At 48.6% G+C, this 70,877-nt stretch overlaps 1 protein-coding gene across 1 annotated transcript; it reads left to right on the top strand.

The window, feature by feature from the left end:
* Nucleotides 1-50,929: 50,929 nt before the first annotated feature.
* NET1 (neuroepithelial cell transforming 1) lies at nucleotides 50,930-66,839 on the top strand. Its single transcript, XM_044428991.1, has 10 exons — nucleotides 50,930-51,122; nucleotides 56,561-56,668; nucleotides 57,994-58,164; nucleotides 59,420-59,482; nucleotides 60,331-60,427; nucleotides 60,939-61,015; nucleotides 61,489-61,746; nucleotides 62,370-62,540; nucleotides 63,819-64,005; nucleotides 64,877-66,839. The coding sequence occupies exons 1-10, from the start codon at nucleotides 51,030-51,032 to the stop codon at nucleotides 65,281-65,283; spliced, it is 1,632 nt and encodes a 543-aa protein (XP_044284926.1). The 5' UTR covers nucleotides 50,930-51,029; the 3' UTR covers nucleotides 65,284-66,839.
* Nucleotides 66,840-70,877: the final 4,038 nt, after the last annotated feature.

Genomic DNA, 70,877 nt, shown 5'->3' with positions numbered 1-70,877 from the left:
GTGAGCCACATTCCCCTTTTGTCCAAACTGGGCCAACTTGCTATGCTGCCTTTGCTCTGCTAGTTCTGCTGGCGGGAAACGTTGTGGTTCTTATCCAGTATTCCCTTGGCCTTTGAATAAGGACATTTTTATTTATGCCCTGTTTTAACCATTACAGATTGCTCTGTCTGAAACAGCCATTTAAAACAATAAACCTTGCCGCAAATAAAAGCAGGAACATTAAAAACAAGACTAGCGGCGCCCCACGCACCCTGCAGCACCCACCAATTTCTCTCCCCATATGCTTTTGGGTCCCCAGTGGAGTATCACTGCAGTGTGAAGGAGGCCCAGAGGCATAACGAGAGAAAGATGACTGCAGGCACTCCCAAATTCCTCAGCAGTATGTAATAGTTTCCTTTTAAAAAATTAAGATCTCGTTGTCAGTCCTGGGGGGCCCTGTGGCATTTAATCCACCATGCAGGGTGCGGATGGCCAGCCTGCCCAGAAATAATTCCTGCGGAACACAATGGGGTAAATGGTTTTAGGTTGAAGGATGATCCCCAAGAAAAGGCCCCCTTCCTGCCTTTCAGCTCATGTCACTTTGGAGGTAACTGGCTGATATAAACCAAGCCAAGCCTGGAATTAGCAGGCGATTATCTCATGCAAAGAGGTTATAGTAACACACCCATGGATGGCAACCCATAAAGCAAAACGAAGCCTCTAAACTCTGCTGACTTCAGGCACAAAAGAGCAAAATCAACAAGTTTATTATTATTATTTGTCCAAAGTGCCACTTGTGGCTTGTATAAAAATGCTGCTTCATTTTCCCCTTCTACAGTGGGAAGAACAACTGTCATGTTTTTCTGACCTGCATTAATGGTCTCTTAAGTAACAACTGTTGCATCATTTCAGGAAGTTTTTAAAAAAACGGACCTACGAAATGATTTTTGTAATGATCTAGCAGATTAGCTTGGGTTTTCTATGTGAGGAAAGTTCTGAATATCATTTGGGGGTCAGGTTTTTTTTCTTAATTTGCTCAAGGATAGGCTAGACATGCACGTAATAGGCATGTCATGAGCGGAGCCGGCTGGAGCCAGGGGCCAGAATAGATGGCCTGGGAGACCCCTTCTAACTTCCTCTATTTCTGTGTTTCTATGTTAATCTATGAGGCAAACAGACGCACCTGGAGTGCACAAGAGTTGTGGTGACAGCCAGTATAGTGTAGGTAGGACTGGAACTGGACTCTGGGAGACCTGGGTTCTAGTCCTCACTGGATCATGAAGCTCACTAGTGATTTGGGGCCAGATGCTCACCCTCAGCCTATCCTACCTCACAGGCTTGTTGTGAAGGTAAGATTGAGAGGAGGAGGATTATGCATAGCACCTTGAACTCATCAAAGGAAAAACGTTGAGATTAAATAAATAAAAATCACACCTGCCTAGCCACCAAGTCAAATTCTGTGCTAGGGAGTATTTTGAAAGGACGAAATGCTTGTTCCGTCACCCTTTTCTCCAAAACAAAGATGCAGCCACATTTGCCCTACAGTGCAGAGTTCTGCCTCACATTCTTAAGTCTGCCCCATTCAGGAGAGGATATGAGAGAGATGGAAAAGGTGCAGAGAAGGGCAACCCAAATATGCACAGAACCTGCCCCCCTCTAACTCCCAGAAAGCTTCAGCTTTGGGGCAGTATAGAAATAAGAATTCCTGAGCCATCTCCTTTCTAAGCGGCTTGCATCATGTGAGCCGCCCTGAGGCTTCGGCGAATGGGGCAGCATAGAAGTCTCCTAAATAAATAAAATAAAATCATGGTGGCTACTTTATGAATGGAAGCTCAGCAGGAGGATGGGCTTCTTGTCCTGCTTGTGGCCTTTCCGTAGGCATTGAGGTCGCTATTGCAGGTAGGAAGATGCTGGATCTTTGGTCTGTTGAAGGTATTCTGAATACCTTCTGTAAGGCTTAATTGCACTGCAGATATAAAGCAGGTGGAGCTGCCCAGGAAGCTCAACTGGAAGCCTCTGCTGGTGCAGAATAAGTCTTCCTGGGAGGAAGATATGACGGTTATGCATCTGATCAGTAGCCTGAATATTTCTGCATGCAATTTCAAATGCTCTACATTTTATTTGGAAAATATACTATTCCTCTGGGAAAATGTTCAAGCGGTGTAAACAAAACAATATTTTAAACATTAACAAAACCATGGCTGATAAAGGTGCTTTGGCAGGCACTGCAAACAATAGTGTTGCGATTGCTTGCACACGATTGCTCTGCTGGGCATGTTGGATGGAAGTAAGAGCCAGTACGGTGTGAGGGTGAAAATGCTGGGCGATCGGGGTTCTAGCCTTTGCTCTGCCCCCAACCCCACCGGGTGCCCCGGGGGCCAGCCAGACTCTCAGCCTAACCTGCCTCACTGGGTTCTTTTGGGGATAAAATAAGAGACACGAACCTTGGAAGGCACCTTGGGTTCCTTGCAAAGGGAAAAAAGGAGTGGGATGAAGCCAGCAATAATAATGCTAATAACGCAACTCCCAGCATACCCCACCCAGTTATTCTGGTGGTATAGGCCTTTCCCCCCCCTCCCTAAACATGCCCAGGATTTGGCCCTAAACGCTTTTAAAGTACAAGATGCATAACTGTCAGTACTTACATAAAATAGCAATATGGCAATTGTCATTACATTGCATTTCTATCCCGCCTTTTTCCCCTTTTGCGCGGAACTCGACGCGACGGGTCTGGTCCTCCTCCCCGTCACGAAACCCTCACAACAACCCTGCGAGGTGGGCCGGCCCAACCTCACCCAGGGAGCTTCCGGGCCGAGTGGGGCCTGATCCCCCGAGTCCCCAGGCCGGCATGCCCAGCATCCTGCCGGTGGACCGTTCCTGAACGAGCAACAACGCGACGGAGGCCGCACGGGAGAGAGAAATCGGCAGGGCCGCCATCCCGCGGCCAGGCCTCTCCCCGACGTCGCCTAGCGACCGCCGGCGACGCTGATTGGCCGCGGCCGCTCCCGCCGCCATTTTCAAACCGCCCGCCCGCCCGCCCGCCGCCATTAACCATTCTCGGCCCGGCGCGGCGGCGAGGAGGAGGCGGGACGAGCCTGGTCGCGCCCGGCATGGAGCGCGTCCCTCTGGCGGAGAAGCCCCCTCTGCGGAGGAAGGGGCGGCGGCGCCCCGCGGGCAGGCCCAGCGCCGCCGCTCCTCCGAGGCGCCGCAGCAGCAGCGGCGGCAGCAGCGGCCACGACGGGGACGGCGCGTCGCCGAGCGAGGCCCCCGGCGGGGGCGAGCAGGCCGCGGCCGCCTGTGGGCGGTAAGTGCGGGCTGGGAGGAGCCTCCGCCGCCGCCGCCGCCGCCCGGGCCTCGCGCGCTCCTGCCCCGCCCGGCTCTCGGCGCTGCGCTGGGCGGCCCCTCGGAGGAGGGGGCGAGCCCTGGCTGCGAGGCAGCGTGCTGCGAGGAAGGTGCTGGGGCGCCACGGTCGGCCCGTGGGTGTCCCGAGGTGGCTGGGGGAATCCCTTGGCCCGATCCGGCCTCGGGGCCCTTGGGTGTTTTTAACCGGTTTGCATCGTCGTTTACATCTGTGTCCTGCCTTTCAGCCTCTTGCAAGGGACCCAGAGCAGGTGACACGGTTCTCCTCCTCGCCCTTTTAACCTCCCAACAGGCCTGCGAGGCAGGGGAGGCTGAGCGTCCCTGGCTGGGGCAATGAGCGCCGTGGCCTCAGCGGGGACTAGAACCCTGATCTCCCTGTCGCCTTTCCGTGAAGTGCGAGCCACTCATTCTAATGGCCTTACAAGGGAGGGTAAGGATTTCTGCAGGGTCGACTATCCATGGTGACTCGTTCCGATGCTTATATGCTACCTCCAAGATCCGAGTCAGTGTGCCTAGGTATATGTGGGTAGGGGCATGTTCTTGCTCCCAAGTCTTTTTTGTGCGTTTCCTGTGAGCTGCTGGGCCAGTGCCCAGGCGCTTCCAGTGTTTGTTTGTTTGTTTGTTTAAGATATTTATATGCCGTCCTGTTGCAAAAGCCTCAGGACGGCTTATACAAAAGAAATAACATAAAATATAAAATAAATAAATTTCCGACCCACACTGGCTGCAGTTAAAAACATAGAAACGACAATATTAAAACTTATTAAAATATTGCTGGAATAAAAAGGTCTTAACCTGGTGCCGAAAAGCAAATAATGACGTTATTTATGTTCATGCTACTCAACAAGTCCTTTTATTAATTATTTTATGTGCCATCGAATTGTCTTCAACCTTATGGTGTCCCCATTTATTTATTTAAAATTTCTCATAGACTGTCTGATTATTATAAAATCTTGAGGTGGTTTACATAAAAAGCCAAAAATATATATCAAAGCCACATTACAGCCATAAAATAGTTAAAAACTCCCCAGTGCCCACATTTTCTACAACCAATTAAAATACATTATTGATTAAAAAACGGGGAGAATGAGAAGGTTTTGGCTGGATGCTGAAACAAACAAAGTGCATCTCTCTGGAGATCCAGTCCTGTAATCAGGGCCCTATCACAGAGAAGGCCCTGCTGGCAACAGCCCTCTTGGCTTAAGGAGGTGCTCAGAGGAGGGACTCAGCAGCGGATCTTAGGGTCTGGGCAGGCTCACGTTCCCTTAGATAACCATGAATGAATGCTCCCCCCCCCCATGTCCTGGGTAGTCCTGCCCAGCTCTTGCAAATTCATGGCTATGGCTTCCTTTATGGCGTCAGTGCACCTCGTATGTGGCCTGCTGCTGCCGTGTTTGGTTTTCTGCGGCAGCACTTCTTCTCCAGGAACTCTGGCCTTCTCGTGGCGTGCCTGAACTTACGACAGCTTCAGCTTTGCCATTTCTGCTTCCAGGGAAAGTTCTGGCTTGATTTGCCGAGGCACTCCCGTTCCTTTCTGGACCATCCATAGCTTGTCATGACCCACACAGTCAAAGGCGCCGCTGCTGTAGTCTATAGAGCACAGGCCGATCGCCTTTGGAAATTCTTTGGTGCATTCCAGTGTCCATTATATATTTGTGATACGATCTCATATGCCTTTTCTGTTTTTTCTCGGAAACCAGCCTTGAACGTCAGGCATTTATTACCCCATATAGGGTGAAATGCTTCGTTGCAACAATATTGGCATCACTTTGCTTGCATGGGAAATTAGGACAATGGTCCTGTTGATACTGCACAACACGAAAAATATTCGGTAAATGGAGCAGTGCCATAGTGCTGCCATCAGGGTCTGACAGTGAGGTGATCCTAAGATTGGCCGGGCTCTTTAGTACAACACTTGTTGCTGTTTTAGAGTAGAATTTCCTTGATGTGTTTGGAAATTCTTTGGCAGGCATGGATCTTATTTCCTAATTGATTTAAAACATTTGTATCCCGCTTATACCAAGGGTCCCAAGATGGCGTTACAAGAAAGAGCAGCACAAATTAAATAGGATTTTACTATATGTTTTATATTCTATCATTAAAATAACCTTAAACTATTGGGTAAATAAAAGGGTGTTGGCCTGGCACCAAAATGAAAAAAGTGCCGGGGCCTGGCTCACCTCTCGGGAGCAAGTTCCACAGCTGGGGTGCTTCCACAGAAAAGGCCCTTCTCTGGGTAGCCACTCTTCTGACCTCTTCAGGGAAGACTCCTGAAGAGGGGCCATAGAGGATGAGCTTAGGGCTAGGGTAGGTGTGTATGGAAGGAGACGCTCCTTCAGATATCCAGGCCTCAACCCATTTGGAGCTTTACATGTCATGGTTAACATCTTAAATTGGGCCTGGGCTTCAATTAGTAGCCAGGGGTACAGGACTGGTGTCACGTGCTCACACCTGCTTCTTCCCGTCAGAAGCCTGGGCGCTCCATTCTGAACCAACTGAAGTATTTCAGGGACTGCGTGACGTACTGGCTGGCTGGGGGCAGGCTGGGAGTTGTACTCCCAAGACATTTGCAAGGTATCGGGCTGGAGGAGGCTGTCAAAATAAAGGCGGCAGCAGAGGTGCTCCACTGGGTCAGGCCCAAGGCCCATCCTGCCCTGCACCGTCTCGAGCGGCAGAGGATGCGATGCCCTTTGCGAAGGTCACGAGCACAACTGGCGTGAAAAGAACGCGCTCCTCTGCCACTCGACACTAATGGCCCAGGCCCACTGCTCAGCAGTGGAGCACACTGGGCGGCGCCTACCTTGGCACCCGCTCCAAAAGCTTTGGTGTGGGCAGCGGGATGGCCGCTGCTTCCTCGCCCCTGCCATCCGGCCGTGTGCTTTCCTGCCGTGTTCCAGCCCACGGCCGAGAGCCCCCTAAATTCCAGGGGCAATTTTCCCTGGGGGCAAGTGGGCAGCTGTTTGAGAGCGTGTGCCTGAAGCTCCTCGTGCACGTGGCGTGGTAGCTCTGTGATTGCCTGGATCTAAGCAGAAGGACCCTGTTGCAATTCCAGGTTTCTCTTGTTAGACAGGGTGTTGGCGTCTGGGCTTGGAAAAGACCCGTGTCTGAGTCCCTGAGCAGATAAGAGCGTGAGAGGCATCCTGGATCGGACTGGCAGATCCAGCCAGCTGCCCACAGGAGAAACAGAAGCGGGGCAAACGTGCGCCCCCCCTCTCCTGCCTGTGTTCCCAAGCCATGCTAGAATTGATAGTGATGTGGCAGAGAGGCTGAAGTCGACCATGCCGGGATGGGTGATTCTGTACAAAGCGTGTTCGTATTTAACAGTGCGAGCCTTGAAAGGCAGCGTGGCGCAGTGGTGAAGAAGGTGGGGCTGGGATTCGGGAGAGGTGGGTTCTACTCTCCACCCAGCCCTGGAGCTCACTGGGTTACTCTGAGCCAGTCATGTCAGCCCAATCTACCTCACAGGGTTGCTGTGAGGATAAGAGCAAGAAGGAAAGGGAAAAGCTGGGCTAGAAATAAAATAAGCAAGCCCTTCTCAGCAAATACCTTTGCTTTGTGAGAGGCCTTCTGGTTTAAGGAAGAAGAGCCTGAGTGAATAAAGCAGAGATCCAAGATAGCCCTGCAGTCTTAGCCTAACCCACAGGCATTATTATACATGCTCCAGAAGTTCCACCCCCTGCTTTGGAACAATGCACAGGCCAGGTTTTCCTTGGGAAACTGACTGTGGACCTAGGCTATGAGTGTGGCAGGGTCTTGACATGGTTGACTATCATTGCAGGTGGGGATGGGGGTTTCTTTTAGAAAGCTCCTCATGTTAAAGCCCCCTGCAAGTCACTAAGAAACGAACTTATTAGAATATAAAGAGAAAAGCTCTAGCTGAACCAGCTCCCGACAGTGTTAGGTGTTTTTGCTTGGAGTGGGGAGTTAGTTTGCTAGTCTGTCTGTAATCCCAGGGTGGATTTAAACTTGGTTTTTCTGTTCTGAGATGTATAGTCCATTTTATCGCCTCAGACCTTTGTCATTCCATTTTCACTACATGGGCAGACAAGACCTTGGATCTGAAATGCTCTTACTCTGCCAGATGGCTCTCTGTGGACATTTCCTCATCGCTCTCCAATTAAAATCCATCAACATCTACTTCTTTCAAGTAGGCCAACATTTATCAAGGCTTACAAGGCCAAAGAGTACTTTCTGTCGTCCCGCATTGGAGGCAGGGGAAGGTGCAGGCAGATGAGAACACAAGAGAAGCCATGGTAGATAAGACCAGTCGTCTGTCTCGTGCAGCGTTCTCTTCACACAGTGCCAGCCAGCTGCCCGTAGGAACCCACAAGCAGGACGTGGGTGCCACAGCATCCTCCTGCCTGGGCATGCTGGCTCTGATACTGCTGGTAGGAGAGAGCCATTGATGGCCATCCCCTCCCTGAATGTATCCAAATTCTCCTAAATTTCCAAGCCCACTGGCAATTTTCTAGATGAGAGGAGTCCCTGTAAAATCCCACTGGATGATCTCAGTTTGAGAGCCTCTCCAGATGGCTTCAGTGGAAGTTGTCCCATAGGATCACACCTGTTTCACTCAAGGGAAACTGATGGTGCCAGTTACAATTTGCCTGTGAATCATAGAACAGTAGAGTTGGAAGAATCCAAGAAGGGCACTGGGCCCAGCTCCCTGCTCAGTGCTGCCACCGAATCAAACCATCCCTCTCAGCAGGCTGTCCAGTTCACCTTGAATCTCCCAGTGGGAGAGCCCACTGCCTCCCTAGGTCATTGATTTCATTGCCATACTGCTCTAACAGATGATGGAGAGATCTTGTCCATCCTTTTTGTGACAGTCGAAATTGCAAGTACTTGGCGAGTGCTATCCTATCCCCCCTCACCCTTCTCTTCTTGAGGCTAAACATGCCCAGTTCTTTCAACTTCTCCCCACAGGGCTTTGTTTCCAGTCCCCAGATCATCCCTTTTGCCCTCCTCAGAACCCTTTCCAGCTGGTCTGCATTGTTCTTAAACTGTGGTGCCCAGAACTAGACAGAGGACTCCAGCTGAGGCCTCACCAGTGCTGCGTGAAGGGGAGCCAGCACTGATGTGTGGTTTGAGTCCCAAACACAAAACCACCCACTGGAGCAGAACACTTGCTTGACAAAAGACAATTCAGCATCCCCTCCTTGCTTACTCCATCTTCCTGCACAGAGAACAAAAAGCATAGACACTAGACACTCGGGGAAAAGAGAGAAGAGAAAAACAGACCCCAAAACCTTAGAAAAATATACCTAGAGAAGTCCCATGGAGGTGAGAAAGAACGCCAGTGTTCCTCTCCCATTTATGAAGGTGAGGTGGAAAAGGCAGTGCATGGTGTGGGGGCAAAACACATTGCCTTCGTGGGCCCCATTGCGAGTACAGGCACCACCTTGGCAGCCCCACTGTAGAGACCTCAGTTCTAGATACTGTAATTACTTGTTATGAGATAGGCAAAGTCAGCCGTTGGTCTAGCTAGGGCAGTACTGGGCAGACTGTGTTTAGCTGATAGTCTTAGGCCTGTGCAGTTAGGAGAATTGAGAAGGGTGTGTGAATCTGCACGTACAAACTGCTTAGGTATTTATTTAAATAGTTCGCTTCTCTATGAAAACTTCTCAGAGCTGTTTATATGGTAAAAGTAGCTTATAGACATATGTCAATAAACTTGCTTTCATCCTCAGTAGGAGTGGGTGTCCACCTGTGGGTCTTCCACCCTAGAAAAAAGCCGCATACAGTATCTCCCTACCCCCTGGTGTCTACTGGGGTTCTGACTATTCCGGTTTCAGCAATTAGGCAAGGAGCAGCTCCCCCGGAAGCACCCCCATCAAGTATGGCAGCAGTGACTGCACCCAGAGTTAGACCGTCTGGGCTGTTCTACTATATATGTCTTCCTGCAGACAGCTGGACTGGGAGAGTTTGGAATCCTAGGAGTGGGCCTCCATTGCCAGTGAGGGGTGCTTTTGACCTGCCTCCTCTCGAACTCTTGGTATTCTTTCAGAGATGCTTGGGGAAGTTAGATCATGGCGCTTAATCTGGAAATGAGGAGAGCAGAAACTTTCTGGAGAGAACTGAAGTACTCCGTGTGCTTGCTCCTGAATGAGGGATTCTTATGAGTCAGAAACTGAAAGCCACATGGGCAGCAGGAGCAACCAGGCCTCCTCACTGCTGTCAAATGGCTGCAGTGATAAAAGGTTGGCTCCTCTTACACCAGCGCTTTCCACTGCATGGGGTATTTGCCCAGAGTCAGTTGGGCAGTCCACTGACCAGCTTCCTAGCCCCATCTCCTTGGAAATTCCTTCTGTGGACTGATCCTTAATAAACAGGGTATGCATTTGTTTGTAATTTCTAATGTCTGACTATTATTAGTTGTCAGGTCAGAACACTTGTCATTCTGACTACTAGAGCTGGCTTGCTTTTCAGTCAAGTTACCTTTCAGGAATTTTATATCCATTTTTATGGGTTGCAGTGCCTGCACCTACTTCTAGGTTGGAGAACATTAAAACCAGTCATGCATTTTATAGCAAAACTATTCACAGACCGGGAGAAAATGACAAACCAGGTTCTGTGCACTGTCATTTGCACTTGGATAGTTCCTCCAATTGTGATGGAAGGTGGGGAGTAACTGGCTTCACCTGACATGCTAAACCACTGGGGGCGTGGCTTAGCCTGTCATCTGAACTCCTTATAAATCACCCCCCAGAGCCATGGGTTTTTTTGGGGGAGGGGTTGTTTAATTATTTCATTTTTATACCACCCAATAGCTAAGGCTCTGTAGGCGGTTTCCAAAAAGTGTTAAAAACATACATACATACATACATACATACATACATACAAATTAATTTAGTACAACAAAACCACAACTGTAGCAATTGCAGTTGATTTGGCATAGAAGCATAGCAGTGGTACAGGATAAAATGCAATGCTAAATATAAACTGTTAAAATTCTGCAAGAATAGAAAGGTCTTCACTTGGTGCTGAAAAGAATACAAAGTAGATTCCAGGCACACCTCTTTGGGGAGCTTATTCCATAGGGGGGCGGTGCCACAACTGAAAAGACCTTCCTCCTGGTAGCCACCTGCCTCACTTTCTTTTGAAGGGGCTGCTGCAGAAGGACCCCCAAAGATGACTTCAGGGTCTGGGTAGGTACTTACGGGAGGAGGCGATGCTTCCGATCACCTGGCCGCAGGACACTGGGACTCTGGATGTCGGCGCTAGCTCTTTGAGCCGGGCCTAGACTTCAGCTGGCAGCCAGTGCAGCCGGAAGAGGACTGGCGCCATGTGCTGCTGTGGGACTGTCCCCACTACTGCCCTGCTTGGAGCAGCTGAAGTCTGTGGGCCGTTTCAAAGGCAGCCTCGTGTGCAGCACAGCGCAGTCATCTGAACGGGAGGTTGCCAGGGAGTGGGGGGCCGGAGCTGGCGCTCTCTGCACAGGCAGGGTTACACTTGGTATAGCAGCTTACACTGGCAAAAGGTGCTCCATGACACTGCCTCCACCTGTGCCTCCAGTGGGTTCAGGAGCACCCCCAAACGAGGAACCTTGTCCTTTAGGGGGAGTGCAACCCCATCCAGAACGGGTTGGATGCCACCCAGCTGGACAGATGAACCACCCGCCAACAGTACCTCTGTCCTCTCTGGGCTGAATCTTGGTTTGTTGGCCTTCATCTAATCTATTAGGCTTAGACTGATTCAGAGCAGCCCGTGCCTCACCTGGGCTTAATGGAACAGGGAGGAAGAGCGGAGTGCCATCAGCATATTGGTGGTGCTTCAGTGCATATCTCTGGATAACCTCCCCCAGAAGTTTGATGCAGATGTGAAATTGCACCGGGGATATAGTAGTCCCCTGCTGTTCCCCGTGGTGTAACTGCCATGACGTTAGCATCCATGTTGAGGGCACTCTACCTGGGGTGACTCAAGATTTCATGGACTCTGTCAAGCATGGGAATGTCACAGCATGTCATTCACCCAAGACATGTTGCAGAGCACGGTCTGGATTCGTTTTTTTCAGCCAGGCACAGGTTGAGATTGGCAAGAAGCTTTATCTGTTGGTGCAGATAAAGGAACATTTATTTTCTCATGGATTTTGTCTTGCTGCATGGGCTGTAAGTCAGTTTATAGCCACTAGATGTCAGTAGAAGATGGTGCTGTCTACTTAACAAGCTGTTTAGTGACTAAGCCTTTTAAAAAAACTCTACCTTGTAGTGTAAATTAGTCAGGTTATACATGAATTGTGAAGAGTTGCATAGAAAATAAACCAGAATGACCAGAGGGAGAGTTGTGTGGTTCTGTTGCATTGGAATTAGGTGCTGAACAGCAAGAAGAAAGTAGCTAGCAAATGCATTTGAAAAAAATGTGCCTGTGTACTTCCATGGCCACAGTCAATATACCTACAGGGGACCAGGTTGTGGAGCAGTGGGCTGGAGAATACGGAGCTAGCTCAGCCCATGTTCTGCTCAGAGTCAGTTCCTCCTGCTTATTCTATTTAGGATGCAATATAAGAACTGAAAGTTGTCTATGGGATGAAGGGGGACTTGAAAGGGAATGAAAATGCTCGATTGTGTTGACTTTCAAGCTTCTGAGAATGAGTAAAATTGATAAGCCCCGTACAATACTTGTCTTCCACTGAAATCTGCAGTTATGGTTGTAGCTCATCTCTTAGGTATGACTGGTAGATGCAGCAGGGAAAGAAGGGTAGGCATAATTTGTACATAACCCTTTGAAGAGGTTTATGAAGGAAAATGACAGGAGAGCCCATTTCACTCTGAGTGGTAGGCCGCAGTCTCTGGGTGGCTCTGCAAGTGGCAGTCTTGCAGTGTGCCCCATCTTCGCATTTTGCCCCTTTTAAAACTCCAGAAACTTAAAAACTTTAATTTCTCAGAAAACTTCCTATCCATTGCAAGATCGCTTTGGTACTTTTTCCTAAGTGTATTTTTGTTTCTTCCTCCTTTTGTCTGCAAAGGCCCCACATTTGCTGCTTTTAAACTTGTGTATTTACTTAAGTCATGAGTCTTCACCCATATTAAAGGGAATATCCACCATCTTGGATAGCATGTGAATAAATACATCTAGTTTTTGTAATCCTAAATTGACATGCAGTGCAAATGCATGAACACAAGGTGGTACTAAGCTGTTCTTGCATTCTGATCTGTTTGCTTCTTGGTTCTACTTTTGGACAGAACTGTGGAAACAGCAACATATTTGGTTCTGAATGGAAAGTCTTTCAGTCTTGAATAACTAGAACACTGGACATGTTTGCAAAGGTTATTTTGTGCTTGGGTGTGTTTTTTTCCCCGACCACAAGCCATTTCCCCCCTTAAATAGCAAGGTATGCTTTCTCCCTGTCGCAGCTCCACCCAACAGTAAAAGTTGCTTAACAAGTAAATCATAAACGTTCAAGAGGCTTGGACCTTAGTCACACTGATCATATTGCATTGAAGCATTATTTTTGCATCGGTTTTGCCATAGCAAGTTTTACAGCCCGGTCTCGTGCATAGTTATGTAGATCTAAATCTTACTTCGTTGAGTGAGAGTTATTGCCAGGTAAATGTGCATAGAATCGCATTCTTATACTATAGTCATGACAGTCATCTTGACAACTATTGTTGAGGTCCATCATTTAGTGCGGGATGATAACTTGGAAGGGTGCTGACCTGGCTTCTGACTGAGCACCTTGTAGGAACATGGACTCCTGGTCAGTGAAGGCCAGGAAGCTACCAGATGGCTTTTTCCATGGACATGCATTCTTGTCATATAGTGTTGTTTTTCACATAATTTCTTATATTAACGTTTCCTTTCCTGTGGACTCTTAAAAAATTAAAAACAAAGTTAATAAGTATGACATTCACATGAATCAACACTGACCTTTCTTATAGGCTACATATGCACTCAGAGAATTAAAAAGAATCAGATAAGACTCTAGTAGCAAATGTTTTTTGCTACTTGTTTTTCAAGTAGAAAAACAGGCAGCCTGTCTGGTGCTGCACAGTTGTACCTTATACCTCTGTGCTGTCAAGAGGGACAGGGGAGCAGTGGAGGGAGATGGGTTTGTTCGCACATAACACGCAGGAATGCCCCAGAGTTACCTTCCCTATTTGTATCCTGCATTCACCCATGAGTAACTACTCCCCAATGCGCAGGACTCCCACGTGGTGCCAGGGACCGCCTCCCCCTGCAGCCAGGCACGCATGGGGCATCACCGTGAGCGCCCATGCCAGGGGTGGAGGTGGCGTGCGCTGGTGGGGAGCGCTTCCCGCAGGAGCCCAAGTGGGTGTCTGCCTCGGAAAGTGTTCTGGCCGGCCGGAAGGACGGTGCCTGTGGCACAGCTGTGGCAGGGCGCGGCGGGGCTTGTCGGCAGCCTCGGGAACTCCAGGGGTGAAACAGGAGCAGCGGGGTGGAGGGGGCATGGCGCGGTGTCCTGCCGCTGCGGAGATCCCGTCACCCTATTCGGGCACTGGATCAGTGCCAACCAGTGGGGTAGACGGGGGGCCTGAGGCAGCCCATCAGAGCGCAGCTGCCTCAGCAGCCGCTAGGTGGACAGGGCAGTGGAAAATGGAGGCGGGAATGTCTCCTGCCGCTGCTCTGGCTGCTCTTGCCACTGAACTCGCTGGCAGAAGTGGGGACATCGCGGGATAACATTGTACCTGGCTTCACACATGACCACAAGCAATGTGGAAATGTAGACGCCTTAGAACAAACCATTGGTTTTGCGTCATGATTCAGGGCAAATTATGGCAGAACTAGTCAATGGCCGAAGGGGGTATTTATTTATTTATTTATTTATTTAAAACATTTCTATGCCTCGGGGCGCCTCACAAAGAATACATAAGTACATAATAACAATGTAACAATTTAAAAAAATTGTTTCAAGACCCCTGGTGTATTCTTGGCTAAAAATTTTAAAATCCTATTAATCCAAATAATTTAACAAGTAAAATAAGTTTTAAATAAAAAGGTCTTAGCCTGGTGCCGAAAAACAAATAATGATGGCGCCAGGCAGACCTCTCTGGGGAGCGCATTCCATAGATGGGGCGCCACCACAGAGAAAGCCCTCCTCTGGGTACTCACCCTCCTTATATCATTCACAGAGGGTTCCCGGAGAAGGGCATCTGTTGCTGATCTCAAGGGGCGGGAGGGCGTATATGGGCGCAAGCATTTCTTTAGATATCCAGGTCCCAAGCCATTTAGGGCTTTATAGGTCATAACTAACACCTTGAATTGGGCCCGGACTTCAATCGGGAGCCAGTGGAGCTGACGGAGAACTGGGGTTATATGAGAACAACGCCCAGTCCCCGTCAGCAACCTGGCAGCTCTATTCTGCACCAATTGAAGTATCCAGACCGTCTTCAAGGGTAGCCCCACATAGAGCGCGTTACAGAAATCTAATCGGAAAGTTACCAGCGCGTGTGTCATTGTCGCCAGGCAGTCGTTCTCCAGGAAGGGACGCAGCTGATGTATCAGCCGAAGCTGAAGGAAGGCGCTCCTCGCCACCACTGTCACCTGAGCTTCTAGAGACAGCTCAGGGTTGAGGAGCACTCCTAAGCTGCGAACCCTGTCCCTGAGAGGGAGTGCAACCCCATTTAGGACAAGGCCCAAGTCTCCCATCCCGAGGCCCGAGCCACCCACCAACAGGACCTCCATCTTGTCTGGATTGAGCTTCAGTTTATTGGCCCTCATCCAGCCCATTACCTTGGCCAGGCACCGGTTCAGCACAGCCACTGCCTCACCTGGATTGGTGAAAAACGAGAGGTAGAGCTGGGTGTTATCAGCATACTGATGATTCCGCAGCCCACACCTCCTGATGACCGCTCCCAGCGGTTTCATGTCGATGTTAAATAGCAAAGGGGACAAAATGGACCCCTGCGGAACTCCATGGCATAACTGCCATGGCGCAGAGCCATAGTCCCCCAGCACCACCTTCTGAAATTGGCCATTGAGATAGGAGCGGAACCACCGCCATGCGGTGCCTCCAACTCCCAATCCTGCTAGCCTATCCAGAAGGATACCATGGTCGATGGTATCGAAAGCTGCTGAGAGGTCCAGGAGGACCAACAGGGATGCACTCCCCCTGTCTCTCTCCCTGCACAGGTCATCGTACAGGGCAACCAAGGCAGATTCAGTGCCATACCCGGGTTTGAAGCTGGACTGAAATGGGTCCAGATAATCAGTTTCATCCAAGAGTGCTTGGAGTTGTCCCGCCACCACCCGCTCTAGCACCTTGCCCAGGAACGGGATGTTGGCCACCAGTCTATAATTGACAGTCACCTCTGGATCCAGGGATGCCTTCTTTAGGACTGGCCAGGCTGCCGCCTCCTTTAAAGGGGCAGGTACCCAGCCGTCTGTTAAAGAGGCGTTGACCACCTCCAGGATCCAGGTTTCAATCCCATCCTTGGCTTTCTTAAGTAGCCAAGATGGGCATGGGTCTAGTAAGCAAGTGGTAGGACGTACTTGTCCAAGCACCTTGTCCACATCATCAGGCTGCAACAACTGAAATTCATCCATTAATTGCAGACTCAACGGTGTCGATGGCGTCTCCCCAGTAGAATCTGATTCAATAACAGAGTCAAGCTCATGGCGAATCTGAGCGATTTTCTCCCTGAAATGCTTGGCAAAGTTGTCACAGCGGGCCTTCGAGGGTGGCACAAGATCTTTCTTTGGGCCCGGATGTACCAGCCCCTGCACCACCCGAAAGAGCTCCGCCAGACAGCATTGTGAGGAGGCAATGGAAACGGAGAAGAATTTCTTCTTCGCCGTCCGCACCGCCACAGCATAGGCCCGATAATGGACAAGGTGCTTGGACAATAAAGTGTGTTCGGTCAGAATCACCCTGTGATCTCCTCCACCTACACTCTATACGTCTCCCAACCTGCTTCATCGCCCGCAATTCAGGTGTATACCAAGGAGATGAACGGGCTCTACACAAGCTGATGCCCAAGTGCCAACTATGAGAAAAGATTCATGGGTGGGCAAAGGGTGGTTAGTCACTTTACTCCTCCACAAATTAGCGCGTTATTTGAAATTTGATAGCTAATTCGGCACATCTGTTTACTGACAACAAATCTTACTGCAGGTACACAGTTAAGTGGACTTGCCACAGGCTGCTTGTCTCCACCAACTTGCCAGCTACCTAGATGTTGCTAAGAGAGGTAACATCCATATAAACACAGATGTGACTGTCCTTTGCTTTTAGGGGTCTTTAATTCTGCATAACCATCAAAGGTTTGAAATGAAGAATCCATGCACAACTTGGCCACCCACGCGCCACTCGCTCTTAAAATAGCGCTTGTTTAAATAACATCGGCCTTGCTCCTGACAGACCGACTCTAATGGTGTTTCCTGATTGTCCTCCTCCAACCTGCCTGCCTCAGCCCTTTCTGAGACATCTCTTTTGCTCTGTGCTTCCTCTGATTGTCTCTGCCTTTTTAATTTTTCCCTGCTAGCTAATGCTTGTTTTTTAATCTGCTCAACTGTGATTTGTTGACTCATGAAATTCACGCCCATCACAAGTTATGCTAACCCTTAAGTGAATATATTGCCTGTTGGTTGAATTATTTAAAAAGCCACCTCTTCTCCCCGCTCCCCCTCACACCAAAGTGCTTTTTCTTGGCCATTCCTGTTGTTACTTTATTCTCTCCTTCCTTTTTATCTCTCCTCCTTTCAGGAATTGTGACTGTTGATCTCAAGATGCCTGTAGGTCTGTGCATCTCAGTCCATTGCCTACTCCGACTCTCTGCTTTGTTTAATTTTGGGTGTAGACCTTTTCCCTGCTCTTTACAAGTTCTCCGCCTCCCTGTCTCTATCTTCGCTCTCCCACCCATGTTCTCTGAGCACGAAACTGCTTCTAAGCCCTTTGTGAGGCTTTTCTCAGTCAAGTCAAACCTCTGAACTGTCTGTGTGTTTTATCTTGGTGGACAGCTTACAGCTCATCAGTTAAGATGTTTGTGCATATTGGGCCGGTCACAGACTCTCACCCCACCCACCTCACAGGGTTGCTCCCATGGGGAAAGGACTGCGAGTAGCAGCAGGAGGAGGATGCAAGCTTCTTTGCAAAAGAAAAAGGTGGGATATCAGGCACACGCTATAGCTTCATAATGGCTCGTGTAGACCCCCCATTGGCCAGTCCAGGAGCAGAACGTTGGGTAGACACAATATTGGTTCTAATCCAGTTGTGTTCTTACAACCAGAGATGAGAAGTAAGATGTTGCAAAACATGCATTGGACGGGCAACCCATAGCCTATCATGTACCCCCTGCCCCCCTGGATTAACAAGGGAATTTGTCATCTCTGGTCCTTTCCCTTTGTTAGGATGATATCCACCTCCTAGATGCTCCAGTAACTAAAGGCAGAGCCAAGATACTGCAGTTGTTTCTTGGAAATATTTCTTCAGTGTTTGTTTTATAAATACATTTATAATCTATAATAAGAACTAAAAGGAAAACAACATCTTAACTATGGGAATGTGGTTTGTGATGAATCTCATGTCATGACTTCTGTTGATTTTAGCTGGGCACAATTCCCACAAGAACTTAAGATGGTTCTGAGTTGGCATGATCTTCTTGCTCATGGATTTGGCCCACCGCCGACTTTTGCTCTGCTGTTCTGTAGAAGCATTTGCATTAGGTGGAGACTTTGGTGGGGAGGAATTGCGTGGGGTGGTGTGATCAGCTAACCATGGGACAGACATCTCCTTTGTTAGCTGGAAAAGTGTTGCTAATCTGGAGTAGCTGGAGGACTTGCTTAGAAAGGAGGTGGAGCAAAACTCCAAGGCATGTGCGTGGCAGCAAGGAGCAATGGCCGGTGCCTTCCCCCTCGTGGAAACAATTTGACAAGTGTCTTGCTCCTGAAATGAGTATAGCACGATCTGCACTTTCTCATCAGAACTGTTCTTTGGTGTTCTACTTTGGCATTAGAGTTCACTTTTCCCCTAGAACACAGGCCGCACCAAGCCTATTTATTTCTGAGATTGTCATAACAGAGGCTTAGTGCAAGATCTGGATTTTGTTAGTACGAGGAGTCCACCTTCATTTTTCATTTGTGTGCTGGGACTTGCTTACTGCCTTTTTTAGAACAGGAGGTGAGAGATAAAGTGTGTTAACTGATAAGCTCGTGCCACTGAAGCGTGTGCTGTGGACTTGGGCCTATGAGTTTTCATGTTGAACTCTGCTATGGAGATAGCAAAAAGCCTTGAGAATGTTGCCACCAATCTGCTTGATGGGCAGAGGAGGGCTGAGAGTCCTGCTGGGCTTGGGATTCCTAGGAATTTGATCTAGCTTTAAAAGCACACCTGCCCTTTTCCTGCCACCCAGAAGCCCTCCTTTGTATTGCCATTTTCTGTGGAGATGGAGGGGCAAAATGTGCAGCCCCCGCCCTGGGAGCTCTGGCCCTTGCACCAAAACCTGTAAACAAAATCATGTTGTCCAAATCTGCACATCCCAAATGGAGAAGTCTGTCTGCTATAGAATTTAGAAGCCCGGAGCATGGAGCGGAATAGCAGCGGAAGGCAGAAGGGAAGGGAATTGGGCATGTGAATGGTTTCTCAGCCCTGCAATGCAGTATTTTCATTTGGTTATGGCCCCAGTAAGTGATCCCAGTCCACTGAGAGGGATGCTGTTAGGGGAAAGAAATGGTACCTGGAGCATCAATGTGAGCTTCGTACAAAGGTCAAATTTCATTGGTTAACCACTTCAGAGTTCCCAAATGATCAGCCTTAATTTGTCGGTATCTTGGTGGTATCAGCAAGCAAGTCTGGAATATTGTTAAGGATTCATTTCCTTTGCAGAGAAGTCTCAACCACACGCAGTAGAAGTTGCCAGGCAGTTTGGGTCAGACCAGCATTCCCATGTGGGAAGAAGAAACTGGAAGCAGCCTGAAAGGAAGCTCCTTCGCCAATCCAGGAAGCCTGCTGCTTGGAGATAGTGGAGGATTTCAAGGGGAGAGTTTGCAGTTGGTGCATGCATGCAACTACCGTGAAGTGGGGAGCTTGCCAAATCACCATTGCACGAAGGTCCACCCTACAAATGACTCAGGAACACCGACACCTTTTAATCGTCTCTGGCAAGTTTGGGAGCTCTGCTCAGCCTCTTCAGGCAGACGGACAAATAAGTATTGTGGGAGAAGCATACAGCCCAGTCCACCGTATGTTTAGTCCGTAGTATCTTGTGCCATGTTCACAGGACTTACTCCAGACTACGAATGTTTGGGGCGTGCAGCATGTGTGTTGCTGACACCTAGATGACGTGCCTAAAGGGCTTCTCTCAGAAATACTAAAAGATACAAAAAGAAACGCCGGAGATGTTTAAAAGGACGATGTAATGGGTATTGCAGATGGTCTGAAAAGTACAAGCAGTCCTCCAATCAGTAGTAGCATTCTGTCTGCTTTGGTTTCAGCCATGGGCCATTGTTTTTCACCTCCACCCCACTGATTGCTGTTTAACCTTTTCCATCTGAATTATGTCATTTTCATGGCTTTGCTGCTTGGAAACTGGAGGCAGCTGCTAGAGTTACTAATTGCTTCAGAGCTGCAAACTGGCAAATGCTGGCTTTGCCAGAATGTTTTAAGAGTCACTTCCATGAAATTTCCAAAGATAGAATTGCTTTTGTTCCTGCTCCCAAGAATTTTAGAAACATAACAGTATTCTCCAAAGCGGACAGGCAGTGCAGGCTTTTGTTTGTGTATGCAGTCCCACTACATACAACATAACTTACTGCCCGATTAAGTGTGTTTAGAGTTGTAGCCTTAGAAAATATAAATTACATTTGGCCAAAAGAACCCCCTTGCCTACCTAATTCAAATCACTGAAACAATAAGCGTTATAAGCCAAGAAATGTCTGTCACTGTAACAATGGTCCAGTGAAATGAAGTGCGGCATTAAGATCTCTTGCTTCAGGTAATGGCCTGTGTCCTTGACCATGGTCCCTCTGCTTCTGTGGGTCAGCTCCTGGGGATATAATGCTGTTTTCCCCATCAACAGTGCAGGACTTCAAAATTAGACCCTTAATGGGGGATTTGCTCCTACCATGGGACCGGAATAGATTCCTGAGAGGGCGGATATGGGCCAGGTAGGGAATCAACATGGCTTCAGCCAGGACAAGTCCCGTCTCTAACTTAATAGGGTTCTCTGTGAGTGTCCGTATGTAGTTGGACTATTTGGTAGACATTGTTTCCTTGGACTTCCAAAAGGCTTTTGACAAAATCCCTCAACTTAGCAGTCATGGAATAATGGAGGGGGGGGGTCCTACTAATGGCTCAGTAACTGGTTAAAGAACAGAAAGCAGAGGGGGGATGCATGCTTATTTCTCCCAATGGAGGGATGTAACCAGTGGGATCCCAGGTGGTTCTGTATTAAGACCTCTACTTTTCCACCTATTCATAAATGATCTGGAAGTCGGAATAAGCAGTGAAGCGGGCACGTTTGCTCCTGGAAGCACACTTGGTTCAACTTGGTGACTAAAAAGAGGTTATGAGGAATTCCAAAGGGATCTCTCCCAGCTGGGAGAATGGGTGTCCAAATGACAATTGCAGCTCGATAGAAGCAAGCGTGAAGTAGTTGGCTACAACAAATGTATAAGCAAGTATGACCTGCAGCAGCAGGGGACTGGACTTGATGGCCTCCTTGGCCCCACTCCAGCTCTACTCTTCTACGATTCTAATGCATACTGGGACAAAAAAATCCCAACTTCAAGTATAGACTGATGGGATGTGAACTGGCAGTGACAGATCAAGAAAGGGATCTTGGGGTTGTGCTGGACAGCTCAAAAAAAAAAAAAAAAAAAGGTCAGCCCAATGTGCAGCTGCTGTGAAAAAGACCAATTCTATGTTAGACATAATTAGGAGTGGAACAGAAAATAGAACAGCCAAGATCGTACTCCCCTTATACAAGTTTTTGACACAACCACACTTTTCAGAATATTGTGTACAATTCTGGTTGTCTTCCCAGAAAAGGGACATTTTTGTGTTGGAAAAAATGCAGAGAAGGACAACTAAATGTTCAGGGGTTGAAGCAACTCCTCTGAGGACCAGCTGCAACAGCTGGGATTGTTTAGCTTTGCAAAAAGGCAAGTAAGGTGAGATGACAAGATGTTTAAAATTGTGCATGTTGGAGAGAGAGAGAGAGATCTCCCCCATAATACTGGAATCCAAATGTGAGAGCTTTAGTGGGAGATTTAGAGCAGATAAAAAGAAGTGCTACTCTGCACAATGCACAGCAGAACAATGGAACTCACTGCCACAGGAAGTAGTGATGGCCACCAGTTGGGGGCTGGGCAGGTTCATGGCGGGGGAAGGAGGTTATCAGTGGCTTCTAACCTTGCTGGCCATATGGTACCCGCATTTATCAGAGGGGGCCTGCCTGCATGCACCAGTTGCTGAGGAACTTGGGCAAGTGGAAGTCTTGGACCTATCCTGCTTGAGGGATCCTGTGCACAGCTGGTTTGCTACTCTGCAAATGGATTACTGGAATGGATGGGACCACGGGTCTAATCCAGCATGGCTTTTCTTCCATTTTAATGACTAGACATAAATTGTATAAACAAGTTTCTACATTCTTCTTAGAGGGCCTGAAAAGACTTTTCCTGTGTAGCTGTGCAATGCAAGGGAATATCAATAATGGTGGGCAAACTATCCAGCAGAGAGAATCAATTGCCGTTTTCACTGAAGAGTCCCTGATACATTTCGAAAGTACCCTGAGGCACAGTTTTAAAGTTGCTGTTATTGAGGACAAGTTTAATACTAACTATTGGCCAGTAGAATCAGGAACTGCAACTGTTGCTTAGTGAGACTAGTTTAGTCCATTTCAACCCTGTTTCCATGTAGGATTATTGAAGGCACAAATGTGATAGTTAAACAGTGCCAGTAGCATAGTCTAGCTGCTTGAAAATGTATAACAGAAAATGTCTTCAGTGTAATTGTATAGAGCTGAACGCCAGTGTTTAAAACTAGAAAAACAAAGAAGATTGGAAGCCAGAGAGGAAGGAAACAGAGAATTGCTGCCCAGGCTGAAGAATTTACTTTGAATAGTGAGGGGTGTTGAAGGTTAACAGGGCTGCCAGATTAAACTCTTGCAGCTTTCTGTAGAACCCATTATATGAGAGCTAGCAAAGATTTGTTGAATATGCTGATGGAAGCTTTTGAGGTTTGCAGTAATGTATGTGGCTTGGGGAAGTGGGAGTGCAAGATATACTGTTACCTAAGAGGAGGCACACCTCTCTGGACTTGCACTGCTCACTTTCCAGGCTGTGGTGATGTCTGCGTGTGGAACACCACAGCTGTGTTACTCGGATGGATCTGCAGTCCGGTCGCATCCTGGGAGTATCCCCCTCTGTGAAGATCTCCTAGTGCCTGTTAGCTGTTCAGGTGGGCCGGCCATTTTTTATTTTCTTTTGGTGGCCTTGTCTGTGTGCTGAAGCAGAGGGCAAGGGAACCCCAAAGGGTGCCTGCGGAGTCCTAGAGAATAAGTGAACCAAGCTGTGCACTACAAAAGCATGGTGTGAGCGGATATTCTGTGACGAGGAGGCAGTAAGTTACACATGAGCAGAGGCAAATATCAGGTGTGTTCTTTTTTGCACAGATTATAGCATCTCTTTGTCCTTTTTCTTGCTTTCTTTCATCTTCACAATTAGATTATGTCATGTCTAGGTGGAGAGCGAACTTGCAAATATCCCCTCCTTGCTCTGGCCTGGTTCTTACAACCAAGAACATAAGAATAGGAAAGCTGACCAGCTGCCCTTATGAAACCTACAACCTGGACTTGAGTTCAACAGCACTCTTCAACCCACGTTCCCCAGAAGCTAGTGTACATAGGGTTATCGCCTCTGACATTGGCGGTAGCATATGTCCATCATAACTAGCAGCCAGTGATTGTTTTCTCCTTCAGAAATTTGCCCAATGCCCTTTTAAAACTGTGGCCATAACTACAACTTTAGTAAATTCTAAGTTTTCCTACATGCTGTGTGAATAGGTTATTCCTTCAGTCTGTCCTGAATCTCCCACCAATTAGCCTCACAGGATGACCTGTTTGGGGTTTATGAGAGAGGGGGAAAAAGTCTTTCCCCCACACACACTTTCTGTACACCATGCATAACCTTGTGCATCTCTCATATTACCTGCTGCTGCTGTTAATGTACCTTCAAGTCATCTCTGACAGCAACCCTATGTATGAAAACCCTCCAAAATGTGCTGCTCTCCACAGCCCCACTCGGCTCTTGTAAATTCGCGGTTGCGGCTTCCGTTATGGAGTCAGTGAGTGCATTTGGCCTGCTGCTGCTACTCCTTCTGGCTTCCTGTGCCAGCACTTCTTCCCCAGGGAGTCTGGCCTTCTCACGATGTGCCTGTACTGTGACAGCTCCAGTTTGTCATTTTTGCTTCCAGGGAAAGTCCTGGATTGATTTGGTCTAGGACCCACTTGTTTGGCGTTCTCTCAGCCCAGAGTATTTGCAAAGCTCTCCTCCAGCATCATGTTTCAAATTCATCCATTTTTTTCCCTGTCGGCTTTCTTCACTGCTCAGCATCCACACCCATGCATAATGATTGGGAGTACATTTGTGTGGATGATCTTGGCCGTGGTCTCTAGTGAAACATCCTTATGCCTGATGATCTGTTCTCGTGCCTTCACTGATTTCCTTCCAAGTCTCAGTCTTCTAATTTCTTGGCTGAATTCTCTGTTAGATTTGATGATGGAGCTAAAGTATGCAAACCTTCCACAATTTCGATTTCTTCATTGTTAACGGTAAAGGACCATCCATAGTTTGTCATGACCCATACGATCAAAGGCTTTGCTGTAGCCTATAAAGCACCGACTGATCTTCTGAAATTCTTTGGTGTGCATCAGTATCCAGTGTATATTTGCAATATGATTTCGAGTGCCTCTTTCTTTTTGGAATTCAGCTCGAACATCAGGCATTTCGCTTTCCAAATAAGGCAGTCTTTCTTTTTGCAACACTCTCAGCATCAGTTTGCATGGGAAATTTCTGCTGTGGCCCTGCAACTGCTCCACTCTTTTATGTCTCTTTTCTTGCAGGTTGGAATGTAGATTGAATTTCCAGTCTGTGGACCATTGTTTTGTTTTCCATATTTGTTGGCATATTCTTGTTAGGATTAGAGCTGATCCAGTTGCTGTAGCTTGGAATAGTTCTGTTGGTATCCTGTCTACTCTGGGCGCTTTACTCCTAAGTGTTTACAGTGCAACTTCCACTCCACTCTCTAATACTGCAGGCTCTTCCTCATAGCAGTCCTCTTTGAAGGCATTTGTCATCCTTTCATCTCTTTTGTATAATTCTTCTGTATATTGTTTCCACCTTCTGTTTTTTTTTCTTTCCTGCTCAGACAGTGTGTCTCCCAGTCTGCCTATCAGTTCTCCTGACTCAGCTTTGAATTTCTCTTTAATTTCTTGCATCTTATGGAAGTGGTCTCTTCTTTTTTCTCTTTAGTTCTTTTCTACTTCTTTGTGCTAGTCATTGTAATAGTTCTTTTTTCCCCCTCTGTGATAGTCACTGAAAAGTTACATTCAGGATTCTTACCCTATATCTGGCACCTTTTGTGTCTCACCTCTCCTTAGCAATTGTGAGGGTTTCTTCTGTCATCCATCTAGGCCTTTTCTTTCTTTTTGCTACAGTAACTGTGTTTTGGCATTTATCTTATTGCTTCCCTTTTTCTAAGCTAAACAATCCAAATTCTGTGAATGCATACTTAGAGTTCGAAGTGTTACAGGCCAAATCAAAGTTTACTTCCTCATCCATTTTTTGTGAGAACTGACCTGTGTTACTTTGCCCATGCCGGTGTATACAGGAGAAAATACAAGTGGATTAGAACAGGAACAAGTGAACAAGCTGGTGTTGCCAGTTGAATCATCTGTGAGCAATAGCTCAAACTGCTTGGTGTGAGTTTGTAAATTAAGGGGACCTAGTGTGCTGTTGTACTACCCGAATGGGGAATAATAAAAACATTCAAGTAGTTATTGAAAGGAATCCTTCTGTTGAAAGGCAGGTGGCTGACTAAGAAGGGCACAATCCTATGTAAATTTAGACACAAAAAAGGCCAACACTTCTCAATGTGCCTGAGCTTTCATTGCTGGCCCTTATTTAAAATCTTTAAATAATATTTTAAAAGACTGGATTCTGCCTTAAAATGCCTTAATAAACAGACGGCTCTTCAGTTACTACATCATAATGCCTGGACCTCCAGCGACCTGATTGCCTTTCCATAGTATGTTTCACTTAAGCATTACATGAACTTGAAGCCTTTAAAGTGCCCTTTCTTTTGGAAAGAAGCCAAATGTATTGTTCTCTTTGAAGTTCCCAGCATCCTTCCTCCACAGCAATAGATTGACAAGATAAACACATAGAGATGCGATGGGTAGCAGCCTTTCCTTCCAGTTAAGCCGGGAGAACAGGAAGCTTGCCACAAGGGTCCGGTATATTTATCTGAAGCCCAAGAGCTCTTGTTTTTCCGGCTCCAGTTTACCTCCCTTGGTGCAGATTAATTCTGGAAGGGGAGAGGGTGGGGAAGGTTAGACAAACAAGCCAAACTTCCAGCCAGGCAGCCAAAAGGAACTTGCTGTCAAAGCATCTTTGGAGAGGCAAAGCAGAAATTAGAAAAAGGCCCAGATGGCATAAACATCAAGACACTCTGGCCAGACTTTCTGGTTGCTTGCAAAGCAAAGGCACCATCCAACCCCAACAGGAGAATATCCTGTTCTGTACTGCCCAAGGGGATGGTATGCGCTGCTTCCAGCCCCCAGGACAGATTTGCTGATGCCGGGATTATCCGTTACTTTTTTTCAACCCATGGACTGCTGGGTAAGGCAGAGGGGGGTGGAATGTGCAGCAGCGCAGGCATTTACTGCGGTGACCTCAGGGGAAAATGGCGGAGATGCTGCAGTGGCACCACACCTCCGGGGACCCATGGCCACGGAAGGGTACACGTCCCTGTGTGCATTCGGTGGGGGTGGGATGGCCGCAGGGGGTGCGTGGCAGCAGCGAGGTTCATCAGTTCGAGGGATGGCCTTCGTACTGGTGCAAGGCTGCAGCCGCAAATCAAATCCCAAAAGCCAAGAGAAGGAGCAAGGGGTTTGGATCAGAGAGCTGCTGGTCCAGTGCACTGCACTGCTGTCCTTGGGATCAGGCTGTCGGACAGAAGCTTGTGCATACCTGTTTGCGAGTTCATCCAGTTACTAGGATTTGCATTTAATTAGACATGCCAATGGTCGTTGTTTTCAAGACATTGGATACTGCACCAGCTTGTGCTGATGCAAGAGTATGCAGGCTTTCCAGACAAACAGCTCTTCTCCTTCAAGCCCATGGAGAGTGAGGGACTGTACAGACAGCACCACTTGTCTAGGTCGGGGTGGGGAATTGCAGCCCCCCCAGTCTGGATCCTGCCAGTGGTGCGCTCCCATCCAGCCTGCGGCCTCCCTTTACCAGCTCCCCAGACCTTGACAGCCTGATCTGCTTTTGTGTTGGGTGGCAAGAAAAGGACATCTCTTCTCCTTGCCCGGCATAGAAGCCAAGCCAACAGCTGCAGTGGGAGCGAGGGCATGCACACTGCACGACTCAGATAATGGCGCATAAGTTTTGTTAGGCAGTAAAATGTAGAAAAGTGCATATTTGCGTCTGTCTGTGCTAGCCCTGCAGTAAGATTTAAGATAGTTGATTTGACACCATGAAAAGGTGTCTGTCATGCAACTGTATTACCATATGTACCTTTTGAACATGCTCCACCCTGACTAAGGATGAATTGGCCATTGAAATATCATGGTGATATTGCAACTAGAGAACCTGTCAGAAATCCATGACTTCTTCAAAAGCTGCGGTTTGTTTGGAAATCTAAGATGCAGGCAGTTGTTCAGCACAGAAAATGAAGTATTTGTTCATTTCAGTTGGCCCTTTGTTCGACATTCAGATAGCACCTGGAATTCAGGCTTCAGGAGTGAGCCCCGAAGTCTGTTCTCATCATTAGTGCATGCAAAGAAAGAAGAAAAATCCTTTATCCTGCACTAGAAAACCAGAAAGAGTTTTCCTCATGCTTCCGGGATTATGAAAGCTTCCAGGCAGATCTAGGCAGAGTAAGATCTCATTTTGGAAAGCAAGCGCTGGCACTGGAATGGGAAGGCTTAGCTGAACTTGTTTATTGTGAAGATCTTTTCACAGAGTCATAGAGTTGGAAGGGGCCAAGAAGCCATTGAGTTCAATGCTCTGTTGTTGCAGGTCACCTGTTTACACCATCCCATTCAGAAGGCTGCCCAGTGACACTTCACTCACAATAGATAGCAGGTTTTGTCAGGATTTAATTATAAATGGAGCTTAAAAAGATTTTGCAAAATTTTGTCAGCAGTGATAAATGATGGAATTGGATTGTGCTGCTTACAGGGCCGTTTTTCCACGCCCCTGTAAAAGATAAGTAGCTGGCTTAACAAGGTAGATCAAGACCTATTGGTAGTTCCCCGGGTACTTCAAGAGATCAGCATGTGTCTCCATCTCACAAGGGTTAAGCAGCTGCAAGTAACATTAGCGATGGGAAAAAACTGCCTTGGCTATGGCTGGTCTTATGCCAATTGTTTATCTCTCAGCTGCTGTCGTCCTCACTTGTAAAATATGTGTATTATTTGGCTGCCTGTGTCTAGGGTTGTGCGCAGCTCTACTGGCCAGGTTTTGTTAAAATCTTGATCTGCAGTGACTCAGAGGTAGGGTTGCATTTGTACTGTTATGAACAGTATCCATGTGTAGGGCACATGAGGGGCCTTTGGAAAATAGCTTTGCTTTCTGAGCTACCATTTTGCTCTGGCTCCAGCTGGTGGGCCGAGGATTCTGCCTGGAAATTTCATCCTGCTTTCTAAACTCTGCAGTTACTGGTGCACCATAAAAATTAAAAACAGAACAGTAGCGTGAGGGGAAATCACTCAATTCTCGTGGCAAAGCAGTACAGTGGAGGAGAAAATGGCATAAATCTTATGGCGGAGCAGTAAAATGGGAGGAATTTGTGCAAAATTTCTAACAGCAGCTGTTTGCTCTTGTGCATTTGCACAGGAACACGATAACAAATAAAATGACAGCAACTTGCAAATACATTTGGATACTCTGATTTCCTTTCCATGCAATTCCTAAACAAATGGGAAAAAATAAATTAAAATTCATCTTGAGTCTGGGAATGGTTTATAGTGGGATTATAAGGAGTGGCAAGGGATTTTGCTACTCTTGCAAGCCAGCTCTCTGACAGCTCACTGTCAGCGTACATGAGGGTTAAGGATCGGTGAGTGGAAAAGCAAATTTTACACAAAATTAATGGCAGACCAGCAGAACAGAGGGGAAATAATGTGCAAATGTCATGCCAGGAAAAGGAAAAAGGTTGTGGATGTCTTCGTGTATTCATAAGGTCTTGGAAATCTATTTCCTTTTGTGATTTGATGGTGGCTAGTTTCCCTTCTCACCTGGCAACCACCATGGACCAATTGCAGAAAGGATGCTGATGGGGGAACAAGGAAATTAAGATTTCCGCTGCAATCCCCCACCCTGGAATACATGCCGGCAGTGGGCCAGAGGGCTAAGGGGAGAAACAGACCCCAGCAAGCCACTGAATGGGCAGTCCACTGTGGGGAGCAATGGACAAATCGCCCACCCACTGTGGTCTGTTCCCAAAGGTGGCTTAGTCTGATGTATGTGAATTAACCCAATGAGTTACTACTTGAAGGCATAGTTGCATTAGCTCTTTTCTGTAGCTCTTTCGCTTTAAATATATTTTGAAGACAAAAAGTCAAGAACTTGTTGAAAGACTCTGAGTTCCCTTACTTGCTATTGCTCACTTTAATATGAAAACTTTTTCTGTCCACAGGTACCCCCTGCGGAGAGGAAGCTCGTTCACATTTCTGACTCCAAAGTCACACTGGGATTTCACTCTGGTGAGTAATGTAAACAGTGTATTGGTTAACATTTAAGAATATCGAACAAAGCAACATGCCATGACTTTCTTGCTTAGCACTTTGCCTGGACAGACCAATATTGTCTCTTCTGTGTGGTGGCCAAACCAGCTTTTCTGGCTGTCGTGTGGTAGCTGCTGTACCTGATCTGCCTCACTGTTAATTTCTTTCATGTACTTTAATACAACCGGCACATCCAGAGTGGCAGCTGCTGGAACCGTAATGCCCACCCTACATGCAAGAGGGGCAGTAGTGAATCTACAAGGTATTTGGCACCAGGTTTGGCACAATTTTATTTGCCTGGGCATTTTAATTTTTTTATGACTTCTGTTCCGCTTGACAGTTTCATGGTCGTCTTGCCTTTTTGTAATATTCTTGGAACTGTGGTGGGGTTTTTAAATTATATTGTACTTTCTCCATGGTACACTGCCCTATAATTTCTTTGAATGAAGAGTAGGTTAAAAAAAATTAAATGCTGTAGGAAAGCCAGTAAGGGCAAGGTATTTTGGGAAATTGACAATTGCTGCTACTTATCAAGGTTGGAAGCCAGGCAAGCCGTCTGTAAGTTCTTCCCACTCAGGTGAAGGGAAAGCAGGGATCTTAGCCGTAGTGCCTTATGAATTTTCACTTGTGCAAGGAAAGTCTCCAAACCCAGTTATAGGCCTTCTCACAGATGTGTTCACAGATGTGTTCTGTGGTACCATGGTGGTGCTGACAAAGTCATTTCTGCGTTTTTTGTTGTGCAGAGACCTGTCTGAATTCCAAGCCTTGCAAAAATCATGCAGATTCTCAAGAGACCAAAAGTTTCTCCAACTTTTACACATGCAGGGCTAGGTAGCCCTGTAAAACCGACAGCTGAGCGTCACAGGCTGGTCTCAGCGGTAGCCCGCCTCCCCGCCATGTTGTGCCGTGGATGGACATACTTAGGGCAGTGCTCGCTGCTAAGATGTGCTTGACGTCGCCGGCGTTGCACGCTGCTTTTCCCATGCTACGTGTGGGTAGGGCTGCGGCACAAATGCTCAAACGTGCCTTGGTTCATGGGTTCTAACAGGCCCTTACCACCACCCTCTCCTACTTTCTTCTTCTAGTGCACCTGTGGCAGTCACGCTTTTACCTTTTTTAAATCAAAACATCATTTCCCCAAGGATCGTTTTTCGTGATGGCGGCTTTTTAAATACTGACGGACCCCACTATTCTCTTTTCGATCATTCATTCATTCATTCATTCATTCATTCATTTATTTATTTATATCCTGCCTTTTTCCTACAAAGGGCTCTAGGCAGCTTACATCATTCTCCTCCTCCATCTTATCCCCACAACAACAGCCCTGTGAGGTAGGTTGGGCTGAGAGACTGTGACTGGCCCAAAGTCACCCGGTTGGCTCCATGGCCGAGTGGGGACTCGAACCCGGATTGTCTGAGTCCCAGTCCCATGCTCTGAACCACTGCACCACACTAGCTGGGACTGATTATTCTTCAAGGCAATGATCCTAATCTTGGGCTGCACACTGAAAGCGATGGCAGCCACCCGCCCCCTGCCCATCCAGGCACACCTGGGGCCCATGTGTTCTGGTCAGTTCCAGTGCTCAACATCGCTTGCATGGGCGTTGGGTGCGACTGAAAGTGGGAATGGAGGGCTCGAGCATGCCAGGCGCGCCCCTGCCTTTTTGACTGGAAAAATCAGAAAGCAGATACTGACGTTGGATCCCAGTAAGGATGAAGCCATAAACGCTGCTTGGCAAAAAATAGTGAGAGGTGGGTTACAAAAACTTCAAATGAATACATAAGCTCGTGCTCAATTGTTTAGTTAATTAATTAATTTACATTCTACCTTTCCACCAAAAATAGTGCTGAAGAAATGCAGGCTATAAACAAAATCTTTAATTAAAACTTATAATAAAACAGATCCAAAATGCATCAATAAAAGAAATAGCTAGGACCCGTCAAATTCAAATTCCGTTCAGTAAGTCTTACTTACAAGTCCGATGCCAGGTTCGTCTCTCTCTTGGCTTGATGTTACCCTTGGGAAACGGGAAGCCAGAGTTTGCTTCCCATTTGCTCCCAGGGAAACCAGGAGAACTTGATCCCAAGCCATATAGAGCTTTATAGCTCATACTCAGACCTTGGAATTGTGCCCTGAAGCAGATCAGTAGCCGCTGAAGTTGTTTCAGGGGAGTCTTGCTCTCCCTGCAACTCACCTTGATTAACTGCTTGCCCGCAGCATTCTTCACCGCTCCCTGAACCCTTTTCAAGGGCAGCCCTGTGCAGAGCCCGTCACAGCCACCCCGGCCAGCTGTAACTAAGGCAGGCATGCCTGGCCAGGCAGAGTTGGCACGTGTCTGTTGTGCCACCACTCCCGGCCTCACAGACTGTGCACCCAGGTTTGGCCTGCATCCAGGAGGGCATCCGTACTGGAAAGCCCACCCAGCACGGATGTGATCCCTCTTTGCAGTGCTTTCCGCCAGCCAGGAGGACGAGTCGCCGAACCTTGTGTCGATTCAGCTTGGATGGGCTCATCTTCCTCCAGTTCATGACTGCCCTGAGGTACTGATTTAATTTTAGAAGAACCTCCTTGAGTGTGGATGGAAAGGAAAGATAGAGCTGGTGTCCCTACTGTACCGATGGCACTGGACACCCAGGCTCCATGCATGCTGTCCTAGCAGTCCCATGAAGGCTGAGAGAGAAGCTGTAGACCAGCCGGCACGGCATCACGCCGGAATCCTCCAGGACTACCTTCGGAGTTCGCTCCTCTTTGGCGGCTGATGCTTTCTCGCTAGCCGGCCTGGGCTTCAGCAGCAGCGTGGTCAACCGAGGGGGGCTCTCCCCGAGGCGATGCAGGCTGTCTGCACTGTGAGCTGGCTTGGAGCAGCTCCCATGATGGGCGTACCTTCCTCCACCGCCCTGTCCCTTCTTAAAGTGCCTCCCTCCGTAAGGCACAGCCACAGCTCTAGTCCTGAGATGCTGAGCAGGCATGCTGACGTGCAGATGAGCATACCCCTCTTTCCTGCCATCCATCCAGGCACTCTTAATTCATCTCTGAAAATGCCCTCCCTTGGTGTCGCTCCTTCATGTCCTAGCCCTAGGAAGCTGCTGGAAGGGAGCAAAAAGTCACTGGAAGGAAGGGCCGCTTTGGGGCCTGATGCCTGGAGGAGCCACCGGTTATTTCAGGCAGGTAGCAAGATGGTGCAGCAGGCCCACAGGTGCCTTGGGGCAGGTGGTCTCTTCATCAGCCTCTCACTGGTAGTCTGTAAACCTAAAAAGAGTATAAGCAAAAACCACAGTCATGCCCTAGAATGAGACTCCTCCCGCATTGATAAAGACTTGCCTGGCCTTTGTTTGTTCTTCATTTTGGCTGTGTAGCTCAGAGGGATGGAGCATGTAAAGATGTGTTTAAAGCAGCTAGAAATTAAACGGGTAACAAGATCAGGGTGCCTGTATAAAACAGACCTTAGATAGTATTTATAAAGGATTATATATGCTTAATAGATGTGACTTTTCCCAAGGAAACCTTGTGTTTATAAGAGGATGGCATGAATCCTGACTTCACAGAACCTGGCAGTGCAATTTGCAGGATTTCCTGTAGAGGAAATGATGGCAAGCTGATTCTGAGTCTGTAGCAAGATGAGCCTGTAAATGGTGGAAGGGCTTGATTTGCTGAAGCAAGGCATCTCCAGGTCCCTGGCGCTGTCACTGTGTATAATGGAGACAAAGTCAAACGTGGACCTGGGTCCAGTTCCCAGCTCAGCTGTGAAGCTCAATGGGTGGTGCAGGACGAGTCACTCTTCTCAGCCAAACTGTCTCACGGATCTGTGAAGCTGAGCTTGTAGGAAGAAGGGCAGTCAAATGGTATTTAAAAAAATATTGGTTGTGGAAAAAAAAGGGAGGACCCTCTCATCCAGACGCCCCTCCCTATAATAGGCTCTCTCTCACTAGTTGTGTGAGGGCACTCTGCTTAGAAAGACAGCCTTCTCTTCCTTTAAAAGTTCAAAAAGCATTTCAACACCTTTTGCTAAATCTTAGCTGCGACTTCCTGCTTTTTTCAGTCTAGTGCCTCTTGCAGAAATATCTTTTCCACATGAACTGATCTCAGGAGACTTGGAAAGGGTTGTCCAGTCTGAGAGCAGCACATCAGCTGGACGGCCCTCTGTTGCTCCAGATCTTGAAGGAAGGTGGTTTTCCTAAAGAGTCTGCATCTAATTTAGCAGACATGAAACAGCTGGCTTTGCTGTCAGATGTCTGCTGCTTGTACGACTCTCAACTGGGCCGAGGAAAATGAAGGACCCAGCCAAGGCAAGACCTATTAAACTAGTCTAGCCAGTCTTGAAAACAAACCTTTGGACTTCCGTTAGAGTCTGGAGTTGGAAGGGTCTGTAGCCCATAGGCAGGGGAGAAAATTGAGTTGTAGGAACTATATATATATATTTTTTTTATCAAAATGTTTGGTGTTCTGCAGTTGCTTGACTTATCCCAAGAAAATTATGGAACCAGCTGACTTTGTACATTCTTCTCATGTGTGTAAATTGTTAATATGCAAATTGTCCCTTGGAATCATTTGTAATTATCTAAAAGGTATAGATAGGAACATTTATTTATCTATCACATTTTTATTTATAGCTTTTATATTCTGCCCTTCACAGTGTCTCAGGGTGGTAATACAATAAAATAAATAAGATGCAGCATCCAAAAATAAAATACAAAATCAATCTTAAAACACTTATGTTAGTAGCAAAGTCATGTCCAACCCATCACGACCCCATGGACAACATTCCTCCAGGCCTTAAAACGCTACTAACATTCAAAATAAAAAGGTTTTGGCCCCACTAGTCCAAAATGCTCTCTGGCTGGTTTATAGCATTAAAATACTTTAGAATACAAGTCTTTCGGACCATCTTACTGTTTAATACTGTGGTGATCCTTGGTGAGTGTATCTCATCCTCTCACGTTTGTAAGAAGCCTCCTTCTATGAGTTGTCTCTGTTCACATCACTCCTTGACACTCCTGCCCGTGAAAGTGAGCGAAGGGGGGTCTTAGTTTCCATAGCATCACTCTGGCATGGAGAAAGACCGTGCGGGATGAAGGCCTGTCTGGTGGTCATTAAGCTGCTCATGCCGCCACCACCACAGTGGGCAGATCTGCACACCGTGCTGACTCACCCTCCAGATGGGCCACAGTGGGTTTGTCGTTTTCTAAACGAGGCATGGTGCACGGTATGTTTTTTACTCGCTTGTTGTTGTTCCCCCTCCGTCCTCCCAGTAGAATCCCAGGGACACTGAGCTGTCTCTCCCTCCCTGATGCAGGGAAGACCCATTTTTGCCGTCGTGTGGCTTTCCTGGTCTTTTAAATGACTTTCCCTGGAGATCATGTATTCTGATTTGACAGATGGTTTTTACAATCCCTGTTTTGATAGCCATGAATAGCCCCCTCACCGTAGCCCCCTCACACTGAATGGCTCCTTGGAGAGGCTGTTGGTGTCGGGCAGAGTATTTTACAAAACCATTTTTGTGTGTGCATGACAACAGTTTTTCTGCTTTGATTGTGACATATATAATCCTGTGTTGCAGTCCAAAGCCACCCATTGTCCCGTCAAAGACCCCTCTTAAAGGGGAACAGAGTTTTGACAGCTGAAAAAGAGAGGGAAACACTTTCTCAACCACTTAAGATTTCACACAAATGTGGAAATCACGGACTGTCAGGTTTTTAAAAAAACACATTGAGGATTTGGCCCCAAATGATGCATAACGCACAACACCTTCTTTTTCAAAGCAAAGCACACTTGTTCCTTTGGCTTCTCCTGACAGTTTGCCTTTTGACAGCTGTCCAGGGAAACCCAAAACAGGGGAGCACTAATTGGAGTCTCTTTGGGGCAGCGTTGAAGGTTGGTGCCTCCTGCATTTGGCAGCAGATGCCTCCCAGGACACGGATTCAGCCCAGGCGCCGGTGTCCACAGTGTGTAAAAGCAGCTACAGATAATAATGCAAACCTATTACTTTTGCACATTTTTTTAAAAAATAAAAAAGTCCTACCAAGTGCGGACAGCCACTCAGGCACTTGGAGGGGACTGTGCTGTCACGGTCTTGGCGGGGGGTTGGGGAGTCCATCATGCAAAAAAGCCATGGGAAACCACAAACAGCTCTTGGTTGCAGTGGGGAGAGCCAGAAGCTGGTGCCAGCCCCCTCCAGGTGCTACTTGGGTATTTGTGCGGTGGCTGCTGGGCCTGGTTGCCAGACTGAACCCGCAGTGGGACCAGGTCATCGGGATTCCAGTGGCACAACAGCTCGCCGTGGAAAAATGAACCCTGCAACAATCCTTGGTTCTCAGCGCTGCATAACACATGGCAATTCTTTTATGATCTTGAACTTAATTGAGAACTTGGGAGTCTGAAAAGGTATCTTATTTCATTAAGTAAATTCTTGAAAGAATTCCAAGCATTAATGGCTGCATTAATCTGTGTCAGTCTCCTTCCTTCTAAGTTTTCCTTGGTTTCTGTTTCTTAACTTTTTCTCATAACTTACGTGAGCACAAAAGGGCAAGAAAACGTCTAAGCATATCACTTTTATGTTGAGTCAAATGACGTTAATTGCTAGACTGAAATTCCACCAACTTGTTTACATCCATAGTTGTAAACAGGAGGATAGTTTTGAGGTTAATTTTGAATTCTGCTATTGGCCATCCCATGCAGGAAAGCGTGTTCCCTTAAGCAGCTTTCACAGCCAGGCCTCTAACTGCTATAATTTGTGTTTTCTTGCCTTACAGAAAAGGAAGCGGAGGGAGAAAGATGATGATGCGGTCAGTATTTGTAGCCTCGAACTTAAGGTAATTAAAACATTTTGGCATGATTTTGCTAGCAGCTAAACTGGGATTTCAAAGGATCATGGTGGGCAATATTATGTCCCTTCTGCTCGTGACCAACCATCCAGGGATACTGCCTTTTCCATGCAACTGATGGGAAACAGATGAAGGGGGCAGAACTTCCCCACAGAACTTCCCACACAGAGTCACCAGCTAACATGGATGCACGTATTCCAAGTTTGATCCTGGTACACTTGCCAACAGCAATCAATCCAACTCACGGAAGAATAAATAGGTGCTTGCCCTTTCCCCGAGTCCTCCAGATCCAGAGGATGCACTTCTTGAATGCTTTCACCCATTTCCAGATGTGGGTATGAGGGTTAAAACTGCTTCTGCATTTTTAACTTGATTGGAAAATTGCAACATTTTCCTGGTAAGCCAGATGTTAAGAAAAAAGGATTCTCTTGACCAGTTTTTGTTTCTGTTTCTGTTTTGTTTTGCATTTTTCAAACAAAACAGCTATGAATATGTATATCCATGTGGATATAGTGGTTAAAGAACCCAGGTTCTTGTCATCACTCAGCTGTGAAGCTTCCTGGGTGACTTTGGACTGTTCCCTGGCAGAGAGCAGGAGGATTACCTATACTAAATTAGGCTCCTTAGAGGAGAGGCCAGGTACAAATGCAACGGAGAGAAAAAAAGTTACAATTTACCTGTCTGTTTTCTACCCCATCCTTTCATTCTCCATCCTCACTACTCATTTCCCATCACCTAGGTTTTGCCTTTATTTATCTAGCATAAATTGTAAGCTCTGTAGGCAGGGACTGTCTGACCCATGTCTCAGAGAGTGTGCCATGTCCTTCAGGCATCCTTCCTTCTGTGCTGGGGAATAAACTTTTCCTGGAAGCTTCACTTTTGCTAGCTGTCTTCGGCCAACGTGCTGCCAGAAAAGGCTACAGTGCCTGTGGGCTTCAGGTTGCAGATGCACCCCCACAGAGAAGCTTTTCATGTGGTGCAAACCTGGCCACCCTGGGTTATCAAGCACAATCTGCACCAGGTTTGGATATCCAACAATCCTCAAGCAGGGCTTAAGTATTCAAAATGGTAGCCACATGTGCCCCCCCGCAAGCCTCTCCATGGATTAAATAACCCACCATGTCCTGTCATGTCCTGTGAGCAGCAGCGCTGTATGAGGGAGTACACACACTGTTTTCATAAGCATTTAAGACTGTGTTGCTTGATATTTCTCCGTTCAGTAATTTATAATGTTTATTTCTGCGGGGGAGTGTTTTTAAATATATGATTTCTGGGGGATTTAAACTGTTTTATTGCTTGTCATATTGAGCACATAATGGAAAGGTGACTTGAGACATCTTATAAACATTTTTTAAAATGTACAGTATCAGTTGTGTTGCAGGAATAACTTTAGCCAAAGGGGCCACTTTTTGAAATCGATACCCGATGGATGAAATTCCATATGTGCCGACAGGGCAATAAGCAAAATTTTGTGCCTGGATACTGTAGCATCTGTGGCTTCGTTCCTAGGTTGCGAGAATACTTGTCGGCATACATGAGGTGCCCACATTCTTAGAACCACCGAGCAATGGAGAACTATAGTAGCAGAGCTATCAAAGGTATCGCATTCTTGGTTCAGGATGACTTTCAGCAGAACTGGGCCTTTTTGGATAAGAAAGGTGAAAACAGCCTAAAAGCAGTAAACCTTGGAATGCACTGCTACTTGAATATGTGTGCTTGCATGACAAAGCAAACTGGACATTAGAATATATATGGTACTTTTCCTGTATGTAGAGTTCTCTTTTCCTGGGCTACATTGCGTTACAGTATTCAAGTAAACACTGTGATCCTACAGTGGTTTTGTGGACAGCTTGGCTTCTGTGGACAAACTCTGGTCAAGGACAAAACCTCTGACGGGCCTTGACTAACTGGAATATGGTGTCCTTTTTGCGCCTGCTTCTCTGAAAGTATCTCTGTAGTAGGAATCCTGGGGGTGGGAGGGATAAGTATTTCTTCTGGGAAGTCGTTGCTCTGAAGTCCAAAGCCAGAGAGCTGTTATAGTGTCTTTGTAAATGCAGGTTAATTCTATTTTATGGCAGGTTGATCTCCAGTTACTGCTTCCCTTGGTTTTGGAGGGTTCCGTGTGACCTTTTAAAAATCAGCCTCACATTTTTTCTAGAGTGGAGTCATGATTCTCAGAAAGTCCTTCACTGTTGTTGTTTCATAGGATCCTTTGTGGGTTCTTTCAGCTCAGAATAAGTGAGTACCAAAGGAGGGTTGGCACAACACAGTTATGATTCTGCCCAGTGATTAAGTCAGAATTCTTAAAATCTCCTCACTGCATTCAGCCCCTGAAAGAGCCAAGGCTTGAAGTCTCTAGTTTGGTAAACAAACTCTAGCCTGGTAGTTTGGTAAACAGACTCTCACCTGGGAGATACTGCTCTGGAAAAAGTACGTGCGTCCCGTCAGGTGAATTGCGACCAGCTGGCTTTGCCTCTTTCACGTGCTGCCGCCTCTGCCCTGCGCTTGCTGCTGCAGGGCTTTCTTTGCCGAGCTGTCCTTCCTCTGAAAGCGACCACTTTAGCAAAGCCATTCCTGAACTGGCACACTCCTGTCGTTCAGCTTCTTGTCGACCCTCCCGCCTTGCCCCTCTGCTGCCAGGCCAGGCTCCAGCTTTTCAGCCACTCCCGCATTGTCCGTCTCACTGAATTGCTGGTTTATACTGTGCAGGGCTGATCTGTGTTGTAACATTACAAAGATAGCAATCAGTAATGGATTCTGGCCTCTGTTTAACCTAACACAAACTTGAAGGAGCTTTGTACAGTGTCCTACAAGAGGACATGTGATAATACCAGCAACCGAATAAGCTTCATTTTTCTAGTTCTAACCAAGGTTGTCTTTAAAAGATGTGTCTTAAGTATAATAATGTTTTAGCTTTAATTGGTTTTAGTTCAGCTGCAGTTGCTAATAACTGCAGGAGGAGCACTGAGCTCACACCCCTCAAGATAAACTTTGGTCCATCTCAAACACCACTGTTACTAATTATTGCAAAGGCCCTGTGTAAATAGTGTTCACACCTGAATGTGCACAACCATTTTAACATTCCAGGCTAGCAAAGTGGAAGGTTAGATGTTAATTTTCAGCCGTTCCAGATCTGCTACTCCTCAGTTTCCCTTGCTGACGCCACTGTGGGACCGTAAAAATACCTGTGCTTTCCGCCCTGCATTCAGGCAGACCCATTTGCTGCTATGTTGCTCCCAGAAGCAACAGAGGAACAGATTTGGTAACATTTACTTTCTGCTGATATAGGCATGCGCCAGCAAACAATGATTCATTATGAAATGCCTTACCTGTACGCCTTAGCATCTTTCAGAGGAGTATTGTACAGGTGCTTGCTTCCCTCCCCCACACCTATAAAGCTGTGGCAACTCATGACTGCACTTCGCTGCTCGTCCTCTTTCTATCTGTGAAGCCGTCCCTGCTTGAACGTTTCTACATGGCCAGTTTCCAGATTCGTTTTTCACTCTGAGTGCTGGCTACTTGGCCTAGGTGATTGGGCGAGACCGAATGAGACCGGCTGGGCTTGATCAGGAAATAATGCATGTTGCGAGGCATGCTGAGCCAGGGCAGGAGACACTGCTGGGTTGGAGTGCCCTGGAAGGGGTGGGCGGGCGGCCGAAGGGGGTAGCGCTGCCATGGCAGACCCCGTGCTGCCCCCTGAGTGGCTCCGGGTTAGGCCCACAGGCCCAGTCGGGCTTTTGGACTTCAGCCCAAGTGTGGTTTGCCCTTCCAAGAGGGAGCCAAGAGGGGAAGATAAGAAGTCCCAGGTGCCAGCAGACAAAGAATTATTGTTGCCCTGCGTGTTTCAGAACTATTCTTCAGGGGCTGAAAATCGTCTGTTTGTTATTTCCAAAATGCACAGGGCAACAATTAAAATTTTCCCTGGCACTTGGGACTACTTCTCTCTCCTCCCGCCCATCCCCCCCCCCCGCCACACACACACCTTCTCATTTCGTCATTGAACTTCAGTGGAATGGCAAATTCTTCCGTGCCCTCAGATGGATCAGGTGGCATCCATTTTCAAGGACACCTCCAGTCCTGACGTAGCAGGGATGGGGAGCTGGTTTAGGATGTGGGGCAGATGAGGGAAACCTCAACCAGCAGCTGTGTTACAGTGGTTTGACCCACCCCATATGCCTTCCACATTGGAAGGGTGTGCAAAGCTAGTGGGAGAAGAAATTCCTACTCTTTATCTTGGACATAACAGCGGTGATTCCTCTAAGCACTTGCCATTCATCTTCCTATTTTGGGGAGGGGGAGTGGAACACAGGGTCCACTCTTTGGAGTATAGAGGACCTCCTCCCCATTAGCCTTCAGGGGATTTGGGAAGGAGCCGGGGCCTTCCCAAGAGTGCATGGATCCACTGGGCTGGAGGTTTCCCGTCCCTCTTGTAATGCTTTGGGTCATACTCTCATTGTTACCTTCACTCAGTTGTACCATAAACAAAACGTGGTTTGCATGCTTAGCTTCTTCCTGAAACAACCCTGGAAAATGCACTTCCGTGGTGTTGCCAGAGATGTCTGAGAACTTGCATTTCAGTCCTTGGGAATGCGTCTCTTGGCTGCACTCTCGGCTCACTTCTCCTGCGCGTCGAAGCAGACGGTCGGCGACACGTGCTTATGCCATAGGAGAACAGGCTTTGGTGTGCCACAGCCTCTCTTGAGAATGCTGAGCATTGTCGTCAGACTAGAATTCCCTGGGTTCCTGGAGGGAAGTCATGGCCTCCAAGCCGGCTGGCATTTGCTAACCCTGTGACCTGGCTTATAGCAGCCTTCTCTAAGCTGGTGCCCTCTGGGTGTGTTGAGCTGCCGCTCTTCTGGCAGAGTTGACTGGGATGCGGGAGGTTCTTCTGGCTTGTGGAGGGAGACAGGGTTCCTTTGTGCGTTGCACTGCAGCACTCCTTGCTATTATGTAAGTTTCAAGGTAGTGATTCATGTCTGGTGCCTCTTGCAGTGTGTATTCTGAAGGTGTGCCTCCGTGTTTGTTAGTGACAAGGCGTTGTTGGCCTCCGTATCCAACGGTGCGTGGGGAGGAAGAGTCGACTCGTTGGTGGGGGGCATGGTGAAGCCCTCATGAGTCACCTCCGGTAGCCGAACTTTGCTTGGGCCCCAGTTTGGGCGGTAGCACCAGAGACCTAAATAGGCAGCAGTTTGTTGCCAACACTGCCTCTCTGCTTACCTTCTGAGCATTCACGAGAGCATGTGAAGAGGATCAGGATCAGGTCAAGGTCTGTCCTGAGTCCAGCATCCTGGTCCAAATAGCTGCCAGTCGGAAGCATCTTTAACTTTTACGTTTATACCTCACTTTTCAGTTAAACACTCAAGTGGCTTCCAGTGAAGAAGCAATATTAACTGTTGTGATTTTGTGATGTTTAAGTTCATTGCAAACCACCTTGGCAGGATTTTTAACCTGAACGGCAACCTATATAAACAATTGTAAGTAAAGAATTAAAGGAGGATCAAACATACTCAGAGGGTAAGATGGCTACTGGTCATGATAGCTAAATGGATCGTCCATGTTTAGTGGCAGAGGATCTGGATACCAGAAGGAGACAATGTACCCAAGAGAAACAGTTATTTCACACGCTGTTTGTCAGCTTTCTGGAGTCTTCTGCTTGGCCCCTGTGGGAAATAGGGTGCTGGGGTGGATGCACTTTTTTCCCCAGCGCAGGCCCTCAATGCAGTAATGCTTTAAGGCACCTAGATTCTATGTTGCTGCTGCTTGGTAAATTGTTAAATTCTATTCGGGCAAAAAGCTAACACAAACCAGCTTAATCCATGAGACAGTTAAGTGTGAACTTTTCATGGCATAAGCCTATACAAGCTTTTGGAAAGCTACGATTCTGACACCAGATAGAAGCTGCTGATCCTGTAAAAGGGTTGTAATTGTAGTAACTCTATGTGTGGCTCAGCAGCATCTGCTCCTTGATTTGACTTGGCCAGTCATGAAAGACAAATGGATTCTGAATTAGTGGGAAACCAGCATTTTGTGAGTGAGCTGTCAACTGGACCACCCAAGTCTGGAGGAAAAAGTAGCCATGAACTTATAGAACTGTCTTGGTTAATGCGTAGTATAGAAATCAAATAAATAAATAGCATAGAAGCATAAAACAAGAATGTGAAGTAGCTTCCAAGTTTTTCTGCAGGCTTCTCCCACTGCCCCTTGCTCCCCTGATAAATCCTAGCTTGTTTTTACATCAGGAGCCTTTTGCAAAGCTCTTGGATTAACATGTGCAAAATGGGGAAAAGGGCCTTATTCCATGTTCTGTTCTTCTGTCCTTTTTGAGCATTAATAGCTGAATATTACAAGTGACGGCCTCAAATGCAGATTTCAGGGGAGAATGAATGGGAGAAATAGCACACCTGTGCCGTTCCACTATAGTCGTTGAGCTTTTTCTTGAGATAACACATCTTCACTGCAGAGAAATCTTTTCAGCCTAATAAAAAGCTGTATTTAAGAGTGCATGTCATGCTAGAAGACCCAACTAGCTTACAAAGACAGAGCTGTGCAGGCAGTCCCTGACTTACGAACATCTGCGTTACGAACAGCCCATACTTACAAAATGCCATAAAGCCTATTAATTTAAAAAAAAGGCTACTGTGGAAAATCCGCATCACTGCTGAGAGAGGGGAAGCAAAAGGAGGCCTCGGAAGCATGTCTTCCTGCCCTACCCATCCAGAGAGAGAAATCTTTCCAGCATCTTGCAGTCAAAAGGAGGTGCTGGCGAGTTTGGATGTGGGTGGGCTAGAAATACTGTGGTTTTCCCACTTTCATGGGGGTCCTGTGCTCCTAACCCCTGTGAATGTGGAGGGCTGACTATGTGATCCGACTTGCCTGCCCTTTGCTTTACGATCAGTTGTCCCCGTTGTGCAGACTCGAACCGGCAACCTTTCGATCTCCCAGCCCAGCAGCACAGCGGTTTGAACCACTGCGCCACCTGCAGTCCCTCAGTTGTCCCACTTTTTGACCAATGGGAGCTGGTTAGAGCACTGGACTCCTACTGGGAGGCTCACATTCATAACTTCACTCATCCACGGAGGTTCCTAGGTGACCCGGTGCTACCCAGCCCAAGTTACCGCACAGGGAGGGAGCATCGTGGAGCAGGGGAGCACGCCACCCTGAGCTGCTGGGAGGGATGGTGGATAAAAATGTGCCCTTTTGGAATTGTTTTTTGGGCAAGACAAACAGCCATTTTGTCATGGTTTTTTGACATCCTTGTTCTGTAGGAAAGGGTAAAGCGGGAAGCTGAACGCATGTGACTAGTTCCAGCCATATCTTGACAGAGAATCATCACAGTTGCTCACTGCAGCCTGCGTCTGCCTCACAGTATGAAAGCATCGCCTGCTGCCCACTCTCTGGGCACTTTGCATGCTGTGAATGATTCTTCAGGGCCTGGGATACTTCCCGTGGCAAAGGTTGTGTCGTGTTCGGTCAGAGATTTATTTCCATGTTCAGCTAACTTGCACCGTGGCTCAGTTTCATCACGCATGCATGTGTGGAAGTGTCGGGGGAGATGGAGACCGGCCGGGCACCGCAGGCGAGTCCCAGGCTGGCATAGGTGGAAGTAGCAGGTCTTCCCCACTGAGGTGCTCGTAACAAGAGAACACCGAACCTTTGCAATTCATTGTCAGGTGCTTAAGAGGCAGAACATCAGATCCTTGTGTTCAGTAATTAGTGTTAATTACTTAATGACAGGTTCCCATGTGACTCCACAGCACTGCTCTTCTGCTGGTAGCGTGTCCTCTCCTTAATTACATTATCACTGCTGCACCTGCCTTTCTGTTGGCTAGATGTAGCTGCGCTGATGGTCACTTCTACACAAATCTAGATGTATGCATCTCCTCCACACCAGAGGATGCTTGGGCTGAACTTGGTAATTTCTTCAGCATCTGAAGAAACAGTGAAATTAGAGCAGCTCCTTGGATATGTCAACCTGGGCCTTTGAAGTGAGTTTTACATGAATGTGTGCTCTTTTTTTTAAAACAAAAGACAAATGTTTGATAATGGGAAAAGGAAAATGCCTTCTATTCTAAGTCCAGAAGAAGGAATTTAGTTAGGCCCAGGCATGATGTCATCCTTTTTGATCCTGCGATTGGGTTGCTGGGGGAAGAGAATCCAGCAGTGGAAAAAGATGGGCTCCATTTTGACATAGTGTCAATATGGGTTGCCATGGGTGAGAATGACGAGCAACAGTCCTTGGACGTGTGCTCTCTTTCCCCTTCTTTGTGCATGAGTGGGAGAGAGTAGAATTTCCCACTTCTGATTTGCAGCATACCCGAGTCGCCATTGGTCCACCCTGGCAAACCACGGTTTGCCATATTGGGTGGCAGTCCACACCGTGCAGTTCACTCCACGAAGCTTCAGAGCGGCAGAGAAAGGGAATCGGGCGCGGAGCAGCCTCAGACCTTGCCCTGCTCATCCTTGGAAGGATAAACTGTGGGCTGACGCCGTGTTCCCAGAATTCTCTCCATGGTCCAACCACCAGATGACATTGCTAACGTCCATTCCAGGGGGGGGGGGGGGGGGTGAGTAAAGCTAGCAAAGAAAGAATGTGTCGCGAGAGAGTGATACGGAAGTCGGTGTGAGGGCACAATAGTTGTGTTTTGAATGTGGGCACCAAGTGTGATAGATGTTCCACTCTGTTGGGAGAGGAAAGGTGCTTATTCATTGAAATTAATGCATTTTATCTAAATCATGTTTACCCTGCCTGCCTGCCTGCCTGCCTGCCTGCCTGCCTGCCTGCCTGCCTGCCTGCCTGCCTTCCTTCCCCCCACAGACGACATCCGGGGGGCTGTGGGATAGTTTGGATCCCCTGATCTGAGGTTGGATACAGTGCTCTGAGCTCAGAGCAGGCAATCTGAGAACAAACCCTTCTCAGGCTCCTTGTAGCCCGTGTGAAAAGAACTGCGCTGGCTGCCCTCGGACAGCGACTGTGCGGAGGGCTAAGAGGAGGCACGTGGCGGGCAGAACAGAGGCCAGCTGCCCTCCCGCTTTGGAAACAGCCCAGCTAGGCAGGCAAAAAAGCACTGTAGCAAAAAAAAAAAAAAAACAGAATAAAATAAAATGCAGGACAGCACATAGAAATTGCCACTGCTTCTGCACTGCACAGGATGGCCATAAACTTCCCAGTTGGGGAGCTTCTAGTCAAATGATATAACACAAAAGGAAAGGGGACAAGGAGGGTTGAGAAAGAAACAAAACGGGTAACATGTCTTAAAGTTAAATAGTTAAACAACTAATAGTTGTTAGAACCACTGGCTGGAGTGGAAACAGTTCAGGCTGGGGAGGAGCTGGCTTTCTCTCAGCCGAGGTAGAGAAACGGCCCTGCTTCCTGTTTCTCTTCCTGCTGCATGGAATGCTGGGGTGGCTGCTGCTGAGTGATGGAGCGAGCCCAGTGGCGCTTTCCTTTCTGTAGTGCCAAACAAATGGCCCTCCTTCCCATCTTTTCCTCTTTTAAGAAGTAAAAGAATGTGTCTGGTACACCTCAAACTTATTTGCTTCACATTTATATTGCTTTTCTAGAATATTTAAAGAACCTCACATCACTTTGTGAGGCTTTTTGCTGCCCCCACTTCTGTGATAGCATTGTTCACACACACCCCATACAAAGTAAGCTCCCCCCCCCACTAAGGATTTATTTTTTTATTTTATGCACTAAACCAGATGGGCAAGGATGAAAGTTAATGATATTGAAATCAGCTCAATAAGACCAAAGGGACGTGTGTGTGTTTCCTATGTTGGCAAACTTAATAGCTGAAACTGAAATTTCACACCCTTATCTGGCTTCCCGAGATCAAATGGCCTATATCTGAACACCTAGAGAGCGAGGCAGCTCCTGTGAAAGATAATCTGGCGTCAGGTGTCCTTCATTTGCTCTTGAGACTGAGAATGAGGTTGTTTTGTGGTCCTGCACAGTGTGCAGCTCTTTAAACAATCCCACGTAGCTCTTCTTACAAAACAGGGAACTGGGAGAGCACAAGGCAGGCTCAGCCTGGCTGGCAAACACATTTCTAGGAACAAAATTGTGCGTTGACTGTATGCTTCTGCACAACCAAAGAGCATCTGTCCCGTAGACCATTTGGTTGATGTTTTTGTAGTTTTTGTACAGTGGTGGCTGAGGTGTGTCCCCCAGTGCTGTGCTTTACCTGCCACATCTTGTGCCATCATGAAGCTGGATACGGAGGCGCTAGTCCCGTCTCCCTGCCATGAACCTGTGTGTTGAGTCATCACATACATCCGTCCAGCCCAGCGCTGGCTCTTCTGACAAGCAGCGGCTTTCCATAGGCTCAGGTGGCATTCTTTCCCCATCCACCTGATCTGCTCTCCTTTCAGCTGGAGACGGACGCATTCAATGGAATTTACTTCTAAGCAACTGTGCAGCGGGCTGGGCCGCCAAAGTCTAATCAAGCATCCATGTTAAAAGGGGGAAAAGTTCTGGGAAGCAAAGGAGACTTGTATTTCTGTATTCACGCAAGGGCTTATTTTGGCTACAGGCCAGGGGCTGATCCCCCCCCCCCTTTCATTAAGCTTTAATGTGGCTTTAGTTGCAACTTGGGAGGGCTCAAACTATATTTTCTCAGCACTTTGGGAAAGGCCAAGCTTCCAGAAACATCACTAGTTAAGAACTAGTTGAAAGTCTAGGGTGTTTCTCCCACCCCACCCTCTCAGCTTCGCTAGAGGCTTGGCCATTGACTTTTAAAATCTCTAAATATAGGACAGGTTGTTCAGCTCCGATGAAATTGATTTCATTAGGAATGGAATACATCAGGGTAGGGAGGGAGGGAGGGAGGGAAAATAAACATCAGAAAAACGATGGCTTGTCACAGCAAGGCCTGCATGATCTGGAGATGCACGGTGGGCAAGGTAATAGATACAAGCGCTGGCGCTCCCAGTCTGTGTGGTGCAGAAGCGTTGGGCAGCAGCACATCATCCCATTGCTGTGCTGGGCGGGGATGAGGGGAGTTGCAGAGAGCCAGCTTCTTTTGGCACCACCGTGGGCAGGCAGGCTGCTGCTTGAACCAGCAGATTTTCATCAGGCAGAATAAAGAATTCCACTTCATTAAAAAGCTAAAAATATGTGCAGGCATATTGACCCCACAGAACAACAGTTGCAGGACACGTTCAAAGAGATTGTTTCCTCTGTGCTTTCCAAGCTGCCCACCTGAGACAGCACAGGAAACACCCTGTGCAAATGGAAGCACCTGTTTTTCCTCCGATATCCCTGTTGCTTACCATGCGAGTCCAGTCACGTGGATGAGACGGCTTGTGCCATTTCATATTTTTAAGATTTCACTGACTCAGCCTGCTCCCGCGGTGCTCTTTCCATATTGCAAAGGGTGTTGGGGAGCGTGCCTCACATAATCGGAGGGTCACACACGTGAATCCCTCCCAAGCTTTTCAAGGGACGCACTGCTGGAAATCACAGTTCTTAAAGAAGCAAAGTCTTTTGGCTGACCCATATTGTTCAGTAAGGGAGCCCTTGCGCATTTGGAACATGCAGATAAGAACAGAAGGGTTGGACCCATACATCCAGTCTCCGCTAAAATGGTCTGGTGCATTAAACTGATTTAATGGTTTCCTTCCTATGGGACCATCCTGAGATTTAGAATTGTGCAAGTGCTTGAACCCCTACCTCAGGCATAATTATTTGCAGGACAAATGAAATGCATGCTAAGAAATCCAGCCTGATAAGGCTGCCAGCCTGTTTGAGAATACAGTAGAGGGCAGGGTACATTAAACTGGGCCTCTCGTTTCATTAAGCTCTTCAGAGACCATTGCCTGTTGCAGACATAGCTATGCTGCAGCAGGATATCTGATAACAATTTTCCTGCTGTTTCCTTCCAAGGAACCCAGGGCAGCTCACATCATTCTTCCCTCAATCTTATCCTCACCAGAGGCCTGTGAGGCAGGTCAGCCTGAGAGTCTGTGACTGACCTAAAATCCACCAGTGAGCTCCGTGGCTGGGGAAGCGAGAACCCAGCTCTCCTTAGTCCCAAGCCCCGTGCTTTTAACCACTTCATCACACTGGCTCTCAGTATTGCAGCTTGGCTTTCCTCTTCATCTCATTCCATAAGTGAGTTACAAATCTTGTGGATTTATATATGTAAGCATCAAATAGAGTGGGTCTTACAAAAATCACTGTTACCTAGTTTGGGGGAAATAGCTGGTGCTTGTGCCAGGGAAGGACGATGACTGCGATTTATGAAAAAATGCGTTAAAGGCTACCATCCAGTGAGTGCTTATATAGGACTGAGCCCTAGAGGACTCAAGCGAGAATTACTTCTAAGTAAACATACACAGAAATAGTTCAGTTCTGCTGAACTGAAGCTGCATATGCCCCAAAACACTTCTGCTGCTTGTCAGATTACGGCAACTCTGTGTGAATGCATATTTGGTCTTCCTTTTCCTCTGCTTTTGACCTCCCCAGCATGATGGTCTTCTCCAGCGAGTCTTTCCCTCTCATGATGTGTCCAAAGTACGCCAGCCTCTCTTTTGTCCTTTTTGCTGCCAGGGTAAGTTCTGGCTTGATTTGATGTACGATCCACTTATTCACCCTTCTGTCCATCCAGGATATTCCCGAAGCTCTCCTCCAGCACCATCAGTTTCCTTCCTGTCAGGTTTCTTCACCATCTGACTTTCACACCCAGGCATGGCGTGTGAGATCTTGGTCTTGGTCTCCAGTGAAAGGTCCTTTGTGTTTTGGGGGGATCGGAGGGAGCATGTAATGCATTCCCGAGGAAGGTGTAAATTAATTTTGATGCTCTAGAAATAGGCCAAGGCATGAGTTTTTGCATGTCAAGGAACCTGTCTGAGTAAACGAAGGAAGGCGTGGGATGCAGTCCTGGACACCCTTTTCTGAGGGCAAGCTCCACTGAACTTAGTTGGACTTAGTTCTGATGAGGGATCATGCTGTTACTGCAGCAAGCACTACTGGACTCGGCTCTCTCCATCCACCTCCTTTATCCAAGGACATCAGAATAGCACCTGTGGCAGCATAAAGGGTGAACGCTCTCATGTTGTTTTCATAATAGCCCTATAAAATAATTCAGGCCTCTGGGCCAAAGTCACCCAGTGAATTTTGAGGCGTTGATCAGAAAGATCTTGTGTTTGAATATCGGGTAAAGCCCTGCACTGAGCCATAATAAGCCTCCCTACGCTCCCAGTGAAATGTTCAGGCCGAAATGTTCAGACTCAGCTCTGCGGGGCTGCTGAGTCCCGAGTGGCCAAACGCAGGTGAACAGAGGAGACCCCTCCCAGTCCACTGGACAGAAGGGGGCGCTCTTATGGCTGCAGCGATTGCTGCAGGTGTGAGGAAATTGCCTTCTGCTAAAATCCCCACTTGGACTTCGCTCTTGGAAGCACAGGAAGGAAGAAATGCCTTCATTTCTCAGAGCGGTCCTATACATGTTTACTTCAGAGCTTGCCTGACACAGTCCACGTGCTGCCGTGCCCGAGCAGACACGCATAGGATTGCTATGTTAAATTTCCTACAACCAGCTTATGGAAATGTATTTGAAAGGAGGTTTGTTTATTCAAAGTATTTGCATACTATTCACTCCCAAGACTCCCACTTATTCTGGGACTACCTGGCCAGCTTGTTGCTCTGTGATGATGCCAGGGCATTTTGTGAATTAAGCAGAATTTTTACAGGAATACACGGTCCCTGCTGGCTCCGTTTACTGAAGCAAAACAGTCTCATTACATTTACTCCAAATGTGGCCCCAGAAAAATCAGTGCATTGTTTAAATATCGTCAGGCTGCTTATCAGGGCAAAAGTGCCTCTGATTGAGTAATGCTGTGTAAAGGATGCAAATCTGATGTGCAAAAGAGCATTCCGGCAGGTGTCTCTTGTCAGGTGGCGGGAAGAACCCGGACATGAAGTTAAAGGAGCAGGTCCACCCTAAAAGTGCATCGTGTTGGAACACTTGCATCCTTACTCGGAGCCTATGCATACTTAAAAGTAAACCCCAGGCTCTTGGGAAGGTTTACTTCCAAATACGTGCATAGTTTGGGGGCATAAAAGGCGATCCTTAGTTTCATGCGCGTACTGAACTGGGTTCTGCTGGATGCCGTGGGTTTCGCTCCCAGGCGTGCGCCAGGAGGCCGACGTGCTACCCGCGCATGCTTGCTCGGAAGTTCCAAAGGGGATCGGCGGGGCATGCTTCGTAGGATTGCTGATACTTGCATGGGAGTGAGCGCCACTTTTCCGAGTAGGTCTGCGCGGGCTCGGGTCGCACGATGGAAGCCCTCTGCCCCTTTAATTTTGGAGTAAGCGCAGCTGAACGCACTGGGATTTAGTTCCCTACAAGCAAGCCCTCGGGTAGGGTTCCGCGAAGCCTGTCCTGTAATTCCACTCGGGCTAATCGCTTCGGTCTCTCCCGGGCCGCGCCGAAGGTCGCTCCGCTTCACAGTCAGCGTGCTGCGAACGGGACCCCCAAGGCGGCGCGCGCGGGGCGCCTGGCCCAGCCGCTGCCGCTCGCGCCCCTTGCAGGGGACGGGGCTGGCGCCAGCTCCTCGCGCGTGCCCGCTCCGCAAGGCGCCCCCCGGCGCCACGCGCGCGCGCGCGCGCGAGGGAAGCTACCTAGCGAGGGCTCGGCTCGGCTCTGCCGCGTGGAACCCGAGGCGGGTGGGCGTGGCCGGCGCCGGCGAGCCAATGGCGCCCGCGCGCCCCGGCGCCCCGCCCTCGGGCTGCTCGGCGCCCCGCCCGCCGCGCCTTGGACCGCGCGCCTCGGAGCGCCGTGCTCAGAGCGGGTGCAAGCGGATCACCTGCGGGCGGCGTGGCGTTCCTCCAGGCCCGGCGGCGCCCCGAGCGCGGCCAAGGGCGGGTCGCGGCCGCGTCGCCCTCTCTTTGGCTGGCCGCGCCGTGCCGAGCGGATTAAGGAAGGCCCGGGCGCGGGGAAGCCTTGCGGGGGGAGGGGATATGGTGGCTCTCGATGACGCCGGGGGGCTGCTCCCCATTAAGAGGAGTATTCGGGTGATCGATGTGCAGAACCAGCCTTGCCGGGAGCCGGAGGTAAGGCGGGAGCCAGGGACGTTTCTGCTTTAATCGGCGACCAAGGCGCTGCTTGGAAGCTGTAAGGTTGCCTGTTAGGGAAGCTGAAGGAGGAGCGCGCGTCCTTCAAAACGCGGTGGGTTTTACCGCCGAGTAAGTCTGCGAGGGATCCTGTTGCGCGTGCAAGAAGTCGAAGGTGCGGTTCGCTCTGACCCTTCGCTCCTTAAGCACCCCTGTTTAACATTTGAATGAGAAGAAGTCGGATTTCCGTTGAGGACAAATGTACCTAGCGGGGGGAGGGAGTCTCCCGCTAAGTAAACGACATAATTTTGTTGAAGATTCAGGAGAAGTAAAAAGCTAGTGAGTTTTTGGATTGCTGCCTGTAGACTAAGGTGTACGAGAAGATAATCAATAGAAATCGATCAGTTGCCCTATTTGTCCTTCTGCGCTGGTCCTTAAACGTCGTTTTGAAACTGCTGCTTACCAGGGAAAGCTGCTCTTAGCCCAGACTTCGACTAAGGAAACCCATAATTGCAGCAGGCAGGTCCAGCGTCTTTAATGCCGTGCCAAGTTTGTGTCTCTTGGCCTTCCTGTGAAAGGAAGCTGTCCGTGAGTGCGCTGAAACCCACCGGGTGCTCTGCCCAGTCTAGACTTCCTTATTCAAAAGGGAGCTAACTCAGCAGAGAGCAGGCATGGTTTATGCCCTGCTTGCTACAGCATGATAGGCCAGTGTGAAAGGGGGGGTGCTTCTGTGTGTGTCTCTTCCCTCTCCCTACCTGAAGTTCATATCGGAACCCTGAAGCAGCTGAGGCTTAGTCAATGGAATCTGCTACTTCAGTTCCTCTGTTCCCGTCTAGCATGGCTTGTTCCTCTTTTGCATCCTCTTTCCATGCTCCCTATTTTGCCCTGTCAAGATATTAAAGCTTTCTTCTGCAGTGCATTTATTATGCACTGCAGTGTAATAAATGCAGCAGGCGATGATGATCACACAATGGAGTCCGCTTACGCACACAAGTTGCTTCGCTGACTGCTCCTGGACGTACTCATATGGAGAAGTGACAGATGCATTTTCTTAGGGTTAGTCTGCTATGTTGAGTCAGTTGGTTTGTAAGTCGTTCTTGTGGGGTTATTATGTGTGCGTGATGTTACGGCATCTGCTGAAAATATTTTAATCCTGCAGAAATAGAATGCCTCAGGTTACCTTCTAGAAAGATAATAGGAGTCACAAGAACCAAAAAAATTGAATATATTGTAACTAATGACTTGTGTGACATAATACATCCTGTCCGGAAGTACTGGTGGTTTCTTTATGATTTAGTTGTTCTCCTTTATGAAAAGTGGAACTCTTTAAATGTTCTGACACGATGTTCTCAAGGATGTTTAGAAGCTGAGGAGACAGTGTAATCGCATTTCTCAGTAAGCTTTCCTTTTCTTGTTTGTTTGACAGCTTTTAAGTGCTCTTCTGTGTACAGAAGAGGGCTAATCCGTAGAGGGACTGTGGCAAGAGGCACTCAGTCTCGGTATTATTGCTAGTTCTGGCTGCTCTGGGATCTTGAGACATTCCTCAGCTGTGCTACCTGGGATGGGGTGTGTGTTTCCTGGATCTCGGGATTTCTTTGCTTTTGATATGCTCCTTTAGTTTGGACAAGCGTCATAACCTAAGCAAATACCTGTGGGCGTGTTGGGTTGCTGCTTTGCTCACTGAATAGATGCTTCAGTAGAAATGTGTGGATGTTGTCTGATTAGCATGTTGACTTGAAGACTACCTGCCTTTTTGAGGAAAAGGGCTTCAGCAGGATTCTTTGTTCACTGGCATTCATGCAGCTGTTCTTAAAAGTGTTTCCTGCCTCATTGATTTGCTGTATTTGTGGCAAAGAGAAGCTGTTTTAGTGAGACCTTTAGTTTCTCTGGATTTGCATCCTTCGCAGCCTCTTGGTCCAAATTGCTTTGTAACTTTTAGCAGTTGATTCCTGGTTATGACAAAATGGTAGAAGGAAACATTCGTCTTAAATATTCTGAGTTTTTTGGAGTGAGCTTAGGTTCTGCATCGTGCATTCAGAACCATATTGTGGAATCGCATTTAGTCTACTTAAAAGCAAATCTCCAAATGTGGCTGTCGGAGGGCAACTTTGGGTCCCAACTGAGTGGTATAAATCCTGTGCCCCTGCGGTTCTCCACTTGATCTCAGTGACATGCTTTGGTATTGTCACTCTCAAGGCCACCTTTTTAAGCAGGTGAGCCCAGAGGCCAAAACTACCTTACCCAGATGTTCCTGACCTTTGGCTTTGCCTGCCTAAAAGGCTTCTTGGGATTCAGTTCAAGTGGCTCATTTGAACATGAATTATTGGTTGTCTGAGGCAAGAGAAGCCTTGTGGGGAATGCTTTGAGTTCTTTGCTCTTCTACTTGCTCCTCATTGGAGTGTGAAAGCTGGTTTTCCACTGTAAGCAGGGAAGGATTTCAGATAGTGTGGGCTCTCTCTTTAAAATAGGCAACTTGACAAAGTAGTTCAGATGAAAACAAGCTTGTGGTTAACTGTTGCAGCTGTGGAACTCAAAGCTTGACTTTCCTCCCTCAGCAGGAATAATTGATAAGCAGCTCTTTGGAATAAGCTGGTTGATATAATGGAACCTAAAAATACTTGCTGAACTATTTTGATACAGTGGTAGAACCAAATAGTGTGGCTTGATGCAGACTTTTAGACTTCATGCTTCTGCCAGAAATGAGACTAGATCCAGAAGAAAAGAAAATCAGTAATTATCAGAAAGGCATTGGGTGAGGTACAAGGAAGGGAGGAAGAGTCTCCTCCAGTCCCCCAAACACATCTCCGTTTGGCTTGCACCGGCCTGGTTGTTCAGGTGTAATTTGTAAACCCACTCACACCAGGAGAATGCTGTGTGCTAGAAAAAAACGTTTCTGGCAGCCCAGGAGCATGTGTGTTTATCATCTTATTGGGGCACACCTGTGTGGTGTAGACATTTGTGTGTGCTTGGTGACATGTATGTACAGCATGTTCTGGAGCGTACCTGAAGAATTAGGTTCTTGAGAAACTGCCAGACTAGCTTGTCAGCTCCCTTCTTTTTCTATTCTAGGGTACGTCACTGAAAAGAGCCCAGACCCATGTTTACTTTCCCTGCTGCCCTTTTCTGATCTGCTATTGCAACACAATTGTGGAATGCATCTTAGTGCTTAAAAAGCTTTTTCGTAAGAGCAGAGAAGTCTCCTTCAAAAATTCGTGTTGATGTGTTCTTTCTTTCTCTTTCTCATTCATTTACTTTGGTAGTTGTCTTTAAAACAGTCCATCCTCATTTCTGACTTAATCTGGTGCACCATACAGCTCAGAAAATAAAAGCAACCATTATGATACAATCTATGCTGATTGGATGGAATCTAGTTTGTGCGTGTGTGTAGGGGGGTCATTGTCCCTCAGCCTCAGTTCTGCATCTGTACAATAATAGCTGCCTTCAGAACTAACTAAATAAGAGAGATGATAATATGGCAGATTGCAATAACCTTCGCAAGCTCTTGGTATAAGTTACAGTCATAGAGTGTGACTTGGCAGCCTTGTGGTGCTTTCCTCCACAAGTGCAGTATGGAGAGGGTAGGTCAGCTAGGACGAGGCGTTGCTCTGCTGCAGCTATTCTTTGAAGTGAGCGTCGCTATTTCGTTTACCCTGGAAATAGATACTCTCCCCGCACCCCCCATGGAATGCATGACATCATTTCTCAGAGTTTCTTGGTATCTTAATGGGACAGCACAGCTTTGTTGTCTTTGGGGCAGTGCTAACTGATTTCAGCAGAGCTATTTCTGAATTGCACTCCAGGGCATGACAGTAAACCTGAGTAACTCAGTCTTTCTCCTTTTTTGGTCGTCCCACTTCCTTTTTGCTACACAGAAGCAAAACCCCCAAACCTAGCTGCTTTAGCAGCACAGAGGAAACCTAATAGAAGCGAGTTTCACCACTAATATCTGATCTGCATGGTTCTAGTTTTCTTCTCTACTTTTCTGGGTTCTCTAAGGGAAAATCTCCTGCCTCAAAATAGCAAAAAGAACACAACTCCTTGCAGGTACAGACAAGAACAGGAAGATGCATAGCCTTGTGTTAGGTGGCTCTTCCGTGATGTAAAAAGAACTCTGATTTGTCCAGAGTTCTGTCCATTCTAGCACAGTTCTGTGCACAAAGTGGCCAGCCAGCTTCCCGAAAGAAATCTAGAACAGGATATAAATGGAACCTGAACAGGCTTGTGCAGTCGGACAGGCCAAGAAGATAATCCGGAAATGGTCCATTCCTCCATTGAAAATGACAGTACTGAAAGTCGTGGCTACTGCTTAGAACAAATTACGTAGAATGCTCTGTGCTGTACAAAACATAACATCATCGTGACTGTATTCAAGGGCTTGTGATCTGAGAGGGGAAAGAAAACACAGAACTGAAAGTGGAATCAAAAGAGAAGATGAGCTTCGTCAAAGAGAGACTAGATTGCATTTTTAAGGGAGATGAGGGGAAATCCCTGCATTGCAACCTTTTAGGGCCAGTTATGCAATTGAATAAGCTGACTTCTCTTGTCGCCAACTCTGTCAGCAGAGTGCTAAGTTATATTGTCAATCTGTTTCTTAGCACCTCCCATCTCAATGCACATTAAACGCACCATTGCAACTGTCTGTCTTCCAGGGACCAAAACATCTTCCATTGTGGGGATAATGTATTATTCCAGCACTGCCTTTTAGTTGTGATGCAGGTGTTGGTGCTTCAACAGTACCTCTGTTTTATCTGTGCACTGCCACAGCAGGGATAGCAACACACAAAGCCGTGCGACTGTTCTCCTTGCACCTCTGTGCCTCTTACACATCATTTGATAATGGCAACTTCCTGTAGTGGCACACAGTGCTTGTGTTATCCTCCGTCCCTCCGTGTGTGTGTGTGTGTGACAGAATGGAGAACTCTGCTAGGGCAGGAGCCCTGTTCCTTCACCTACCCCTCAGAACAGCACTCAGAACTGTTGTGGTTGATGGATTTTATTTGTGTGGCATTGCAGTAATAGCCCGCCTTGCTTCCTCCCGCAAGGAGCCCAGGGCTGGCCACGTGCTCGCTCTCGTCCTCCCTGTTCCCCCCCACCCCCACCCCTGCATCCACACTCTCCATGCCCGGAGGGAAGCAGGCAGGAAAGCGCAAAAACCTGTTCCCTGAAAATAGCCTTGCTTGTCCCAGCCACAGTGGACTTTGTTATCCCTGCGTCTTGCTCTCCCAAGCAGCTTGTTTGCAGCTGAGTTGTAGCTTAAGCACTGAAACAAAATATTTGTCTTGAAGAGGCCTGTGTGTTTTGGAACTGGGTACCTTAGTGTAGTCCATAACCTTGCTCTCTGCTGCTCTCCAGTCCCCAAGGCAGTCTGGCTACGATCAGTGCACTGAGCTTTGCATAAACTGCCTGTACAATGTGTTCTCTCGTTTATCTGTTTGCAGGAGCCTAGCAATAAGCGAGTCCGACCTCTGGCTCGGGTCACCTCCCTGGCAAACCTGATTTCTCCTGTAAGAAATGGTGCAGTGCGGCGGTTTGGGCAGACCATACAGGTAAAGGGGGAACTCGGGTTGTGGGCCTCTTGTTAGCAGTGGGAAGGGGCTGTGGAAAACGTCTGAGCCAGAATCGCAGGCCTCCGTGTTCTTAGTTTCTAGTCCTCATTGAACGCTAAAGGAGGAAATCGGAAGGTGGCTGACTTCCTCTTCCTTCAGCAAGCCACCTGTTGTCAAACCTGCAGAAAAGGGCATCAAAATTATTGGTTACTTCCCGAGTTAGAATACTTGGGTTTAACCATTCCTTTCCTTCCATAAATGCATCTGACTTTGGAACATCTTCTGGTGTTCCTTGCCTCCGCTCCCATGCCCACATTTTTGCACAAGTCTAAAAAGAGTCATTGGAACCAAAAGAAGACTTGATACGTTCTGGATGCGAAAAACTGATGGCCCATTCAGTGCCTCTGCTGGTATGTGGGTAGAATTAGTCCTTCCACGAGCCCAGTGCCATAAGATGAAGCCAATACCTGTGTGTTGGGGGTGGCGGGGTGCCTGGCTGCCGCCTGCGCCAGCACTAAGAGCTTGTGTGACATACTGCAGCCTGTGCTGAAGCCTGAGTTGACCCATCTGTTCAGAATGGGAACGTGACATCAGAAAAGCCTGTCATGTAAGATACACCATCTACCCAACTGTGTAAATACAGCCAGGGCTTGTTCGGGACGCTGGTGCTGTCATGAGCCGCCCAGGAACCCAGCTCCCATGGCTTGTTAATGTCACAGATTTGGCGGAGGTAGAGTTACACTATTTATGGTCTTGGAGCCAGACTCACGGCCCATTCTTTCACGTTAACCCTTATCCTCTGCAGCAGTTCAGACTCCACAGTGTGGAGGGGCAGGTCCAAGAAACAAAGAAAATGCTTGTAGATTAGCAGTTGCTCAGTCTCTTTTGAGGGCCACATGGGTTGGATTAGCTACTTTTCCCCCAGACAGGACTGTGGTTTATGGAAAGGACTGAGATTAAAACATACTGAAGCAGATTTGTACAATTTATAATCTCCCTCCCAGTTATCATGGTCTGCCAGGTGCTTGATAACTCATCTCTTTGATGAGTTTCTGGCAGGTAGTGAAACCAGGAGGTCTCTAGCAGGTTGTGGAGGCCCGACTTAAGGATGGTTTGGTAGATACATTTTGAGAGGTTAGTGTGGCTTGGTTGTGTGGCACGTCGTGTGATATGTTTACACCTGTGTACAGTGTTGCCAAGCTGCATCCCTCGTGAGCATGAAAGGTGTCGCCGTTGTTTTTCTGTCTAGTATCTGTGAAAATGCCTTAAAGTTCGTAATGCTGATGCCCGCATACAAACCATTTTCCCTCTCTTTCCGTGTGCAGCAGTCCTTTTCCCTTCGTGGTGAGAACAAATCGCCAGGTAACGCTCAGAGGCTGTGCAGCCGGTCAGCCGCCCCAACGCCTCCCAAACGAAGAAACAGTGTGCTTTGGTCTGAGACGCTGGATGTCAACATGAAGGAGACACTGAGCACCAAAGAAATCAAACGCCAAGAGGTAGGTGGCCCTTTGAGCAAGAGCAAGCCGCAGGTGTTTGCTGGGCAGGCAGCTGGGGCTGCTTGAATTCGGTGCTGCGTTTGGTTTCTCAGCATCTTCGCTTTTGTTTGTGAGAAAACCAGCGTGTTTCTAACCTTCGTGGTTTTGGAGGCATGTCCTGATGATGTGGATGTGAAGTAGTGCGGGGGAACCTGTGTCCACGCTGTGCTCATTCTGTAATGTGCCTGGCTGGGTCCTCCCCGCGATTCAGCGTCAGCGCTTAGGGCAATCTCTCTTACTGCCTTCTCTGGGATTCTTGTCTAGCATATCCCAAAGTCTGTAGAAGGCACTAGTTTAATGCTTGGAATAAAGTGTTCAGATGGGGCTTAGGGATGATTGCATAAGCGATGCATATACTGAACATACAGCTCTTGCATTTCCATGGTACAGTGTAGGGAGGCTGATGACAGTGCCCTCTCTCCTTCAGTTTGAAGAAAATGATGGAGAGATTGAAAGGAATCACAAGAGAGTCTTTCAGCCTTGCTGCCTCTCTGAGGACATAAGGCCCTATGCAGGTTTAGATAGCAACAGCCCGTGCTCTCCAAGGAGTACTGAGAGCTTGAAGGATTTCCTTCTGTTTAAACCTGCATAGTATTGTGCCCTTGAATTGTGGCTCCTAAACCGTGACTGTTTTTCCCCACTTTTTGTGTCAACACCACTCAATAAAGTCAACAGTGTTGTTTTAAAAATCAAACTGAAGGATTGTAAATGTGCTAACCCAGAAGTGTGATTCATATGCAAAAGATAAGCACTCATATCACTGATCTAACTGGCAAATTAGACGAGGGCCAAAGTTCAGCCCGCTTAAGTTCAACGCTTTCAAGTGGAACATAAGTCCCAACAGAGAGGCCTCTGTGTTTAATCTGGCTGCGTGTCCCAGCTTCAGACCTTCGTTTCGTGACAAGGCATTTACTTTTCTCAGCAATGACTCGACTTTTCCTTGCATGCGGCTGTGAAGCCCAGGCAAGAGGTTGCAACGTGAAGGTTGTACCACCCGCCTCCCTGTGAGCCCCACAGCGATCTGTTGCATAATCGGAAAAGCATTTACAGTATTCATGGATCTGACCTGACTGCAGTTCTGTTTTTTCCAGTATAATTTAACAGTTTGTTTCATCATGAAAAGCTCAGGAAGCTAGAAATGGGGCCACGTTTGTTGGCATTTCTGTGGCAGCAAGAGGGAGACTCTTCTGACGCTTCCCTACTTTGCGTTTGGCAGGCTATCTATGAAATGTCCCGGGGTGAGCAGGATTTGATTGAAGACCTGAAGCTTGCCAGAAAGGTTGGTCTCTCTCCTTTGCACCGTTCATTTTACTTAGTTCATGTTTTAGGTCCATCTGCTGCCATAAAGCAACCACAAATATTAGGGGCCCTAATGTTAATTATTAATTATAAATATAACTAATTGCCTATCTAATTAGGACACTCAGACAAGCTTCCGCAACGGGGCTGTCGTGCTGGGCTGGGTCTCGAGCATTCTGCGGATAAGTGAGCTCACTCTGTCATCAAAGGGGTGGGTCAAGCGCGTCCCTCGCAGCGAGAACCACACCGGGTGCCCCCTTATTGACTGCTGGATGCCCCTGCCGTCACTTCCAGGCCACATCCTTCAGGAAAGGGAGGGGGGATTTGTCAGAGAAGAGAACTCTGCATTTGCTGCCTTGGCAGCTGGGTCACGGGTAATATTTCAGCTACTTAGAGGTAGTTTAAATAGTTTCAGCAGTATATACATTGAATGCCTTAAATAAATCTTAAGGCCTGTCCTTTCTCAGCCTGACAGTAAACAGATTCAGCACGTGAGCCCCGCATCGTGCGGCGAGAGCCGTGCTCCCGCAGAGCGGCCCCAGATGCCTTGGGAAGGTTGCCACATGTTTCTTGGGACCTCACGGAAGTGGCCTCAGCATGGAGGGGTTGGCCTGTCCAGCTCCGAATGGCCTGGCCTGGCCTGGCCGGCCGGAGCCCTGCAGTGTTCCTGGCAGGCGTCTTCCCCGCCCCGCCCAGGGCTGAGCTTGGGGTGCTTGGCGAGCAGAGCACGTGCCCTGCTGCCAGGCGAGGGCCCTGCTGCTCGCTCCCCATCGCCGCAGCTGGATCGCCGTGGCCACTTGGCTGACGTGTGCCCCGCTTCGTTTGCAGGCTTACCACGACCCCATGTTGAAGCTGTCGATTATGTCTGAGGAAGAGCTCACTCATATTTTCGGGGACCTGGATTCCTACATCCCTTTGCACGAAGGTGAGCTGCCCCCACCTGGGAAAGTCTCAGGTTCCTATAGTTATAGAGACAGGAATATGCCCCACTTTCTGTTATTCACACAGAATTCAAGTAACTCTCAAAACAAGTCAGAACAAACTGGTTGCTAGCCCGTGTCCTGCTGCCCGAACGTGCCACGTGGTCGCTTCGATTCAGCAGCCACATCAGCGTTCCCTGTTTAAAAAAAAATCCTAACTAGTCATTTCAAACAGCACAGGGCCTCTGATAGGTGGACTGATGCTTCCCACTGGGAAAGGGTTTGGGTTAGGAAAGGGCGTTGCATGAGAGAGTCCTGTCCTGGTGACCCAGTGGCCCTCCTCTTGGACACGGAGAGGAGCTTCCCCTGTGGATCCACGGACATACAGGACACGCTCAGACTGGTGAGAGCTCCAATTCAGCAGGGCTTAGGGTTGACTTCTGCTTGTATATGTCTCAATTCCATATCTCTAGAAGTGTGGCCTGGCACCAACACTCTTGGGCCTTTACCTTACAGATTTTCTGGCAAGACTGGGAGAAGCGACAAGACCAGATGGGACAGTGGAGCAAATTGGGCCCATTCTTGTGAAATGGGTGAGTAGGTAACATCAGCTTCTCCTCCTCCTGGCTTTCTATTTGACACCAGCCCTTAAGAATTCATGGGAACATTAGTTAGGAAGCCAGATGGTCTGGAATACAAACTGATGTATCCTGCAAAGAATGCACCTATCTTCAGAAGAAGACTTGTGACTTCTATCCTCGCAGAATATGCTGCTCTTTTTCTCTGGTGTAATCACTTTTGTATCTGGCATACAAATCTTGAGGCTGCACTGGCCTCCTTTAACTAAGAGGTAGCAGGAAAGCCGGGCATGGAATGTGCCCCCTGGTTTGCTTTCTTTTCCCCTTGCTGTTTTACTGAAGTGGGAGCTGCATACTTGCAATTCCTGGAATTTATACCTAGTGCCGTAACGCGCCCAGTCACGGGAGAAGCCAGTTGCCGGACTTGCTCGAAAGGGTCAGCCACTGTGGAGCAGCAAGGAGCAAATCCGGTGTCGTTGTGTTTCCAGCTCCCGGGCCTGAATGCGTACAAAGCCTACTGTAGCAACCAGCTGGCCGCCAAGGCCCTTCTGGACCAGAAGAAGCAAGACCGCCGCGTCCAGGACTTTCTCCAGCGCTGCCTGGAATCTCCCTTCAGCCGCAAGCTGGACCTCTGGAGCTTCCTAGACATCCCGCGAAGTCGGCTGGTCAAGTACCCTCTGCTCTTGAAGGAAATCCTTAGGCACACGCCCAACGACCATCCTGATGTTCAGATCCTAGAAGAAGCGGTAAGTGGCTGTGGGCCGAGCTGCGGCGACCCTTTCCGGGCCGCGTTCCAGACTGCCAGTGATGCCCCTTTTCTGTTCAAGGTGGATAAGACATGCAGATACGATTTGTGAAGGGGAGGACAGCTCAGATTCCTTGGGGGTGGCCCACAGGGACCGCTGACTAAACGGCATTGCTCACAACATGCTCGATTCCAAGGGGGGGCGGTCTAACGAGAGGCGGCTGATGCCCAGATATCCTTGAAGATGGCAGATGGGCACCCGACACCCGGCGTAGCCAGGGACTGGCAGAGCCGCCTTTTGGGCTCCAGCTTCCACGTCCCCCGGCACAGGTGCCGCTGCAGTGCGTGGGAGCTGCAGACGGGAGCCACCCTGCATGGCTTCTGCTCCCCTCACGGTGGCTCGTGCCAGGAGCCCCCCACGTGAGAGTGAAGCAGGGTGGTGTGCCGGCGGGACTTCCTGCCTTGGCACCACAACGGCCCTCCCCACTTCATTCGCGCAGCACGATCCGTGCACTGCAGCGCGCTCGGGTTGTGCCGTCCTGCCGCTCCACCTCTCTGGAGAGCTGTGCTTATGTCTGACTTCAGTTCCCAGGAAGCATTAACTGGTAAACCCGTTTCTTGTAGATCTCCATAATCCAAGGAGTCCTCTCCGATATCAATTTGAAGAAAGGAGAGTCCGAATGTCAGTACTATGTCGATAAACTGGAGTACCTTGACGAGAGGCAGAGAGACCCGCGGATTGAAGCTAGCAAAGTGCTGCTTTGCCACGGGGAGCTGAAGAACAAGAACGGCCACGTGAGTAGCTGTCTCCGTAGGGATGGGGTGGGTGAGGCCCGTGCTGCCGTCTCAGAGCCAGGGATGGAGTACGTGTTCACGAGAGGGTCCTGCTTCCCGTTCGTGCGAGAGAGAACCCACTCTCAGCCAGGGTCCAGGGCCTGCCACTGCCCTCAGTTCATTCTTTGCCTTGAGAGAACCGTGTCTTCTTGCTGTGTCAGAACTGGAGATCCCTTTCCCCCTCCCCCTTTCCTGTGGTTGGTGTCAAGTTTGGGCTCAGGCACAAAGGAACCCATTAAGAAGCCCCAGTGTGCACGCCTGGCAGCTGCCCAGTTTCCAGAGGGTTGCGAAACAGTTAGCATGAAGCTACCATTGAAAGCACGACCGGCATTCCGTAGTGGGGTCAGGGTGTGCTTCCTGAGCGTCTCGGTGATGTAATGCGCCTCCAGAGCCATTCCTAACGTGTAATCCTCTGTGTTGAGGAAAGCTGATGACAGCCTGAAGTCCAGCATGGCCCTATTAAAGCTTGGCTAATGCTGCTTCTCGGAATAGAAGCTGGAACCTGAAGGTTTCTTGGCCTTCCTCCCAGCTGTGAGTAAAACATCTCGTTTGCAGGTCACCTTGACCTCTAATGGTTAACAATCTTGTGTCTGATCGAAGCTAGGTTGAAATGTTAATTAGTCTTACATCATCCTCCTCCAGGATCATGAGTCGTGCAGGAAACAAAGTCCCCTCTTCCCATCTTCTCACCCCATTAGCAGGCGAACGCAGAGGTTTCTGGTGCAGGGCATGGCCTGATGAGGAAATGAACTTTCTTAGGTGGTGCAATTTGTACATTGACCCAGTATGAGGAGGAAATAGTTCTGCTGTGAAGGCAAGGCTCCTAAGAGAGCAGGGATTAACTTATCTGAAGCTGCCTAACTGAGCCCGGTGGCTGGTTCTGTTTAGACTAGAATTCTTCATTCTGACTGGCAGTGGGTCTCTGGGGTCTAGGCGGAAGTCTTTCCAACCGTGCTACCTTGCAGCTTTTCGACAGCCGTCAGTGTGCTAACTCTGCTCTGCACTGAGCTCCTTGCTGGTGGTTCCACTGATGAGGGTCACGGTGTTTCTCATTCTTATTTGGGCCTGGGTTGGTGATGGAGCGTTGCGGTGAGCTCTCGCCTGTTTAAGATGCCACAAGAGGCCTTCTTGTTTTTGCTGCCATAGACGAATGCAGCTGCCCTCTTAAAATGTCCTACGATGTATATTTTTTCTGATCAAAGATCATGCCTGAGATGCTTTCTCCTTCTCCCTCCCCAGAAATTGTATGTCTTCCTGTTCCAAGACATCTTGGTTCTCACTCGGCCCGTGACACGTAATGAGCGCCATTCTTTCCAAGTGTATCGGCAGCCCATCCCAGTGCCGGACCTGGTGCTGGAGGACTTGCAGGACGGAGACGTGAAGATGGGGGGCTCTTTTCGAGGGGCATTCGGCAGCTCTGATAAAGGTATGAGGCTGCCCTCCTCGAGCGGCATGCGGGCCGGCCGGGACGCAGCCACTCTTCCTAATGGGGGGGGGGGTGGGGTGGGCATTCCTTGGGTGTTTGTCTCTCGGCTGGCTCTCGCACGTGCTTTGACACGAGACCAAACTGTGACTTGCCGGGTTCTGAAGAGTATTTAGATTGATCCTGAACAGGGTGACTTGGGGTCTGCATGCTGGTCAGACACTCTCAAGATGAGACTTTGGGCAGATTAGATCTGAAGAATCTTGACCTTGGGTTTGCTCAGCCTTCTGGAAAAGCAGCAGCATGGTTTAACCCTGCGTGATCCCATACCTGGTTCAGCTTAGCAGCGCTGCGGAAAACTCCACCCTTGTCGGTCAGCCGCTGCGAGGTCCGCAGGCAGTCCTGGTGCTGCGCCTCTGCTCGCAGCGGGGCTTCCTTGCCCATCCCATGCCACCGCTGGCGGAGATCTCCAGAAGGGACTCGCGCTCCCCAGTCACGCTTGGTGCGCGCCTTTGAACCCAGAGGCACTGCTGTGGATCTGCCTTTTCCAGCCGGCATCCTGCAGAGATGCTGGGCAGCAGCTCGCCTCGCCTCTGGCCAGCTGGCACGATGTGGCGGTGGGGAGGGCGCCGGGCATGTGACGCGGTAGCCCGGGGGAGCGCCCTTGTTTCTCCCATCCCTAAACGGAGAGGAGGGATAGTGGGAAACCCGTGAGCCTGCATGCGCAGCCTCTGTGGAGGTGCTTCTCTGCGCTCTCAGGTGAGCTCTGGGCGTGTGGACCCAGTGCTCGGATGCCCCGTTCGTGGCTCTGCTGCAGCATGTACCAGAATGCCGTTAAGTAACCCTGACCACACTCCCCCTCTGCCCCCACCAGCTAAAAACATCTTCCGGGTGCGCTTCAGAGACCCTGCCCCCGGCCAGTCCCACACGCTGCAGGCCAACGACGTCTTCCACAAGCAGCAGTGGTTCAACTGCATCCGCGCGGCCATCGCGCCCTACCAGCCCGCGGCCGCACCCTCCGAGCTGAGATTGCTCCCAGAGCTCAGCGAAGAGGCGGAGGAGAACCACCCCTCGGCGTCCAGCGCCAAAATCCAGAGGAGGCAGTCGACCGCGTCGGCCAGCATCCACATGGAGCTGGAGGAGAACGCTTCTGAGTGTGGCTCCGTGGCGGACGAGACGGAGGAGGCCAAGGCCGCAAACCCGTGTCGGAGACACTCTGCCCTCAGGAGGACCAGGGAGAGAGCCTCGACCAGCGGCAAGCGGAAAGAGACGCTTGTCTGAAGGGGACGGGCACCTTCCTCCAGTGTTAATTTATAAATAAAAGTGTACATTTTCTTTCCTGTAATGTGAGAATGGTGGGGGCTACTCCTTCTGAAGAGAAGTCTGTGTTTGTGTTTGTCTTTTTTATGGCAGCTATTGCTTTTCAGTAAACATGTTGAACTGGAGTCTGATTCCAAAAACAAAACACTCGGATTTCGGGGTCGCAGCAAGGCGTTCTGTACTTTCTGGAGCTGAGGGATCACGATAACATCCACCCCGGGATTTGATACTGAGAAGGGACGGATTTCTGAGGCTTGATTTCTGGGGAATAGAGAGGCGTGACTGCAGGACTGATTATTTTTTCAAAGCGAGTATTCTGCAGCAGGTGCTTCTCGGATACGTAGCTGCCCCCGGCCCCCTACTCTGGAGCTGGCCCAAGTTCCATAGGATCGCTTCAGTTTTCTGGGGGCGCCAAGTCCTGTTTCCCAAGAACAGACTCTCAGGCTCAACAGTTTTCTACCTTACCGACTGGAATTCTGTACTTTTTGTTGTTTGTTGTACATTCCTTGTTTGAATTGATACGACCTGCCAAGCATTTAATCTTTTTTTATTATTTGAATAAGTTTGTAGAGAACGCCTTTTGTACTTCAAATTCTGTGTATTTCTCAACGTATGAATTGGCTTTTCCTCCTTCCTCTCTCTCTAAGTCCTTGACGGGTGTGTGTCTGTTTGTACATGTGTATTGTACGTCATGTATATTTAAAAGCCAATTCAGAACTTTACCGGGTGACACAAAGCCATACGTTTTTGAGCCATTGGGGGAATGGGAGTGCCCCCGACCCCACCCCAATCGACCTGGGTTTCTGTGCCTTTGACAAGTAGCTCTCCTTCGAAGAGGAGAAGTCGGGCCGCCAGCTTCTCGCCCCTTCCCTGAGAAGTACCGCAGCTGGCAGTCCTGAGGGGAGGGGGCAGAGGAGCCGATGTGGTGAACCGCAGCAGGCGCTCGTAGCAGCTTGAACTACTGAAGGGGGATCGCAGTGAGCAGAGAAGGCTTAGAGCATGTCGCAGAAGGCGGAGGCGAGGGTACCATGAGTGAGTGCAAAAGGGTGAGGGGGTTTCGCGCGGCATCCGAGGATGCTGGCTGTTGGAAGCGAAGGAAGGAACGCGGTATGTTGCAAGGTAAACTGGTCCGTGGTGGTGGTGGTTTGTCGGTTAGTGGGGAGAAGGCATGAAACTGGTGAAGTCTATTTACTTGTGACTTAGTTTTTTGGAAGGCCTGATTGGAACGAGGGAGGGCGGTTAGCATTGATCGATCCGAAATAGCATAAAACAACAGTGAGCTATTAGTAACATCCCTGAAGCACTACTGAATATTGGCCCAAGAGAAAGAAGCGGACTGCAAATGAGTTTAGGGGGGAAGCGTTTCTAGTGCAGAGGGGCATCTGGCCTGAAACAATCAATGGGGTGAAATTCTGGACACAAGTGTAAATAGACAACAACCAAAGCACTGTGGTTCTCTGTAAATGTTTCTTTGTACAGTGTCAAGAGCAAAGTACAATTAAAACCCTTACAGCATCTTTTCTTGTATTGCTTTTTTTTTCTTTTCTCCATTTTGATAGCTGTGTGAGTGTGGGATTCTCCCCCAGGCCCAGTTGGTACAATCAACCCAAGAAGCATCAATCAGGTGGTTCTAACTTGGGGCGTAGCCATGGCTCAGGTCGCAGGGCCGCACTCTCCTACACTACAGCTCGCCTTAGTGTTGATGAATCTAGAGCAGACGTTTCTCCTGGGTTTCTGGGATGGTTTTTATTTTGCACTTTTACAGAAAACACCTAGCAGAAATTGGCACCATCTATTACGGAGCCTTCAGACTGCAACAGGGACCCCCCCGCCCCCCGTAAAGCACACTGGCCATATATTGAATTAGTGGTCTCAGACTTCAATTGGTCTTCTGATAAAACAGTCACACCCAGATTTGGTGGCTTGACTTCAAAGAAAGCCTTCTGTGTCTACAATGCTTGGCTATTGTCATTCGAGGAATAACATCAATTGCGCTGCGTTAACAGTCCTGCCAAGTGAGGCAAAAAGCTGGAATGAAGGCACGGTGACTGAATTTCCTAGGAAGCTTCTGTGACTCGTCTGAGACTGTGACTCTCCCAACAACAGAAAGCTGGCCAAGCTGCATGATGCAGAGGAGAGCATGCTTTGCAGTCCGTGGAGAAAGAACCTGGAAGTCTTCATGGATCAACTAGTCCATAAATAGTGGTGCGCTCTGGGCTTATGGAACGCAGCCTCCCGTGCATGTCTCCCTTTTCCCTCTCGGGGGGGGGGGGGGCAGCCTCACCTTTCTAATGCTTGCCACCAAATGGTCATACGTCAGGATCTCTTTGCAGAAGCTCATGGATAAGTCATTCCAGTTTATACAGTTGAATGGATACTTTAGATTTTGGTTTTGTTGTTAGTCGTGAAGTTGTGTCCGACCCATCGTGACCCCATGGACAACACTCCTCCAGGCCCCCCTGCCCTCCACGATCCCCCAGAGCTCACCCAAGCCCACACTAACTGCTTCAGTGACTCCATCCAGCCACCTCATCCTCTGCCGCCCCCTTCTTCTATTGCCGTCTATTGTTCCCAGCATTAGGCTCTTCTCCAGGGAGTCCTTCCTTCTCATTAGGTGGCCAAAGTACTTGAGTCTCATCTTCAGGATCTGGCCTTCTAAAGAGCAGTCGGGGTTGACCTCCTCTAGGATCTCCTCCTGCCAGACAAACCTTGTGGGATTCTGTGACAAGGTTTCGAGGTGGCTTGATGGAGGGGATGCGGTGGATGTGCTATACCTGGATTTCAGCAAGGCCTTTGACAAAGTGCCCCATGATATCCTGGTGGAGAAACTGAGGAGTTTTGGGGTACACCAAAGCACTGTCCGGTGGATTAGGGCATGGTTGACTGACTGAAAGCAGAAGGTAAGCATTAGTGGGGAATCATCGGGATGGCGGCCAGTGACAAGCGGGGTCCCCCAGGGCTCTGTCCTGGGGCCGATCCTGTTTCATCTTTTCATTAACGACATGGAAGAAGGGGTGAACAGTCTGCTGATCAAATTCACAGACGACACTAAAACTGGGGCAGTGGCCACAACTGAGGAGCAGGTACTCCAGATCCAAAAGGATCTGGAGAGACTATGGAAGTGGGCAGGAGACAACAGGATGGCGTTCAAAGTGGATAAGTGCAAGGTCTTGCACTTGGGGCACAGGGATGGGTGTCATAAGTACAGGTTAGGGGACAAGCGGCTGGAGAGCAACGCTTGTAAAAGGGACCTCGGGGTGCTGGTCAACTGCAGGCTGAACATGAGCCAGCCGTGTGATGCGGTGGCCAAGAGGGCCAATGCCACCCTTGGTTGCATAGCCAGAAGTGTGGCTTCCAGATCGAGAGAGGTATTACTACCACTCTGTACGACTCTAGTGCGCCCGCAACTGGAGTATTGTGTTCAGTTTTGGGCCCCTCATTACAGGAAGGATATAGCCAGGTTGGAATCAGTGCGGCGAAGGGCCACAAGGTTGGTGGCCGGATTACAGGGGAAGCCATATGAGGAGAGACTGAGGGAACTGGGTCTCTTCAGCCTGGAGAAGTGGAGACTCAGAGGGGATCTGTTGGCCACATACAGGTATGTGAGGGGGTGTCACATGGAGGTGGGTAGAGACCTGTTCTCCCCTGCAGAGGAAGGCAGACGCGCTCCAACGGAGCAAAGCTCAGGGAGCCAAGGTTGCATTTGGGTGCCAGGAAGCACTTCCTGGCAGTCAGGACCCCAAGGGTGCGGAATGGGCTTCCCCGGGAGGTCGTTGAGGCCCCATCAGTGCAGGTGTTCAAGGATAGGCTGGTCGTCCACATGGTGGGCATGTCGTGAGCGGAGCCGGCTGGTGCCGGAGGTCAGACTAGATGGCCCGGGAGACCCCTTCTGACTCGCGCTGTTTTCTGTTTCTGTGTTTCTAGGACTGACCGGTTTGATCGCCTTGTGGTCCAAGGGACTCGCAGGAGTCTCCTCCAGCACCACAATTCAAAGGCCTCAATCCTTCGGCGCTCAGCCTTCCTTATGGTTCAACTTGATTTTGGTTTAATAAAATGTAAATAAGTGGCCATCCCACATTCAGATTTACAATAATGCTGGCCCTGCTTTAATAGCTGTGGAAGCAACTGGCATTTATGTGGTTGTGCGAATGTTAGAATCCTCTTTTGGGCCAGTGTGGCTTGGCTGAACCAGTGCTTTGGGCTGCTCCAGTTTCACCTATTGCGGTTGACAGTGAGGAAGGCTTCACGCTGCGAGGTGCTGTTCCACCGGCTGAGCTGAGCGCTGGTCTGAGCCCTCCCCGTCAGGAAACCACTTCTGTGCAGGTGATGGGAAGGCCAAGGAAGGGTGTGACACGGGATTAAAGGGGCACTGGATCCCTGTGGATCATTCGGGATCTGGAGGCTTCCATATGAAGACCATAGGCACCTACACCTGCAGTTTTATTTCCCGGCCTTTGCTCCACTGGAAGTATAAGGGCATCCAGGATCAAATGAATTCCCACTGCCCTCCTGCAATGTGACTGCACTGTCTCCTGGTGGAGAGCGTTTGGGTGGGTGGGTTTGCATGGGTGAGCCGCAAGACCTGTCTCGTTTCCTGTTGCTTTTATGTGAAGCTTGAAAAGCAAACATGAGAGGCTTAATGCTTGGTCTGAAGCTTTGCTTTGTCCAAGGGAGAGCGGGTGAAAAAATTCCTCCTGCCCAAATTGCAGTCAGCACCCTCTTCAAAGCAGTGCCTGGATTTTATGTTTCGCCGTCCGTGATGTGCCGTTGGGAGAAACATCTGGCACAGAGAGGTTTGGTAGAGAAACTAAAATGGAGAGCAGCCACTGCAGCTTAGCTACTCCCAGCTGCTGAGCTACCAGGCAGGTGCTCAGAGAGTATGTAAAATGACGAGGGACCCCATGAGCTGCTGCTGGATGGTTTCTCCGAGAAGACACGCAAGAGCACGTTCAGGATGAGCCTTCGTCATGCGGAATGTTTCAGCCCGGATGTTAAAGCTTCCAGAGTGAAAATCCAGATTCAGTGCTGGGCTTTTCTCTGGTGCTTCAGCCTGCTGCTAAAATATGTACGCATCGTAAACATTCCTGTGTGGCCTTTGCAACACCCACCTGTTGATGAAGCCGCCCCCTTGCTTGCATTAACAATTGGCCCCTGCCGCTGGTAAAGTGGTCACTCGTGAATGAAACGTCACCCCAAGAGAACCTGGAGACGGGCTTAAAAATGGCCTGCACTGGTTCATATGTGACGATGCAAACTGAGAAATAATGGCTGGAACTGGAACTCAGATACAGCTCATCTTCTCATAGAGCAGAAGACTGGAACCAGGGAGCTGCGTGCCAGCTTGTTCAGTTGGCTTTCAGGCGCTGAGGAGCAATACTTCCCATGGTCCTGAGTCCCTAACCTAGAATGGGACAGGACTGCTTTCCTCATGGCAAGGGCGATCCTCTCACATCCCTTCAAACAGAGGGTAAAATCGGCCACTTGGCCATCCTAAGGTGGCCGACCACAAGACAAGGGTCTTGCATGGGATGGCTTCCTGCCCGAAGCCCGCTCTC

This window comes from Varanus komodoensis, unplaced genomic scaffold (genome assembly GCF_004798865.1).
Source record: "Varanus komodoensis strain SLA01 unplaced genomic scaffold, ASM479886v1 scaffold1, whole genome shotgun sequence".
Lineage (NCBI taxonomy): Eukaryota > Metazoa > Chordata > Lepidosauria > Squamata > Varanidae > Varanus > Varanus komodoensis.
Note: the sequence above shows the minus strand (reverse complement) of the source record. Positions and strands in the feature narration are given on the sequence as shown.

Excerpts from the sequence above, each read along its gene's own strand:
- NET1 (XM_044428991.1), top strand. The coding sequence starts at position 51,030 with ATGGTGGCTCTCGATGACGCCGGGGGGCTGCTCCCCATTAAGAGGAGT. Across the intron at positions 60,428-60,938 it reads CTACATCCCTTTGCACGAAG|ATTTTCTGGCAAGACTGGGA; the intron begins GTGAGCTGCCCC and ends TTTACCTTACAG. Across the intron at positions 64,006-64,876 it reads ATTCGGCAGCTCTGATAAAG|CTAAAAACATCTTCCGGGTG; the intron begins GTATGAGGCTGC and ends TGCCCCCACCAG.